The sequence below is a fragment of the Coffea arabica genome, chromosome 6e (genome assembly GCF_036785885.1).
Source record: "Coffea arabica cultivar ET-39 chromosome 6e, Coffea Arabica ET-39 HiFi, whole genome shotgun sequence".
NCBI classification, from domain to species: Eukaryota; Viridiplantae; Streptophyta; class Magnoliopsida; order Gentianales; family Rubiaceae; genus Coffea; species Coffea arabica.
This window is the reverse complement of record NC_092321.1, coordinates 54,172,496-54,244,584: the sequence shown is the minus strand read 5'-3', so window position 1 is coordinate 54,244,584 and position 72,089 is coordinate 54,172,496. Positions and strand designations below refer to the sequence as shown.

Genomic DNA, 72,089 nt, shown 5'->3' with positions numbered 1-72,089 from the left:
GCTTCCTTTGAGTGTAGTGGAGAAAGATACTTGACTCACAGTAGCGAATTGATCAAACTTGATTTTAATAGGGATCTATTGCAGTCTACTTTTATTGATGTTATTACATCTATTTTCTTCTCAAAAGGTCCTAAGGAGGTGTTAAGATTCTTCATTTTTTTTTTGACACCCTTGTTGATGGAAAATCTGTATTCCGAGGGGTTTAGTGTGTGTTTGGAGGATTTTTATATACCAAAGACATCTGGGTTCCTCCCTATGTCATGATATGATAGCAGTAATATGTAGAAAACCTGTTTTGATGACCTGTTATCATTGAGGAAAAATTAATAAGGTTGTAGTGCCTCTTCCAAATTTTTATGCTTAGTTGTCTTGGTGCTTTGAGTTGCGGCAACAGGGATAGAATTCCCTGGGCTTTGTTGCAACAATAGCCATCCCGTTTGTAGTTGCTAAGGTTCGTAAGTATGGGATTGGTTTGTTGTTCCATTTGAGACACTATGTGTATGTTCGCTGCAAGTCTGTTCCCTAGCATCTTTGCTGCATTTTATTTTCGTGTCCGTTTGGAACTTGTGAATCTGATGGAAGATAAGTCGATGCATGGAGTGAAACATTGATGAATGATGAATTTTTTTTTTTTTTTTTTTTTTTTTGTTTGAGAAACTCACAAGAAGATTACACAACGTGAGTAGTTTTGTTGTTTTGCTGAAGCCGAATAGCATAGGAAAGAAATAATTGCAGAAACAAGTTTCCTTCGTAGGTTGCATGTTTTTGCATGAAAGGAGTTCTTATAATAGCACTTTGACCCATCAAGTTCCCTTTTATTCTACAAAGGCCCAAATATGTATTGATTTCTTGCAATTGAGTCCTAAGGTATTTGCAATTTGAACCATTATTTGGCTTTTATTATTTTTGGGACCTTTGAAATGCTTAAATGTTTCAATTGGATTTGGATGTTTGGTAATAGTTGCATTTGGGTCCTCGATATTTTGCTATTTTAGAAATTTGATCAATGATTCGCTTTTGCTTGAGAATTATGCATTATTTGGCCATTTTTAAGTTGCAATTGAAGAAAGTTTGATGTTTTGGTGGGCTCAAATTATTTAGTTTATATCTTATCACTAAATTGGTGCATTAATCTTTTGTTTTTGGTGATTTTAGCCTAAGTTAGTCTTTTCTTGGGTGACTCTAGCCAAGTTGACTTTGTTTACTTCCTTAGTATCACCAACGGGGAGGTATAATCTCTTTTACCCCTTTTGTCTCTCCTATGTGATCCAATGTGCTAAGTGTGAATCGCATGCCTAATTTGCTTTCATTACCATTCTTTAGTTCCATTATTTCATTCATTCTTGCTTTTATTAAATTATTCTTTTAAATGGGGTATGTGTACACCTCTTGGCTTGTAATAGATAGGGCTGTGGCGAGCAATTTGGTCCATTTTCCCCTTCCCCTTTTGTTTTAGTTAGTGAATGTAATAAGTTCATTAGCTTGGTTGCATGCCTATGTGTTATATGTTAAATGCTTTATTAGGATTTTGCATCTAGTCAAGCATGCTAAGTGTTATGTGCTACGTGTTTATAAGTGATTCGCATGTCTACTCGTTTTTCGTAAGTATAAATGAATGGAATGGATGAATGTACGTCACCACACTAGTCCAACGCTAGTTGTGGCTTCTTTTATCGTTTCCACTAGTCCAACGCTAGTCGGAATTCATAGAATGGGCTAGTCCAATGCTAGACCCAATAGGTTCTTTTTTCCCTTTTTCATTAAGTGCATGATCACCACATATCACGCATTTTTCCTTAGCTTATCATTTGGTATGTTCCTCAAACCCCTTCCCCTTCACTTTAGGACTTGCATCTCATGCTAGTTAGGGTTCATTTGCGTGAAAATCCCCTTAAATATGGGATATAGACGAGTGTGGCTTTTTCTAAGCCTTAGCACGCTTGTATCCTCTCTATCAAAGGGCAAATTGAGTCACGATTTAGGTCTCCCCGTACCCATTATGCATGAATTCCCTAGGTTCATGCATCCATTCTATCATAACACTTTTCTTCCTATTTGCACACGTACACCTTTTTATCCCTTCACTTGCACACGAACACTTTTTGCACACGTGCATCTCTTTATCCCTTCACTTGCACACTAGCACTTTTTATCATAACTTGCACACATGCACTTCATATTACCATCGCACATACCATACCTTGCCCACTCACGTGCACATTTTCACTTATGCATCTTTGTTTTTTATTACTTTTTCAAACTCATGCCTTCACATTGCATACATGCATTTCCTTCATTTGCATCTCACTTGCATTATTCGTGACTTCTTCAAAGGATCGTTATTGGGCTTCACAATTAATGTGATTGGCACCACTCAACCTTTGAAGAGAAATTTCCCCCAATACCCCTAGGTCTAGGGTTTTGCATTCATGTAGCACATCCAAATGTAATAAATTCTTTGGTTAAAACAAGAAAATTTTTGATTAAATCAACGCAACTAGCCTTGGCTAGGTCGAAGGGGTGCCTTGGATTTTTATCCTTGCCTTCCCCTTCGTCAAATGTGACTCCCGAATCTTTTTCTTTGTTTGCGTGGACTAGGAGTCGTTCAAAAGGGTTTCTTACTTTTTTCCTTAAAAATTCACTTTTTGGGTGACTTGGTACACCCTAACTCTATACCAAGTGGCGACTCCATTTTTCATATAAAAAACCCTTTTTGAACTATTTTTCTTGGGTCAAATCGTCGCAGTTTCAAAAGTCCCATTTAGACCCATCTTTCTTTTAAATCACAATTCATTTTCCAAATCACAAAATACATCTTTCTCAAACCATTCATTTTTATTTTTATCAAAAAAAAAAAAAAATGGGGCGCGACAGTTGGCGACTCCACTGGGGACTTTCGAGAGTCCGAGCAAATTTGATTTAATCAATCTTTTTCTTCTTTTAACCTTTTCATATATCACATTTGGGTGTTTTAGGGTTGCATTTTTTCCTTTTTTAGGATTTTTTGCATTTCACGCGTATCCAACTACTCCCTCGCTCGTGAATGTATGATTGGTTGATTGGATGTATGTTTACTTGTTTATCTCGCGCTTGCATTGCATTTGGGTGGGGGACATCACCTTAGAGCCTCGCGTTGGTTCTTGATCCCTCCCCTCCAAACGAGCACTAGCATACGTGCATACGCTTTAATTATTTATCCCTTTTATTTTTCTTTAGTGGCTTGTCACGCCACTCCACCCTATTAGGATTAGGTGACTCACTTGGACATGTGATCACGACACGATGTGTGTGTAGCATGTTCCAATGGGTCACTCAATCTTCCGCTTAAAGCTATTGGTTGATAGCCTTTAGCTTTTGGTCGAAGATTGAAGTTTTGATAGATTCACTCAAACACGTAGCCGTGACACGATGTGTGCGTAGCGGTGTTTGGGGAATCGCTCGAGCCACCGACAAAGAACCTTGGGATTGATGACCCTTGGTTTCTAAGTCTGAAGGCTCGGGGGCCTATGACCTATCGAGTCTAGATGCATTAGTAAGCCAAGCCTCATGCATTCATATTAGAATTGCCTAGGGTAGAGTCAGCCATTATCCTGAACTAGGGACACTATTCACGAGGGGAGGGGTCCCAACCCTCTTTTCTTATTTATCTTTATTGCCTTTTATATTATCTATTTGTCCAAATGTGTTATGTGATTATGTGTTGAGCTCACGTTTCCTTGTTTTTTGTTTTTGGCATTCACAAACATTAAGAAATAAGAGGTCTGGCATGACCTTCTTTTAAGACCTACCCTTGTAGATAGGCTATTGCACGTTTGACAAATTATGGTTTATTTTGTTCATAAATTCATAATGCCATACCGTTTTAGGCCTACTCTGGCAAATAAAGGGTTCCTTAGGTCACGTTTCATTTCAAATTGCATATTTTATTGTTTTAATAAAATGGCATCATGCATAAACCCTAGAAAGGGAACGCCACGTAGGGAATCCCGTTTTAGGAATAAAACCAACCCTTTTGTGTCCCATGGGTATTTAACCCTTCAAGGGACTGCACGTTTAAGTTATCGCATAACTGGAGGAATGAGACTCGTAGGTAAGGTAATTGACAAACTACCCTCTTCATTATCAGATGGCTTGCCCTCGCCGCATCTACCAATTGTTAATACCGTCGACTGAGGTTCAACAATGGCCCACCTTCATGTTACCTAGTGAATTGAATCAAGTAGCCCAATTTTTAGGACCAATTGGAGACTTTAAGCAGATCAAATCCAACAATTACTTGGTAGAGGCTTTAGTTCATCTTTGGGACCCCGAGTGTACTGCTTTTAGAATAGGCAATAGGCAAATGACTATAACACTCGAAGAAGTAGCTGGCCTCCTTGGTTTACCCACACGAGGAACTGCCTTGGTGCTTCCATTTGCTTCCGACAAGGCCGAATTTTGTCAAATTATAGGATTGAAAGAGTCCGTGCTACGAGGGTCAGATCAGGGCGTCGCTGTGAATATTCTGTTTGAACGATTTGCGCCACGCGATGGATTCGAGAGGCATGTGACGGATTTTGTGTTCACTTCCAAAGCCGTATGGGAGCGCAAAAGGCTACTAGTATATGGGGTAGTTATGGCTGGGACCTATCTCTTTCCGCGAAAAGATCAAAAGATAGCCTTCAAATCAGCAAAAATTGTGAATGACCTTTTCTTAGGAATTCAGGGTAAGCAATGCTCTATAGTCCCGACCATTCTCGCAGATATTTTCTTAGCTTGTACTGGTTGTCGAAAGGGAGAAAAGTTTTTCCATGGGGCGAACTTGGTTCTATACATATGGGCTACGGAACATTTTAAGAGACAAGCATCAGTTGCCGATAGTTTGCCGGTGGTTGGATATAATTGGGTAATCACACATCCCAAAAGAGTCAACGAGGGAGATCTACCTAAGAACGCATCCGAATGTGTGGATTACTTGGAAACATTGCAAGATTTCAACATTAGGTGGGTATTAGATTGGACAGACTGCTTTGAGCCGATACTTCGCACTAAGGAATCCAAACGTGTTCTCTTGCTGGGAACTCAAGGAATCATCTCATATACCCCGAAAAGATTTCTCAGACAACTAGGTCGCATTCAGGGGCCGCCACCGATTTCCGAGTTTAGTGAAGTCACCATTTTCTTTGATCAGGGGGTATGCCCAAAAGAGATCCCTATGAAGAGTCAAATCACTGAATCTTGGAGAACAATATCCGACGATAGAAGCATTCGTTATCTTCCGGAGCTCAAACAGAAGGGGGTAATGACCGCACCATACGAGGATTGGTTGAAAGATTCCACCACGCAAGGGTTGCAACATGAGCCGTATGAGGAAATTGAGAAGCTGAGAGCCATCATTAAAGCCAAGGACATGGAGGTGGTACAGTTGAAGAAATCCATCGAAGTGCACAAAGGAAAGGCAGAAGAAAACAAGAGGTTATATGAGAAGGAGCGAGAAAGGCGCCAAGAGATGAAGCGGAAATGTGGGGAATTATATGATCAAGCCGAACGTGTCCAGATGCCATATACTAGAGAGAGTAAAGACTCTGTACTAGATAGGCTTAGGAACTTTGGTGATCTTGTACAAAATCGCCTTCGCAATATGATGTAAACAGATGTATTTGGTTTTTGCAATGAATCCCTTCTCACAAAGTGTTTGTCAAATAACAGGTTTGATTAATGGGTCTCATTCCGAAAGTGTTGCATCATGCTAGGCCTACCCTTGGCACAAAAAGGGCCCCCCCATAGGACATGCATCCGAATTTTTCGAATAATTACTAACTCATGCCTTTTTCTTTTTTCTCTTTTTGAATAAATTGCAGAAATTCAGTAATCATTGGTTTATCTAAGGGAGTTCTTTCTTCATTTCAGGTAAATTTCAAAATAGCTTTTCGGAAAAGCCCCATTATTACGCGATCCCGAAGTAAGGCCCAAAGGAATCGTGTAGACATGAGTACTCAACCAGAATCATCCGATAAGGCCGTTGCCACTACCCAGCCGGAAGCTGCAAGTCCTGGGGTTCAGTTGACAGAGTTACTCACAAAATTTGGGGAAATGGCGTCAGAAATGGCCGCTCAGAAGAAGTTGATTGACGAGCTCGTTAGTAGCGGAGTGCAACCTGAGCCTGTACCCGCTACACAACCACAATCCGAACCATTTGTTATTCCTCCATTTCAAACCACCTTTGAGGGAACTTTTAACCCGCAATATGCTTTTACTCAAAATCCTCCTTTCTACCCTCCTTATGGTCAAGGATTTCAGCCTCAAAGCGACCCAAACATGCATCAGTAACTCCACCAGACTTTCTTATCAAACCACCGCGGAGCCCGTGGTGCCGGAGCACACTTTTCAAAATAAGCCAGAAATGGGAGAGTCGTCTGCCCAGATTAATATGAAGTTACTTAAACGCTTGGATCGTTTTGATGAATTTATCCGGAAAAGCCAAGGTTTAAGCAAACAAGGGGTGTTGGATTATGATGATTTGTGCCTGTTTCCGAACGTGCAACTGCCAGTGGGGTTCAAGACCCCTAAATTCAACAAATATGATGGAACAAGCAACCCTAAAACGCACCTGCGCTTGTTTGCTAACAAGTTGGGCAAGCCAGTGGATGACGAGAATTTGCCGTTGAGATTATTTCCAGAAAGCTTAGAAGGGGATGCGCTTGACTGGTATTCCAACCTAAAGCCGGAGGAAGTGAAGACCTGGCTCGATCTGTCCAATGCCTTCATTAGACAATATGAGTATAACTGTGAGCTAGCGCCAACTCGGACTACTCTGGAAGGAACGAAAAGGCGACCATCTGAAGATCATAAGACATATGCCAAGAGATGGAGAAAGATAGCTGCGAAGGTGGAGCCACCGATGACTGAGGATGAAATTATTCGCACATTCATAAAGGCGCATGATCCTCCATATTTCGAAGAAATTTTCCGTATGACTGGTTGTTCTTTTGCTGCAATTGTGAATAAATTGGAAGAGTTTGACGACTTTGTGAGAGCCGGGAAGATTGTCAATGTCTCTGCCCTGAAATCTCAGTTGGATGCTTTACAAGGGCAGGGAAGCAATGTGAAGAAGCCGCCGTTCAAAAAGAAAGAGGGGGATGCAACATTTATTTGGAACCAAAACCCTTCACCCAGACCCCGATACCAACACAGCCCAATCTACCAACCCCATTACCCTTACTACTCAAATCCGCATCCTGTATATACTACCAACATCCACCACCTTCGACCTCGCCCAAGCTATCCAAACCCACCTTCAGCCCCTTTTCAAATTTCCCAATCAAATCCACCCCAAAACCGACCTCGCCCTCCATATAACCCAAGATTTCCTCCACCAAATAGACCTGTTTACAACCATCCTCAACCTCCTGAACCTTACAACCGACCCCCTAGCCGTACATTTACCAATTTAGGCAGGCCTCTGGACCAATTGTATGACCAGTTGAAGGCCGCCGGGAAAATTGGTACAGTACCCCCTCCTACCTACCCATATGGTATGCCCGCGTGGTATAATCCACAAGCTGTCTGTGCTTATCATTCTGGGGCCCCCGGACATGCCACCTTTGATTGCAAAGCGCTTAAGCATAAAATCCAAGATATGGTTGAAGCCGGGGAGATTGTAATCCGGAAAAGGGAGGCGCAAGGGCCGAACGTAAATAGGAACCCTTTACCGGAACATGCCAATACCATTGGGGTTATTCTGGATGATACGGAGTATGTGGAACCAGTCAAAGAATTGGCAAGGGAAGCTGAAGTGTTTGGGGTCACAGACCAACCTTTTGTCATAGAACTGCCATTTGAAGAGGACGAGAAACCCTTTATCTTGGATCTCACGCCAGCTGAGAGTGAGTCTTTGGAGCCGGTGGTTATTGAATTCCCGAAGCAGGAGCCTGTCCTGAGCCTGCAACAAGTACCATGGAATTATGATGAACCTGACGTGCAGATTGGGGAAAGGTCAATTGCAAAGAAGGAAGTATCAGTGGTCACAAGATCGGGGAAAATTGCAAGCCCGTTTGAAGCAACCATTCCGATTCAAGCAAATAACTCTGAGCCACCCGCCAAACCAACAATTACCGAGAGAGAAGCCTTAGATTTCCTTAAAAGGCTCCAAAGAAGCGAATACAATGTGATCGAGAAGCTTAGCAAGTCGCCCGCTCAAATATCCATGTTGGATCTACTTTTTTCATCAGATGTGCATAGGGATGCATTGCTCGAAGTACTGACTAAAGCTCAAATTCCTAGAGACATTTCAGTTGATAATTTCTCACACGTAGTTGGGAATGTACTCTTCACCAAGCAAATTACTTTTTCCGACGAGGAATTGCCGTCGGAAGGCATTGGACATAACAAGGCCCTGTACATAGTTGTGAGGTGCAACGGAAAAATGCTGCCGAAGGTATTAATTGACAATGGATCTGCTCTTAATATATGTCCCTGGAGCACCTTGGAAAAGCTAGGATTGCAAGACGTCAAGTTGAGGCCTTCAGGGACCATAGTCCGAGGTTTTGATGGAGCGCAAAGAGAGCCAATAGGAGAAATTGATTTAGTAGTTGAAATGGGGCCCGCCCAGTTTCAAATAACCTGCCAAGTCATGCATTTTTCTAGTGTTTACAACGTTTTGCTTGGCAGGCCATGGATTCACAAGTCTGGGGCTGTGCCTTCTTCATTGCATCAATTGCTAAAGTTTGTAGTGAATGACAAGCTGATCACTATATTTGCCGAAGAGGATTGCCTTGTAATCACTGATTCTGGGACAAAAGAGGATGGAAGCCGCAATGTCACCATGACTCCCCATAGCACGGCTGATATCGTCTCTGTAAGTTGGATCACAAACGAGGAGCAAGTTCTACCAAAGGCCAGTGTTATGATGGCTAAGGAAATGATCCGAGGAGGTTATGAATTTGACAAGGGACTAGGACGAAATCTGCAAGGAGTTTTGAAGCCAGTGGAGATTATGGAGAAGAAAGATTCATTTGGCTTAGGGTTCCGACCAACTGCTAAGGATATCAAAGAAATGAAGGAACGTAAGAAAGCAGAGAAAGAGGGCAGGCAAAGGGTTTTTGACATTCCACCACTGCGGTATACTTTTCCACGACCAACAGAGGTTATCACATCAGAGGTTAATCCAGTCGACGAAATTGAAGCAAGTTTGGCTCAATTGTTCGTTGGGGCAACATTTGAGGATAGTGTTCCAGGCGAAGCTGAATTTCCTGACATCCCCGAAGGATCAATTCCCAATTGGACAGCCGAGTCCCTGCCCGTTCGGAAGGAGTTTCGGTAAACTAAAAGGGGTTTATCATTCATGTGAATTCATGAAAATACCTTTGCATCTGTAAATAGCCAATGAAAACAATTTTCCTTTTAACTAACGTTTGTGCATGTAAATATTGTTAAGTTTTCGTTTCAATTTGCTTTCAATCAAAGGTCTTTATGAAAATGCACAAGTTGTTCTTGTCATTGTTGTGTTGTTTATTCGATTGTTTATATTCATATTGCTTGATTCATTTGTTTGTTGTATGCTTATTTACTTATTATCCCACATTCGTTAATTCTTTCAGATGGCCAAAAATAAAATTATTTGACCCTTTGGATATCACAGTTCTGGAATACGATAATGGCAATCTCTATATCACTCACGACTTGGAGGTCTGTGAATCTGAACTCCAAAGCGAGAGTGATAATGAGGAAGTATTCGATTCTTTTGCAAAGGACTTTGAACAATATGAGGAAAAACCAAAACCGAACCTGGAAGAAACAGAAAAGGTTAACATTGGCACTGAGGATGAGGTTAAGGAGGTGCAAATTAGTATTCATTTGAATGAAAGGCAGAAAAAGGAGTTGTTTGAATTCTTGACCATGTTCCAGGATGTATTTGCGTGGTCCTATGATGATATGACTGGCATTTCAACTGATGTGGTGGTGCATAGGTTACCCACAGACCCTTCTTTTCCACCCGTAAAACAAAAACCCAGAAAATTCAAACCAGATATAAGTCTCAAAATAAAAGAGCAGATTGAAAAACAACTCAAAACCAACATTATCATTGTTTCCCATTACCCAATTTGGCTTTCAAATCCTGTCCCTGTTCCAAAAAAGAGTGGAGAGGTAAGAGTTTGTATTGACTATAGAGACCTTAATAAAGCCAGTCCTAAAGATGATTTCCCTCTACCAAACATTCACATTCTCTTAGACAATACGGCCGGACATGAGATTGAAACCTTTTGCGATTGTTTTGCTGGCTACCACCAAATTTTAATGGCAGAGGAGGATAGGGAGAAGACTGCTTTCATTACCCCTTGGGGTACCTTTTGCTACCGAGTCATGCCTTTCGGTTTAAAGAATACTGGAGCAACATATCAGAGGACCATGACAACCCTATTTCATGATATGATCCACCGGGAGATGGAGGTCTACGTGGATGATATTATAATCAAGTCCAAAAGGGCAGAGGACCACTTGGTTGATCTGAAGAAATTATTCGAGAGGTTACGGAAGTACAATTTGAAGCTAAATCCTGCAAAATGCGCCTTCGGAGCACCTGCGGGTAAGCTGTTGGGATTCATTGTTAGCAAGAAGGGCATAGAAATAGATCCGGCGAAAATCAAAGCAATTCGAGATATGCCAGTGCCGAAAACTCAGAAGGACGTGAAAAGCTTCTTAGGGAAGATCAATTTCATTGGGAGGTTCATCGGCCAGCTAACTGCCACATGCGAGCCGTTGTTCAAATTATTGAGAAAGAATGTGCCGTTGTATTGGAATGAGGAGTGTCAACAGGCTTTTGACAAGATTAAAGATTATTTGTTGCATCCACCAGTTTTAGTGCCGCCCAAACCGGGCCGACCTTTGATTATGTATTTATCTGTACTCGATGGAGCAGTAGGGTGTGTTCTGGGTCAGCACGATGAATCCGGAAGGAAAGAACAAGCCATTTACTATCTAAGCAAGAAGTTCACGCAGTACGAGGCTAATTATTCATTCATTGAGAAAAGCTGCTGTGCATTGGGCTGGGCAGCCCAAAAGTTGAGACACTACCTGTTGAGCCATACCACTTATCTTATTTCCCGATCTGATCCTTTGAAGTATCTTTTGGAGAAGCCGATGTTGACTGGGCGTTTGGCGAAATGGCAGATAATTCTCTCAGAATTCGATATTGTTTTCACCTCACAAAAGGCGGTCAAGGGGCAAGCTATAGCTGATCATTTGGCGGAAAATCCAAGGGATGATGATTACCAACCACTCCGTACTTATTTCCCTGACGAGAGGGTCCTATTTGTAGGCGCTGCAGATGATATAAGTGAACAAAGTCCTGAATGGAGGCTTTTCTTCGATGGAGCTTCGAATTCTCTCGGAGCTGGAATTGGAGCTGTTTTGGTGTCACCCGAAGGGAAGCATTACCCTGCCGCTGCCAAATTGCAATTCGCTTGCACGAATAACATGGCTGAATATGAAGCTTGCATTTTTGGTCTCAAAATGGCGTTGGAAATAGAAATCAAAGAATTGATAGTTTTCAGTGATTCAGATTTGCTCGTGCATCAAACCTTGAAACAGTGGATAACCAAAGATTCGAAAATTCTACCCTACCATTGTAGTCTGCTTACTTTGGCCAAGCAGTTTCAAAATTTGGAGTTTAGACATCTCCCGAGAGCCAGGAATGCATTCGCCGATGCTTTGGCTACCTTAGCTTCTATGATCCAGTATCCTGATGAATTGAAGATCGAACCAATCCAGGTTCAACTTCAAGACAAGCCTGCCCACTGCTGGGTTACAGACGAGTCCTCGGATACTATTCCTTGGTTTAATGATCTTAAAGAGTTTCTCAAAACTGGGTCTTACCCTCTGCATGCTGGTACAAAGGACAAGAGTTTTCTGCGTAGAATGGCTTCAAAATTTTTCTTAAATGGAGAAGTGTTGTACAAAAGAACCTCGGATTTGAACCTTTTAAGGTGCATTGATGAAGATGAAGCTCAATATATGATGAAGGAAGTGCATAGTGGCGTTTGTGGACCTCACATGAATGGCCATTTGCTAGCGAAGAAAATCATGAGAACCGGATACTTCTGGCTTACTATGGAGCATGATTGTATAGATTTTGTCCGGAAATGTATAAAATGCCAAATGCACGGTGACATTATACGCGCTCCACCCACTGAACTGCATAGCATGACCGCCCCATGGCCCTGTTCAATGTGGGGTATGGACGTGATTGGTACAATCGATCCTCCCGCTTCAAATGGACATCGATTTATATTGGTGGCGATCGAGTACTTTACCAAATGGGTTGAAGCAGAGTCATTCAAACATGTCACGAAGAAGGTAGTGGCCAATTTCCTGAGAGATCACATCATCTGTCGCTTCGGAGTACCCGAAACGCTTATCACGGACAATGCCAAGAATCTGAACAATGACATGGTAGATGGACTATGTGAGCAGTTCAAAATCAAACACCGCAATTCTGCCATTTATAGGCCTCAGATGAATGGAGCTGTAGAAGCCGCAAATAAGAATCTGAAGAAAATTATCCGCAAAATGACAGAAAAGCATCGCGATTGGCATGAAAAGTTGCCTTATGCATTGATGGCATACCGGACTTCTATTCGGACATCGACTGGGGCAACGCCATATTCACTTATGTATGGGATGGAAGCTGTATTACCAGCTGAGGTTGAAATTCCGTCGCTACGAATCCTTATGGAAGCTAAATTGGAGGGGGCCGATTGGATCAAGCAGCGCCATGAGCAATTGACTTTGATAGATGAGAAGCGATTCAATGCTATCTGTCATGGGCAATGCTATCAAAAACGTGTGGCCCGAGCTTATAACAAAAAAGTCCATCGGCGGGCATTTGAAGAAGGTGATAAGGTACTAAAGCGAATTTTGTCAATGCAAGATGAAGCTAAAGGCAAGTTCGCTCCAAATTGGCAAGGGCCGTTCGTTGTCCAAAAGGTATTACCTGGCGGAGCTCTCATTTTGGCGGAAATGGATGGACGGGTTTTCCCTCAACCCATCAACTCAGATATGTGCAAAAAGTTTTTCATTTGATCATGCAAATTTTCTTTAGAAATTCATGCAAATGGCGAAATGCAAGTCAGGCCATCTTCTTTTACACTAAAAAAAAAAAAAAAAAAAAAAAATTTATCTCTACTTGTCCCCTTTGAGCCATCAGAATTGACAAATTTCGTTTGATAACCCTTGAGAATTGCAAACCCCACACTGGGGCAAATTTGTTTCGAAAATCGGAAAAAAAAAAAAAAAAAAAAAAAAAAAACCCCTACACTGGGGCAAATTTAGTTTTCAAAGAAAAATGCAAAAAGTGAGGAAAATACAATGAAAAATGCAAAGAGGGAAAATCTGATCAAACTGGGGCAAAATTTTCCTCAGTTTTGGAGTTATTTTCAGAAGAGTGCAATTTTAAGTTATTTCACCCCTCGTATCAAATCTGCTTTCAAGCCTTAACTTTTCTTGAAAAACACCCCACCTGACCTCATTACAAAAGCCCAAAGTCCTGGCTTTCATCACTTGCTGCATTTCTATTAGAAAATTTGTTAATCAACTGGCAGGTGATGTCCGTAATGTCTTCGCCTAATTTTACAAGGGAAGTACATTTTACTGATGCCAGAAATCTTTAATTCATGTTTCTGAGTCGATCATGGTCGAGACATTTCAGTCTTCTTTAGGTGAAAACCCGAAAGGGCACCTCGAAAGAAAAAGAAAAGCGAAAGAGGAAAAAAAAGAGAAAAAAAAAAAAAAGAAGAAAAAGAAAAAAAAAAAAAGAAAAAAAAAAGAAAAAAAAGAAAAAGAAGAAAAAAAAGAAGAGAAAAAAAGGAAAGGAAAAGAGAAAAGAAAAACAACAAAAGCAAAAATAAAAGGGTGGGGGCAACCTTGGTGAAAACCCGAAAGGGCGCCAAGGTAGGTTTTCACAACGGTCAAGCTCGAGAAGGAACAGCTGGTGACCCGGTTCATTGAGGGTTTTCCTCATATTTGTGAAACTTCTGCTAGTATCGGATTCCGAAGCGAAAAATATCCGAAGTCTTGAATATGATATTCATTGGCTAAACTTGTATTTTCTGTATAAACACCATTTTACAAAATGTAAATCTCCTGGTTTCTTTAATTCATTTGCCTTCTACTATCTATGGTTGTCTGCATTTTTCTGCATGTTTATCTTTGCCTGACATAGGAAATAATCTTGCATATACATTGATTGTTATGTGATAAATTTTTACGCATCATTCTTTCACCATTAAATTCAAATAAATGATAAACCCTAAGGTTTGGGCAAAGATAAGGGATTCAATCATCAGCTACAGTGAGTAACATGCAACAAAGCTACCACCTGGATTGGGTGACGTGGTAAATCTGCATTTTATCAGTCTCAGAAATTAAAAGGTTTAAGGCAGACGCCGCCAAGCCGAAATAAAAGCATCACAAGACTCATGTTTACACGATTCTCAAGGCAAACCGGATCAAATAATGGTGGCAAGCCCATTATTTCTTCTTTTCTTGCAGGAATGTGGCATTTACAAACAAAAGCAGCCACTCTCTTTTTGGCACCTAAACCGATGTCAGACAAAGCTTCCCAGTAAACAAGGATCGATGTTATTTGCAAGACTCGATCATAAGAAACAGCATCAGCTATCGTTTCGGTCACAGAAATCCAAATTTCCCTCTTGGTACAAAAGTTGAACTATTCTCAGGTAAAAAAAAAAAAAAAAAAAAAAAAAAAAAAAAAAAAAACTCAATTCATTGTTTAAATTTCCCCAGTGCAGTCCCGTTTTAAATTCCTGTTCGGGCCAGTCCCGTTTTAAATTCCTGTTCGGGCCAGTCCCGTTTTAAATTCTTGTTCGGGCCAGTCCCGTTTTAAATTCTTGTTCGGGCCAGTCCCGTTTTAAATTCCTGTTCGGGTCAGTCCCGTTTTAAATTCTTGTTCGGGCCAGTCCCGTTTTAAATTCTTGTTCGGGCCAGTCCCGTTTTAAATTCCTGTTCGGGTCAGTCCCGTTTTAAATTCTTGTTCGGGCCAGTCCCGTTTTAAATTCCTGTTCGGGCCAGTCCCGTTTTAAATTCCTGTTCGGGCCAGTCCCGTTTTAAATTCTTGTTCGGGCCAGTCGGTCTCCTTTTTAAATTCTTGTCAGTCCCGTTTTAAATTCCTGTTCGGGTCAGTCCCGTTTTAAATTCTTTCGGGCCAGTCCCGTTTTAAATTCTTGTTCGGGCCAGTCCCGTTTTAAATTCCTGTTCGGGTCAGTCCCGTTTTAAATTCTTGTTCGGGCCAGTCCCGTTTTAAATTCCTGTTCGGGTCAGTCCCGTTTTAAATAAATCTTTGTTCGGGTCAGTCCCGTTTTAAATCCTTGTTCGGGTCAGTCCCGTTTTAAATTCCTGTTCGGGCCAGTCCCGTTTTAAATTCCTGTTCGGGTCAGTCCCGTTTTAAAATTCCTGTTCGGGCCAGTCCCGTTTTAAATTCTTGTTCGGGTCAGTCCCGCTTTAAGTTCCTGTTTGGGCCAGTCCCGTCTTTAAATTCCGTTCGGGTCAATCCCACTTTAAATCTCCTGTCTAAGTCAATTCCATTTTAAAAGTTTTGCCAAAAGGGGTCAGTCCTTATTTCTAAAACGTCCACCGTTCGTGACGTTTGCCACCGAATAAAGCAGGTAAGTATTTGGTGTCTACTTCTTTGTCTCAAGTTTTTCCAAAACTCAGACAAAGAGGGGCAAACTGTAGACACCAAATTTTTGGTGTAATTTCTTTTACTTTTTATTCTCATTTGTCGTGGTTACTTTTAGTTTTTTTTTTTTTTTTTAGTTTCTAGTTTCTATTTTTATTTTTTTTAAGTTTTAGCGTAGAAAAATCATGAAAAAAAAAAGGAGAAAAAGGAAAATTGTTCACAAAAATACATTCAAATTTAATTTTTTTGGCATTTTGGTTTATTTTTGTTAATTTATTTTGAAAAAGAAAAGAAGGAAAAAATGATGAAAAATGATGAAAATGAAAGAAAAGATCGAAAATGGTAATTTTGTTATTTCTAGTTTGATTGATTTTGATGTGTTTGTAATTAAAATTGTTGTTTCTATTATTATTTAGTTTTACTATTATTTTTGTTAAATTATTAAGTTGAGAAAAAGAAAAAAAAAAAAAAAGGATCACAATTCCATTTTCTGCCGGATCCATTTCTCCACTGCAGCACTACATCTTATAAACTACCGACTCCACTCCACTACCTCAGCAAAAACCAAAAAGAACATTCCAGCTCCACTCCACTACCTCAGCCTAAACCACAAAGAACATTCCAGTTCCACTCCACATTTTTTTTAGCTTCGGACCAAGACCAAAAGAGAGAGGAGAGACTTACCTGGTAAGCACCGCGAGAGGAAAGAAAACAGCGAGCTGCAATCTTTCTTCTTCTCCCTTCTGTCCAGACCGTGAGCTAGAGCAACGGAAAGGAAGACACTGCGTGAGTTCCTCCCATTTCTGCACCCTTCACCCTCAACCAACTGCGATCATCCACCCACTTCAACAACCGCAGCTGCAACACCAACCCGCGAACCGAACTGGTGCGTGAAGCCGAGAGGAAGGAAGAAAAATTTTCAGATTTTTTTTGTGCGTGAGCTGAGTTGTTACAGAGGTAATTTCTGAGCCAAATTTAAGCTAATTAATGGTAGATGATAGAGATTAAGAGTCTGCATGTTGGATGGTGCGACTGGATGATGAAATTACCACCTGAGAAAATCTGTTTTGCAAAAGAAATGAGTTGGCCGAGAACTGATTTGGATAATGCAGCGTTAATCTTGTTTCTTGGAGTAATCTGAGCTTTTAAATGTTATTAACTAACTAAGAACTGGATGGTTAAGTCTTGCATGAAGTTAGTTAGCTCAGATTAAGCTAGAAAAGAAGAGATGAAACAAAATCGGCTTGCATGCAAGCTCATCCGAGGGAAGCTGAACAAATTGCTGGTTGATTGACGAATTCTTGGTAATAACCGAACTGAATTTGGACTGGAAATGCTAGCTAATCAGTTCAGTAGTTGTGCATGTGAGATTTAAGTGCCAAATACAAGGTTTTAACCGAAGGAAAATTCTGTTTAGGACTGACTAAAAGTTGAAAAAAAAACTGTGTGATGGCCGAGAGAGCAGAGTTGGAATTGTAGTTTGTTATCAGAATTTTCTTTGTGAGAATTATGCTAGGAAAGAGGGCTGCTATCCACGGTTGTCTTGAGCATCTAATGACCGAAATTTCTGACTTCATCATCTAATCAAATAGATGTTAATCCAACACTTAAATCTTGCTTTATGAAGATCATCTTACATGTTTAAGGTAGTAATTGCATTTGATGCCCGAAAGTTTGCTGGATAGTCCTTTCCCCTTATCCCAAGTTTTTGCATTTGGTTGAGTGTCGAATCTATCATGATTTTCTCGAATTGCTATGCATGAATACCTCTCGGTTGTGTAAAGAGTTTAAAGCTGCAACTTTGCAGCAATAGGTTGCAGAATTGCCGAAATCATGACTATTTTGACACTCTTGATGGTTGTTTGCTATTTGTTCTTGGTAATCATGTTAGAGTATTGGTTTAGTGTGTTGCCTAATGGATTTGCAAGTTCCACTGAAGTTCATCGCTGGGGTCTGCGAGGAATGCATTTTTTGGGTTGTAAAATGTGGTTGTTTCTGTTTGAGTTGTATAGTCTCAATTTGTTTGTTTGCAGAAGTGTCGACCAACTCTTTTCCTTTGCATGCTTAGTATACTATCTTAATGATAAGTTTTAGCTGGATTCTGGTTTGAGATGATTTTTAGAACTGGCAACATGATGTTGCCGAAGTTTCAGAGCATGAAAGTCACAAAACATTTTCCAGATTTGCTGCATACTCTTTACTTCTGTCATTGCATTAAAACATGAGAGTTGGGTATTAAAAATGGAAGGAATGAATGGTTGCATCGCTGTTTTGATCCACATTTGAGTTGGTTGAAGCTAACTAGTTTATGTTTGGGATGAAAATTGGCATTCGGCATTCACAGAACCGAAACCGCCATAAAAATTGCAGACTTATACCTCCTGTAGACCTGCATAGAACTTGCATGATTTCCTTATAAGTGGTGTTGGTTGGGATGTGAAAGATATGTGTTTCGTTGCTTAGTTCAAGTTTCTTTGGAGATTAGATGGGAAGTTGTGATCAAAGAGCTCCTGAAATCTGCATTTGGAACCAGAAATTGCCGAAAGGATGTTTGCTGCACTTTGTCTCTTGCTTTTGCTGTTATTACCTGCTTCCTTTGAGTGTAGTGGAGAAAGATACTTGACTCACAGTAGCGAATTGATCAAACTTGATTTTAATAGGGATCTATTGCAGTCTACTTTTATTGATGTTATTACATCTATTTTCTTCTCAAAAGGTCCTAAGGAGGTGTTAAGATTCTTCATTTTTTTTGACACCCTTGTTGATGGAAAATCTGTATTCCGAGGGGTTTAGTGTGTGTTTGGAGGATTTTTATATACCAAAGACATCTGGGTTCCTCCCTATGTCATGATATGATAGCAGTAATATGTAGAAAACCTGTTTTGATGACCTGTTATCATTGAGGAAAAATTAATAAGGTTGTAGTGCCTCTTCCAAATTTTTATGCTTAGTTGTCTTGGTGCTTTGAGTTGCGGCAACAGGGATAGAATTCCCTGGGCTTTGTTGCAACAATAGCCATCCCGTTTGTAGTTGCTAAGGTTCGTAAGTATGGGATTGGTTTGTTGTTCCATTTGAGACACTATGTGTATGTTCGCTGCAAGTCTGTTCCCTAGCATCTTTGCTGCATTTTATTTTCGTGTCCGTTTGGAACTTGTGAATCTGATGGAAGATAAGTCGATGCATGGAGTGAAACATTGATGAATGATGAATTTTTTTTTTTTTTTTTTTTTTTTGTTTGAGAAACTCACAAGAAGATTACACAACGTGAGTAGTTTTGTTGTTTTGCTGAAGCCGAATAGCATAGGAAAGAAATAATTGCAGAAACAAGTTTCCTTCGTAGGTTGCATGTTTTTGCATGAAAGGAGTTCTTATAATAGCACTTTGACCCATCAAGTTCCCTTTTATTCTACAAAGGCCCAAATATGTATTGATTTCTTGCAATTGAGTCCTAAGGTATTTGCAATTTGAACCATTATTTGGCTTTTATTATTTTTGGGACCTTTGAAATGCTTAAATGTTTCAATTGGATTTGGATGTTTGGTAATAGTTGCATTTGGGTCCTCGATATTTTGCTATTTTAGAAATTTGATCAATGATTCGCTTTTGCTTGAGAATTATGCATTATTTGGCCATTTTTAAGTTGCAATTGAAGAAAGTTTGATGTTTTGGTGGGCTCAAATTATTTAGTTTATATCTTATCACTAAATTGGTGCATTAATCTTTTGTTTTTGGTGATTTTAGCCTAAGTTAGTCTTTTCTTGGGTGACTCTAGCCAAGTTGACTTTGTTTACTTCCTTAGTATCACCAACGGGGAGGTATAATCTCTTTTACCCCCTTTGTCTCTCCTATGTGATCCAATGTGCTAAGTGTGAATCGCATGCCTAATTTGCTTTCATTACCATTCTTTAGTTCCATTATTTCATTCATTCTTGCTTTTATTAAATTACTCTTTTAAATGGGGTATGTGTACACCTCTTGGCTTGTAATAGATAGGGCTGTGGCGAGCAATTTGGTCCATTTTCCCCTTCCCCTTTTGTTTTAGTTAGTGAATGTAATAAGTTCATTAGCTTGGTTGCATGCCTATGTGTTATATGTTAAATGCTTTATTAGGATTTTGCATCTAGTCAAGCATGCTAAGTGTTATGTGCTACGTGTTTATAAGTGATTCGCATGTCTACTCGTTTTTCGTAAGTATAAATGAATGGAATGGATGAATGTACGTCACCACACTAGTCCAACGCTAGTTGTGGCTTCTTTTATCGTTTCCACTAGTCCAACGCTAGTCGGAATTCATAGAATGGGCTAGTCCAATGCTAGACCCAATAGGTTCTTTTTTCCCTTTTTCATTAAGTGCATGATCACCACATATCACGCATTTTTCCTTAGCTTATCATTTGGTATGTTCCTCAAACCCCTTCCCCTTCACTTTAGGACTTGCATCTCATGCTAGTTAGAGTTCATTTGCGTGAAAATCCCCTTAAATATGGGATATAGACGAGTGTGGCTTTTTCTAAAGCCTTAGCACGCTTGTATCCTCTCTATCAAAGGGCAAATTGAGTCACGATTTAGGTCTCCCCGTACCCATTATGCATGAATTCCCTAGGTTCATGCATCCATTCTATCATAACACTTTTCTTCCTATTTGCACACGTACACCTTTTTATCCCTTCACTTGCACACGAACACTTTTTGCACACGTGCATCTCTTTATCCCTTCACTTGCACACTAGCACTTTTTATCATAACTTGCACACATGCACTTCATATTACCATCGCACATACCATACCTTGCCCACTCACGTGCACATTTTCACTTATGCATCTTTGTTTTTTATTACTTTTTCAAACTCATGCCTTCACATTGCATACATGCATTTCCTTCATTTGCATCTCACTTGCATTATTCGTGACTTCTTCAAAGGATCGTTATTGGGCTTCACAATTAATGTGATTGGCACCACTCAACCTTTGAAGAGAAATTTCCCCCAATACCCCTAGGTCTAGGGTTTTGCATTCATGTAGCACATCCAAATGTAATAAATTCTTTGGTTAAAACAAGAAAATTTTTGATTAAATCAACGCAACTAGCCTTGGCTAGGTCGAAGGGGTGCCTTGGATTTTTATCCTTGCCTTCCCCTTCGTCAAATGTGATTCCCGAATCTTTTTCTTTGTTTGCGTGGACTAGGAGTCGTTCAAAAGGGTTTCTTACTTTTTTCCTTAAAAATTCACTTTTTGGGTGACTTGGTACACCCTAACTCTATACCAAGTGGCGACTCCATTTTTCATATAAAAAACCCTTTTTGAACTATTTTTCTTGGGTCAAATCGTCGCAGTTTCAAAAGTCCCATTTAGACCCATCTTTCTTTTAAATCACAATTCATTTTCCAAATCACAAAATACATCTTTCTCAAACCATTCATTTTTATTTTTATCAAAAAAAAAAAAAAATGGGGCGCGACAGACACTTTAATAGTGCCGAATTTCCGAAAGGATCTAAAATTAGACTACGTGTAACAAACAATATTAGCATTTTATTTTGTGGGAGATGCTAATATTCATAAGACAAGATTAAAATATACTTAGATAATTATAATTAGAAATAGCGAATGCTCTACAAAAGTTTAAAAATTGACAATGATGGGGGTTGAAGTGATTGTTGGAACATTGAAATTAAATAGCAGTTCAAAAATATGCTACGTTGAGTTTTGGAATTTAATATGTGGCCTAACACTTACAAGTTAAGAGAATTGTACTCTGGTTATGAGGCCTGCGTTGACAAGATAAAATTGAATTAAGAAATAATAATCTTTAGTAAGCTTGTAGACAACTAGAGAACGATCTCATTTGAAACTAGAAAACTATACCTTAGACTATAAGAAATTCTATCTATTAAAGCACATTAGAATTGAATTGATTCACGAGTGAATTGCATAAAGTATTCAATAGATATTTTAAGAATATTGAATATTAAAACTTAACCTACCCATTGGAAATCATTTAAGAACGAGGCTGTAACAGGTTTACCCTTTAAAATTTAACAGTTCTTCAACTAACAACTATAAATAGAACTGCAAGGATGAAACACTTTTAAAGATGGGACATTGTGATGCCCCATAGTTATGTCTTCAAATTTAAACCTATAATTTGAAGTTTATCATATTTTAGACACTAATTTTTATTTTGAAGGACAAAGTAGCATATCTATTGTACATTTTATTGTGCATTAATCGAAATAATGCTTCTAAAACTTTTGGCCTTTATATAAATCAGCATCTGATTATTAAAGATCAGTATAATAGATATTAAAATAAAATGAGACTGATAAATATAACACAAATTCATAAGAAAAAAATGAATATCAAACTGATAAACAGTAATTATTTACTAGAATTGATTCGTATGAAGATATCTTCACGTGCAGTATATGAGTGGTTCGGTCCTATTTATAACTTGAATTCATCAAGTTAGATTAATAACAAAGCAATAAATTAAGATATGTTAACAATGGAATTAATAACAAAGCAATAAATATTGAGAGTAGGAATTGATTAGCTTGAGTTAATTCTAAAGTTTCATCAAATAGAAAAGAAAACTAGTCTTCAAGGAAGTATAGCGTTCAAATAATGGTAACAATAAATTAATGAGAAACAATCCAAAGGAAGTCTCACCAACTTATCAAAAGTAATAATACTTCACGTGAAGGATTTGTGAGGAATCAATTTAAATAACTGAGACTGTGATATATGTTGATTAAAGCTTTTAAGTTACTAAGAATGGAGGTTACAAAAATTCTTTAACTTTTTCTAATTAATGATGGAAAAGGTGATGGTTATATAAAAGGATGTTATGATCCTTGGACAAACTTAAGAAGCTTGAGATTTAAAGAAAACTTGGGAGTTCCTTGGATCAAATGATAGCCATCACTTTTATAACTTCAAAGAAATAAAGCTAGAATTAATTAGGGGGGAAATAAGCATTGCCTTGGGCTTAGCAAAGAAAAGAAGCAAGTAAATACTCCCTCCCTTTTTTTATAACTGACGTTTAAGGTTTTGCACACCAATTAAGAAAAATTTTTCATTGTTTAAATCTATACACTACTTTCCTTTTGTACCCTCATTAATTGTCCAATTCACCCATATTTTCTCTCACTAGAGTACTAAATGGTGCTGTTTTACTAGGCCAAAAGCAAAGAGAGAAGCAATAATTACTAGGAGTAGTAATTAAGAACCCTGTAATGGAAAAGAGAGATAAAATGGTAAAATTGTGAAAAAATAATTAATGCTGCATGGGAATAATACAATGACAGATAAAAGTACTTAAGAGCAAATTTCTTAAACGTCAGTTATAAAAAAAGGGAGGGAGTAGTAAACACGCCATTATGGGTGTCAGAATGGTTACTGAAATATATGGATTAGGATAATCAATTGCAATGAATGATAATAGGATTAATTTAAAAAATCTATTATGAGGTAGTTAAATATGTTATCTTCTAATAGTGAAGTCTTAATTATATGATTTTTTTTAAAGAGGATCAATAGTGGTTCTCACATATTCCCTAGATGACTCGACCCATGACGTATTGGTTAAGGTGAAGCGTCTTACTAATTAGATTGCGCTTTATTTTCTTAATTATATGATCACTATAAAAGGAGTGCAATATCTTCAATTTGGGGAGGGGGAGGGAGAAGCACTTAAGCTGTGAAAACTAGAAAACTTAGTAAGAGAAAAATAGAAGTGCAGGTCAAGGAAACCACTATTTTGAGATTTTACAATACATTGTTAGAGTTTTACATTCTTACAGATAGAATGGCGGAAACAAGGGAAACTACATTGGATGTTGTAATTTGGGACTAAGTGCATGTGAAGTTTAGAAAATTTAATCGAGAAAGGTAGGTACTCCTTTCGCAAAGAATTTTGTTACTATATTTGCCATTTATATACTATGTCTGAAAACTAGAGACATGTATTTGGTGAAATTTCAGATTTTACAATATGTGATAGAAATTTTGTAATTTTGAACTATTAATTTTTTATTTCATGGGGTATTGTATTTTATTTCATTTTCATTCTTTAAATTTGAAGTTTATATTTGATTATAAATGTATAATAGATAGTTAAAAGGTAAATTATGTTAGTTTAAACTGTGTTAGTTTTGAATGTGAACTGTATTAGTTTGAGTTTTTGAAGATTGTAAAACAATATATAGTTTTGTGAAATTCTAGTTTCATGTCAAAATTTGACAACCCAACTTGTGAACCCAAAAATTATACATGTTATTTGTATGTTACTCTATATTGCATATGCCTCTTGTAAACCCATAAGTAAATTTCTAGGGAGTGAGATTGTGAACCAAGCTATGCAAGGAAGGTTTTGGGACCTACAATGTGTTCGCTTATAAAAGTTGAGAAAGCACCAAGACGACGATAAATAATAAGTTGGTCATGACCCCTGTCCATCAAGATGAGGAGGTTTAATCTTGTGAGATTTAGATGAATATTTCTAGGAATATCCTAGGTATGGTATACTCTTGCTAACTGCTTTATAGGTAAAATTTGGTGTGTTGTGGTTATATTAAGTCGTGTGCACACTCAATGAGGTTGTATAAGTTTTTGTTTGAATCTGTAAGATCAACCAAGTTTTGGTAACATCCGTCCTAATTATATTTGTGTACAATTGTAAATGTGTTAGGGCTCTTGAACTTTAATTTTTTCAAGGATGTTTCAGAGTATTTGACTATATTTTGGAAAACTTTTGATGGATGACTTAGATTTTTGTTTTTTTTTTGTCAAAACATTATATTTATATATCATCACAAAAGCTTTACAGTAACTGGACAAGGGTCCAAACAAAAGAGCCAATTGTCCCATGATGATCCATGATGCGTTAGCATCTAAGATTGGGATTTACCCATTCTTTATCTAACCAAATGTTAAGAGCATGCAAGCTCAGTTTAATACTTCTAATTTCCTTGTATTAGTTAAAGAAAAGGAGCATAGATGAAACAGACTACAAATAGACTGAATGTCCTCTATTAGTGTTGCCAACCACCAGTTGCTGTGTCTTGAGTCCATAATGTATCCCTTAAGTTTGCTGTTGTCCAGTTCTACTTCTATGTAGCCTTGGTTGGCAGCTTTTAGTAGAGCTAGTTTAACAGCTTCCACTTGATCTTGTAGTGGATCTCCTGACATTCTTTCTCTAAGTGCCCAAGCTGCTTGTAGTTGGCCTGAGTTGTCTGTAGTAGTGATTCCAGTTCCCACAGTGAATTGACTTTTGTCTAGTTGGGTATGGATCTTTAGCAGCATTCTCGTGCACCCAGCCTCTTGATTTTGTTCAGCCCATTGTTGTACTTCTGTTTCCTGAGTGATTATTCTCGCATCCCTCCTTCTGTTAGCCTCCTCAAATTCCATCCACTCCATTGAAGCCTTTTCAATTATCCTGTGAGGTTCTTTTTCCTTTTGATTGAACTCCCTATCGTTCCTGCCTTTCCATATTTGCCAGAGAACGTTGACAGTGAGATTTATATGCTCTTCGTTCCCTCTGATCATCTGAGCCTCTATCACAGCAGACCACCACTTTTGGAAATTATCTGTTAGGTGCACTAAGCCATCCCACTGAACTGGTGCCATCTCTCATATTTCCTTAGCTTTCTTACATTGGAGCAACATATGTTCGATGATTTCCACACAATCACCACATCCTGCACACATGGGATTTCCTTGGCTTGTTCTTCTAAATATTAGCTCTCTTACTGGGAGAGCATTATGTAGGCATTTCCATATGAATATTTTCAATTTTTGCTTCACTTTCTGTTTCCACAGTGCTTTCCAGACAGTAGAGGAGGTATCTTTGTAGCTTGGACCAGCCTCCTCTCCTACCTCTATATCTTTCTGTTCTCTTTCCTTCATCTATTTCTTGTACCCAGACTGTACCGTATACTGACCATTCTGAGCATGCATCCAATAGTAGCTATCTTCTCTTCTTGTAACACTTATTGTTATGCTCATTATTCTTTCAGTATCTTGAGGGCAAAATGTCTAAAGGATGAGGACTCTGTTCCATCTGCTGTTGGTGATTAGTTCTGAGACCAGTTTCAGTTGGCATTTTTGTGGCTTAACAGTTGTTGGCTTTCCATCTGACCTGTCTGGGATCTAATTATCTTCTCAGATTCTTGTTCCTCTGCCATTACCAATCCTTCTCCTTATTCATTCTTGTACATCCTTTGTGACAGCTGAAATACTTTGCCAGATCCAAGAGGCATTCTTAGAGACCTTACAGTTGAAGAGTGACTGTTTAGGATAATATTTCTCCTTTAAAACCTTGTTGACTAGCAAGTTTGGTTGAGTAAGCAACTTCCAAACTTGTTTTGCCAATAAGACTTTATTGAATATTTGCAGGTCTTTGAAGCCCAAAGCCCCTGCATCTTTATCCTTTGTCATCTTCTTCCACCCAACCCAGTGCATCTTTTCTTTACCCTCTGTCTCTCCCCCACCAATAATTAGCTATTTTAGAGATAATTTCTCTACATAACTTGGTGTTCAATCTGAAGCAAGACATGGAATAAAAATAGGCATGGCCATTGCCACTACTTTGAGCATTACTTCCTTCCCTGCCTAGCTCAATAATTTATTCTTCCACCCTTGCAGTTTCTTGTCAATAGAGTTCCTGATAAAACCAAATACTTACTCTTTTGTTCTAGTTACGATCATAGGTAGACCAAGATATTTACCTTGGCTTACTTGCTGCATTGACCCCATAGCTTGACAGACTTCTTCCCTCACCGTTTGGTTCGTGTTCTTGCTAAAGAAAACTGCAGATTTATCCATGTTGATGAGCTGCCCTATTGCCTCTTCGTACACCTTTATGATCTTTCTTAGTTTATCAGCTTCTTGAGTATTTGCTCTGCAAAACACTAGTGAATCATCTGCAAAAAACAAGTGTGTGATTGCAGGAGCCCCTCTACTGACTTTTACCCATGCCAGCTCCTTTCTCTGTTTTGTTTTCTGTAGGAGGTTTAAGAATCCCTTTGAACATATTATGAACAGATACGGAGAGAGGGGATCACCTTGCCTTATGCCTCTGGTAGAGGTAATGTACTCCTTGTGTTCACCATTGATGTTGAAGGAGTAAGTAACAAAACTGACGCAAGATAAGATCTAGCCTATCCCAATTGGGCAAAATCCCATTTTTTCCATTATGGCCTTCAAGAATTTTCATTCCACCCTATCATAAGCTTTGGACATGTCCAGTTTCACAACCATGAATCCAACTCTACCATGCCTTCTATTTTTGAGAAAATGCATTAACGCATGAGACAAGATGACATTATCAAGTATTTGCCTACCTGGAACAAAAGCTAATTGGGTTTTACTGATACACTTACTGAGAAAAGGCTTTAACCTATTGACAAGGATTTTGGCTATAGCTTTATAGATCACTTGGCAAAGGCTAATAGGTCGTAACCTTAGTGGGGCAATCGACTTTCGGGATTAAGGAAATGATTATATGGTTAATGGCTTTAAGCATGACACTGTGATTAAAAAAACCTTGGATTGCATTTGCAGATCCTGTTTAATAATGCTCCAGAATTTTTGAAAAAAACAAAGGAGACATGCCATCACTACCAGGAGCCTTATCCATAGAGAAGAAGGCAACCTTAATTTCATCTTCTTTCACTTTTTTAGTCAATTTGTCATTCATTTGTTCAGTTATGATTACAGGAATCCCATTTAATATCTCCTCTAGGTCCCCTATTTCTGAAGCCTTAAACAGATGATCATAGTAAGAAGTTATTTCCTTTTCCACCTCTTCCTCATTCACAGTCCATTCTCCATTAGACTTTCTCAAATTCTGTAATCTGTTTCTCTTTCTCCTGCCCTTAACCATAGCATGAAAAAATTGAGTATTCTTATCTCCCTCTTTCAGCCATCTCAGTTTAGATTTCTGGTTCCAGTAGGCTTCTTCTTCATCATAGGTTGCTTTCAATTGTTTCTTAGCCTCCTGTATTTGTTGTCTCTTATCTTCAGCATTTAGTGCCTTAATGTCCTAAATCTGCTTTTTGCATCCATTGATCCTATCCAAGGAATTCCCTTTCTTGCTGCTGTTCCATTTCAGTAACTCAATTCTACAGTTTTTGATCTTCTAAGTCACCTTATACCATCTTGTTCCTTCACAGGGAATGTTCCATGCCTCATTGACTACATTCTCCACCTCTTTGTGTTGAAGCTACCTTTTATCAAATTGGAATCTTTTTTTCCTTCTCCTTTTTTCTTTCTGAGTTTCCAATATCAACATACTATGATCTGAGACTTGAGATTCAATGTGCTTGCAGTTAGCCTCATTAAAGCACTGGGACCATTCTAGTGTACATAACCTCCTATCAATTCTTTCTTTCACTTCTCCATCCCCGTACCAATTATAACACCATGTCCATGGCTTCCCCTCAAAACCAATGTCCAAGAGTTGGTTATCATTAATGAGATTCCTGAAATCCTGGAGGCTCTTACCATTTCTAATATTTCCTCCCCATTTCTAATCATTTGATGCTATATCATTGAAATCTCCCATGATGATCCATTTTTCCCCCATCCAGATTTTCTTCTGCCTATGACCTCTCATTGTCTCCTTCTTATCTGATAATCACAACTGGCATATATGCCAATGAACCACTAGCTCTCCTTCTTCTCCTCATCTTCAATTTTAGCTTCAATAGTGAATGCTGTCCCATTTACTTATGTAATTTTGGCTTCATTGCTCCACAACAGTGTCATACCCCCGATCTGTTCATGGCCTCCACCACAAAAATGTTATCCATATTCAATATTTTTTTTACTTTTTTCATGTAATTTTTCCTATTTTTTGTTTCACTAAGAAATATTACACTTGGGGAGAGGAGTTTATTTTCCTCCTTTAAGTGGGGAACTGTTAAGAGGCTCCCTACACCTTGACAGTTCCATACCAGCACTCTCATGTTTGGTCTAGAGACCAGTTTGGGTTGGTCTCTTCCCCCCTGCATTGCACTCCTCAGCACTATCAGTTTTGTTTCTCTTGGTTGCCTAATCATTTGAATCCATGTTAGACATGTACTCATCCATAATAAGTAACTTCCTTTTGGTGTGGAGACCAGTCCCATTATCTGAGTTCTAAATCTCTTTCAGTGGCTGCCTACCTCTTGTACCCCTGTTACTCAAAATTCTTACTTTCCTCTCTCTTTTTGTTGCCACTTCTTTGTACTTATCTGTTCCCTCATCCACCTGCATGTCTGTATTCATAGATGAGCCTTATTCTTGCTTGTGATAGTATTCACCACTCCTCTCCTCCTAAGCTCTGCAAGGGCCCCCTCACTTTTTGCTTCCTTCTCCTCCCCTCTCTCTTCTGGTCCTGTCATCTTTTCTAGCTCATACCTCTCCACTTCTGCTTTCCTAATTCTTTCAGTCATCTGTATATCCAATGTGTCTCTATTTACCTGTTGTCCTTCAAGTATACTCACCCTGGGCAGTGATTCCTGTCCTTGCCTCGAGGTTCCTTCAATAGTATCCTTAGGCTTACCTCTACTTAGCTCACTTATGGGATAACTTACTTCCTGGCCTGTAGGTTTCCCTAGGCTTTTCTTGATCCACTCTCCATTTTGGAACCCCATACTTGTTTATGTGGGATGTACTTGCTGGAAGTATTGTCATTTTGTGGGGAGCCTTTCCTAGATTGAGCTCTTAACTAGGGGCTATACTGATTTTCCTTTTGTCCTTTGCTGATAATTATATTATTCTTGCATTTCTTTTCACTGTGACCAATTATTCTACATTTGTAGCAAAATTCAGGGACTCTCTTGTATCTGAAGCTTACCCATTTCAATACTCCATTCATCTTAACTGTAGTACCTCTTAACAATGGTTGGGTCATGTCAGCTTTTACCAGAAGCTTGATATGTTTCCCTTTCTTTCCTCCTGAGTGAGAGATCAACACCTCTTTAACTTCTTTGAATACCATCCCCATTTTCCTTTCAACTTCCTTAGAAATCCAGTGAATTGGGAGATTCCACACTTGTACCCATAGTGGAGCAAATTTAAAGGCTTCCGTACTTTCTTCAATTCCTACCTCCCAACTACTGAGCACTAGTTTTTGGTTATCAATCACCCAAGGTCCTCCATTGAGGATTCTTAACCTGTCATTCTGCTTAGGGATAAAGAACTGGAATAGATTTGGCCCCAACTCTGTCATTGATAGTTCTTTAGGGTACCCCCAAGCTGCTGTGACGAGGTTCTTAACCCCAGTCAAATTAGCCATTGTTTCTCCTCTTATCTTCCCGATGATACTATTGAAACACTCAGAAACTCCTAAATCAACATCATCCAGCTCTAACCACTTACCATTCTGTTCTAAACTAGACAAGGCAAATTTTTTTAACACTTCCTCTAGTTCATCCGCCATGGGATCTAAAGGATTCAAGCAGGATTCCTCTAACTATAGCCAAAAAATGAAGAGAAGCTGAAAAACCAGTGAAGAAAAAGAACCAGGCTACAATCTTGTCTACGTAAATAAACTACCAGGTAGGCACAATACACCCCTAACCATGCAAAAGAATGAAGAATTTAAGGCATAGTAGAGGGATAAATGATCTGTTATACCTGGGTTCTTGCTTTCAACAATGGGCCACTAGCATTTAATACCTTCCTTCTGCTAGTCTTTTTGTCACCATTAGTGTAGATAGACAGCCGATCTGAGACGTCATTAATGTAGTCTTCTTAATTACACCGTGGGTTTCGTTGTGTGTCGTTGCTTTCTTTCTCAACTCAAGCATTCCAATGTTTCCTGCCTTTGCATGTGTGTTTGGGTCTTCAAGTATTGATCCGTTGTTGTTTTATGTTTGCACTGTTGTTTGTTTGGAAGCAGATAGTGTTTTGAGATTTGAATCTGTGAAATTTTGAATTTTGCCGGACTCAGTCTCCCACCCAAAGGAGAGGAAGCTCTTACTTAAAGAGAGAAAGCTCTCATTTAGAGAGTCGACACTTGGATTTTTGTTGAAGGATATTATTTGTAACTAAACTTTTAAAAGATTATTGGAATTATATCATTGTCCAAACTTTCATAATTTGCACCTAAGTGCTAGGTTTTTTTAGGCAAATTTTGCATCTCAAATATGATTTTATGAAATAATTTCTTAAATGTTTCTATAAAGGGTCATTAACACATACAATGAGTCTCATTAGATTTTAACTCACCACAATTTTGGAAAAAAAATGTTTCTAGAAAAGAGAGTCAACTCGAAGAGTTATCAAGAAGATTTTAAGTTAAATACTGTATCGACTTCTCGAAGGACTAGATTTCATACAAATAAGTTATTGCAAGATAAGGTTGTGATAAAGTTCAATTCCCTCATCAATTGTTGTATTGGAAGATGAGTTTGTCAAAACTTACAATATCAAAGAATTTTTTCCCGCTTGTGATTTAAACGAGTTAGTATAATTTATTATTTTTGTTAAGTTCTATTGCATTGTTGGAAACTTGATTTGAATAGAGAATTAAGGTTCTCACACATTCATAATTTAATGGTTTCAAAACCCTGGAGAGAACTAGGCAAGCAGCCTCACGAGGTGATACCATTAAGTTCTTTCAACTTTCTTTAATGAACCATTTGACTAAGATATGCATGATTATTAAGGAACTTAGATGCATAAATGTTTGTATCATAGTACTATATGCTTAATCGTGTGTTGTAATCAATTTAAGATATTATCTTTGTGGCAAAATTTGTATTAAAGGGAGCAAAATATCCTCCAACTCTCTGCCTTCTTCAAAATAATGGTTAGTCATGTCATGCAATTCTCCAATTTTATTATAATCCATTGTAAGGTATTTAATTTTGATAATCTTTTTGAAGATTGAGCATAAGGTTGAAGTGCAAGCTAGTTAACAGTCATGTTTTCAAACTCGGACATATCACTGAATCAGATGGATGCCTAGTTCTCGGTTTTACCAGTTCAATAGGTTCAACCAACTACGTCACAGATTCTTTAATTTTATTAATTTTTTAAAATTTAAATAATGAATTCATAAGAAACTAAATATAATAAACTCATAAAAATCTAAAATCTACAAGAGCTTTATAAAAACTTTAGTTCATCCACCAAAAAAAAAGAAATCATTTGTCATAATTAAAAAAAAGATTTAAAAGATCATAAAACTTAAGGTTAGATGCAAAATGCATTCTCGGACTATGCTCAATTTGCAACTTGTCTCCTATATTATCAATTGTAGTAATTTACTATCTTATATTATAAAATTTCAGCACATTGCTCAATTAAGTTAACGTGAGAAGTAATTATTTATTGAAAGGACAACAATAACCCCACAAATAATGTGTTTCTTTAATTTATTTTATATATATTTTTATTTCAACCATAAACAATCTAACATTTTTTGCCATTACCACTCCACTAAAATACATACCATTTGTGATGCCCAAAAGGAAAAGAAACGAAAATTTTGATGGAAAAAGGTGAGGACCAAATCCAGCCAGTTATTGGCCGGATTGTCGGCCGGATTGTAGGTGCATTTTGAAAAAAAAAATGAGATTTCGTTCTGCCTTGAATCCGGCCAGATTCCGACCGGATTGTGACGTGGCACAGGCGGCAGCCAGGTTTGACTGGCTGTTTTCTTCATTTTTATCTTGGTTTTTGGCTAAAATATCTTCCATTTCTTACTTCTTCTTGGCCGTGCATCATAGAGAGAAAAGAGAGAAAGTTCTTCATTTTCCTAGCTTCAATCTTTGCTCCAATCTTGAGATTTCATCGATGGTTTTGGAAACCACTCCATACAAGTGTGTGTTTAGGAGGCTTAAAACTTTTGGTGGAGTGATCTTTGAAAGGGAAGCTATAAGTTGCTAGTTTTCTTGAGTTTTGAGGTAAGTTGGAGAAGAAAGTTCTCTCTTGCTTTAATAATGGTTAATTGGTGGTTTGTAGAGGTTAGATATGCTATTTTGTGAATGATTTCATGATTTTAAGTAAAGTTGGACCAATTTCTGATTTATTGGGGTTTTTTCTGATTTTATATGATAATCATGGGTTGGCCTTGGAATGATGGATTGATATGGTATAACATGAAGCTTGTGTCTATTAGTTGTGATGGGTTGCGGAAAATTTCCGTTTGAAGGGTAAATTTCAGTTCTAGGGTTTCGAATTGGGGCTTTATTGTGATTAATTATGGAGCTATCTAATGGTTGTATGTGAAGGGTGTTGTGACCCTAATTAAGAGTATTTAATAGCTTATGATTTGTATATGTAATTGTGATTGAGTTGAGATGTGATTTGTAATGTCTTGTAGGATGGAAAATAAGGAATTTAAGGGGAAGTGCTGTCCAATCTTTAAGCACGTTTAATCGCTGTGAGTTTGGGTTAATTCTTGGTAGAATGAAGAGCTTGGATTTGGTCGAGGAAACTGTCTATGATGGATGAGGATTATGAACTGTGGTTGATGAGTGACCCCAAACTATTTTCAAAACTACTTATGAACTGTTTCTTGCATTATTTACTCGATTGCATATCATGTGTGCTTGCATGTGAGTTCATGATATGATTTGGCTTCAATGAGTTCTTAGAAAGTCTTGTGCTTAGAACCAACGTCTCGACCACTGTTTACTATTTATTTGGAGCACAAATGACTCCCTATTCCTGTTTCACTGTTACTGGACCTATTTGAGCGTTGGATGTTTAAGTACAATGATTTCACTGGCTCACAAGAGCAATAAACGTACATTTGATTACTGATTCATGACATCATTGAAATGAATTATTCTGAAACTTATTTGACTACGAATTTTACTGGTTATTCGTTGAGCTTCTAACTCACCCTAAAAATATTTATTTCCCCTCTACAAGGCTCGAGGCAAAGGAGGCGCTTGTATTAAATTCTTCGTGTGACTGGTTGGATTATCTCCAGTACAGTTGGCGTTTTAGTTTTATCTTGTGTAATATTTGAGACTGCGATTATACTTGTAATTATGTGAGAACTGAGGACCTTTGTTTTATTCGGGAAATTAAGGTTGCTTTTATCTCTTGAGGTTTTAGTTTGTAGTGCAATTGAGAAGTATTCACTTCACTTATGATATGTGAATTTGTGGAACATTTGCTGTATATTTGAGATTTACATTGTAATTTATTTGAGGACCGTAGTGAAGTGACTGAGTCCCGGCGAGAGTTGGGCAGGAGGTTCGCCGGACCCTTTGGTTCGCCTTTGGGGGAGGTGGGGCCGTCACACCATTGAACCACCACAATCGAAGAATAAAAGTCAATACTAGATTATATAAAACTATATCAAAATCAAAGCTTTATATCAAGGCTAAAAACTGATCAGTAACCTATGCGAAAAATTGAAGATACACCTCATAAATCCACACCAAATCTTCAAATAGCAAAATGCATGATACAATCTTATCATATGTAGAACCGATCGCACACTAAATCAAACTTCAATATGCAACAAGTAGAAATAAAAACACCCAATAACATAGACAAATACAGAAATTAGAAAGATAGAAAAGCTAGTAGTAATATGGGTTGGCAAATTTGAAATGGGTTGTGATTTTGGAACTTGAGAAACAATGAAGAGAGGGAGGTGATGATAGTTTTGTGAAGTTAAGGGCTTGAAGAGGGAGATTTGAGTGGGAAAGGTGAAGAGCGTTCTATGTTAGGGAGTTCGATGTGAGGAACGAGATGGATAATAATTTGGTGGTGTGGTTTAGGGGAGGAGAAAGCGCAATGGATCCTTTGTGTCACACCCTGTATCACATCCTATCACACTCTTTATAATTTTGCCAAGTGTCCCTTGATAAACCCAACCCTCAAACAAACCCAACTCAGACCATATTAAATTGATTAATCGATTAACCGGACAGAAAACTTAATCTCTTTAACCAAAATCAAGTAAAATAAAAACTCTTTAACCAAAATCACAATTTATCAAGGGAAAAATCCCTAAAACCCAAACAACCTCTGTCCTCTCTTCATCATCTTCACCGTTCAAACAGACCCAATTGACTTTCCGTTGCGCACTAGACTAGTATACGTAATAGCAAGGTATGCTTCACGAAAATTTTTGGCTTTTATGCTTTAGTAGTATGCTTCACAAAAGCACACGTAATAGCTTCACGTTCACTGGAACAACTTTATCATATGTTGTTGATGGTGTCTTTTGCCTATAGTAGGTCTGTACTTTATTTCTCTTAAAAGCAAGTTGTAATTCTCTTGGACCACATGTCAAAGTTTTATTGCCGCTGCATACCTGAATTTTTTTTCTCTGTGATGTCAATGCGTAGTATGCCTTGTAAAGAATGTAACCAAAATCTTACATTGAAAAAAATCAAGAAGAAGTGAAGTGATGGAACAATGAGCACGATTTAACAATGGAGCAAAACAAGCTATAATTGATATTTTGCAGATCTTAAATGCTTTTCTTCTCGTTATACTGCACTTGATATTCAAACATTGTTATAAATTTTGTGGAAGTAATAAGCAGCAATATATCTCAACATGTTGAGTAATTTTTTCTCAATTCTGAACATTTTTTTTGTTTGACTTTTTGTGTTTTCGATTCCCTTTTTCCTGTGGCTGCATTATTCTCAAAAATTACAAAAGGTTACGTAACCTCAGGAGTAGATGACTAAATATAAAAAGAACATAGCAGTTGTGAATATGATGGTTTTGTTCAAGATCTTCTCCACTTTTTTCTGGATCTTTGCAAGGTGACATTTTTTCTTTTTATTCCTAGCTGTTGTTTAGGAACAAACATGGCAACTTTTTTCTTGGAATTTGTATTCATGCAAATAGGGCTGTAATGTTCTCTGACAAAAGTTGCATGTTGATTGATGGAGGAATAGTATTGGTCTTATTCCAGTTTGAGAAATTTTTAGAATCTGTACATGAATAATATGACAGAGTTCATATTCTAATATGTTTTTGTTTTTACACTGAACGCAGATTGTAGACATTGTGCCAAAACTTGCACGTCTTTATTTCCTAGAGAAACTTCCTGTTACGCTGCCATATGCCCAGGCTTCTGTTTTGCTTTGTATAGGCTTGTAGAGAAAGGACATATCTGTTATTGAGGTTTGCTCTCTTGATCAATCATTTCTTTTCTTAAAAATTGTTTGTGAATTACTAAATTAATCAAAAAAAAAGCTTCCATTTGTTGGTTCATAATTAGGAATTTCAACATCCTTATATTTGTAGGATCCATATTTTTTCAAGTGTTAAATATAATTTTGCATATTTAATTTGGTTAATAAATTTCTTATGTTGCTTTACGCCTTTGTGATTGAAAAGATATGGAGAATGATTTGCCAACTCATGAAATCCAATCATGTCGTAAATTGGACTTTGAAGATGTTGACTTGCAGGAGATGAATGATAATGCCTTATCTCTTTATATTACTGATGGCAATCAAGGAAATCAAATTTTTCTTCCTTTGGCTATACCAGATGACTTGGTCCAAAATTTGGCATGGAATTTGATACTAAAGTAGCAGCTAGAAATTTTTACCAAAAATATGCCAAAGCATCTGGGTTTGGAACTCAATTGAGTACGGGACATAAAGACAAAAATAGTGATATGATATTGGACAGGATTTTTTGCTGCTCCCGTGAAGGAAAAAGGCCAAAAGACAAACGCAATATGATTGTTAAGTATCCGCGTCCAGAAACAAGATGTGATTGTAGTGCAAGGATGAAAATCAGCTGTAGACAAGCTAAAAAAATATCGTGTTGTGCAATTTGTTGCTGAACATAATCATGAGCTATCAACTCCAAGCAAAACTCATTTATTCAGATCTCATAGACACGTGACAATGGCACAAAACGAAACTGAAATAGATATGGCCTGATGTTGCGGAATTACACCAAAACAATCGATTGATGTCGAAACAAGTTGGTGGACGAGAAAATCTTGGATTCATTCGAGATGATTTAAAAAACTACTTACGATCCAAAAGATCTATACCAATGATGCAAGGTGATACAGGAGGAGTCTTAGAGTACTTACAAAGGATGCAATTAGAGGATCCAATTTTTTTTTATGCCATTTAAGTAGATAAAGATGACTTGATAACTAACATATTTTGGGCTGATGCAAAGATGAGAACGGATTTTGCTCATTTTGGTGATGTGGTTTGTTTTGATACAACTTATCGAAAGCATAAAGATGGGAGGCCAATTGCATTATTCGTTGGTGCAAATCATCATAAACAAACTACTGTTTTTGGGGCTGCTTTATTATATGATGAGACAATTGAAACATTTGAATGGCTGTTTGACACATTTACTAAGGCTATGATAGGAAAAATACCAAGAACTATTTTTACAGACCAGGACGGAAGAATGGCAACGGCTTTGGCTTCTCAATGGCCAACAACGTATCACCGCTTATGTATATGGCATATCGATCAAAATGCAGCAACGCATCTAGCTGATGTCTTTAAAGATTTTCAAAATTTTGCGGCAGATTTTAGCCATTGCATATATGACTATGAAAATGAGAATGATTTTTTTGAGGGATGGAGTTAAATGTTAAAAATGTATGGTCTGAAAGACAACAAGTGGTTGAAGAAAATATTTGATATAAAAGAGAAATGGGCTTTAGTGTATGGGAGAGAAACCTTCTGTACTGATATGACCACTACCCAACGAAGTGAGTCCATGAACAGTGTGATAAAGAAGTATGTAAGTTATAAACATGACTTACTTGAATTTTTTGAACACTTCCAAAGGCTGTTAGATGATCGTCGCTATGATGATCCGTAGCAAATTTTAGAGGCAATCAAAGTACACCGGCAATGACATTTCCTTGTAAGATTTTACAGCATGCAGCAAGTATATATACACATGAAGTGTATGAAAAATTTAAGAAGGAGCTATGCAAAGGGATTGATTGTAAATGGGAAGTTGATGGTAAATTAGGAAATCAAGTGATTTACAGAGTTACACCATATGGTAAGACTTCCCACCATCTTGTAACTTATGATTCATCCACGAATTCAATTTCTTGTAATTGTAAGAAATTTGAATTTGCTGGATTTTTGTGTTCACATGCACTAAAAATATTGATGACTCTGAATATTGTAACAATTCCGGATGCATATATATTGAAGAGATGGACAAAAGCAATTAAAACAGGAAATGTACATGTTTCCAGTGAAAGTAGTCCGGAAATGGAGTTAAAGGCAAAATTAAATTTTCGTTACAAAAAATTTTCCTATCTATATATGCAGCTGATGACAAAAGCTTCTGAATGTGATGAAGCTTATCAAATTGCTAAAGATGGATTTTGAAAAATGTCAGAACAAATGGATGCATGTTGTCAAGGGAAAAAGAAAATGAAAGAAGTGCGTATTGAAGAAAATTGTAGTGTGTATCGAGATGTTGACACTAATCCATCTGAAATTGCCTATAATAAAATAAAAGGCATCAAAGTGAAGGAAAAAGTCACCTACAAGTCGAGCAAGAGACCCGGAAGTGCACTAGAAATGGCTACTAAGAAACACAAGTACAAGGTGAAAGAGAAGTCTTCATCGAAAAGATTACAGGTTAGATAATTTATTTAATTTATGTGAACAATGCTATTTGATTGTTTGATTATTACTTTTTTTTTGGTTCCTTAGTTTTATGACGAATGATGAGTATAGAAATAGTATTATGATCCTTATTTATAATTTGGATAAAAATGATTGTAGGAATTTGAAAATAATGTTGTTCATTCAAGTATGGATTCTGTTACAATTCAAGGTTTTATTCGAGAATTACCACCACAGCAGGTATAGTTATTCGTCATTTTTGTCTTGTATAGCATAGTAGATATGTAATTCATTTTAAATTTTTATTTGAATAATTTATTCTTTAAATGACTAAACTACATTAACGATATGTTTTTTCAATGAAATTTTTAATTTGTGGTCGTCTCTCCTTAATTATATTAGCAATTTGGAATTCCAATAGAAGACATCTACAATAGGCGAAATGCTAAAAACATGACACAATTATTGCAAGTAAGTAAATAGTATGCTTTCTGTAGATATTATGTCAACCATTAGTTGCATGTTGTTTCTTATTTATATTAATTTTTTCTAGTATTAATTTGTTATAATGAAGGGTGGTCTTCTATTTCTTATATTTCGGCAGACGTTGGACCCTAACTTCTACCAAGACTATGATTTGATATCTTCAAATTCAATAGCACACCAGCATGCATCAATGAGTTTTGTCCAAGTAAGAAAAAACCTTGATTAATTACTTAATCTTTATATATATTAGTTTGATAAGTTACAATTATAATTCAATACATTTGCTAACTTAGCATTTGTTTTTGTAGGCACAAGAACTGGAAAAAATGATGATACTGATCAACAAGTTGATAAAGATGAATGATCAGTGCAAAAACTTGGATGGTGTGAAGTTATACATTTATTTGTATTTAGCTAGTGCCCTGTTGATGCAATGATTGCTAGTAGATTTTTGTGTTTTAAGAATTCCCAAGCAATCGACCTCCATCCTTCATTTTGACCTTTGCTCTGAGTCTGGCTGTTACTATAGTTGGATTCATCGTTGGTTGGGTTGCTGTCGAAACCTATCCACTCCTTTCTTCCCGTTCCCTTGTAGAAGAGCGATCATAGATTTTTATACATATTATTCCATTTTTTGTTTTCCTCATTCTGAGGTTTGAGCACAATGATATTGATGATTATGCTGCCAAAATTCAAATAATGCTAAAAGTCCTGAAGAAAATGAACTAGAATGGAAAAATTGCTATACAAGATTTATATTGACATGGAGGACACAATGAAATAGAATGGGCAGGCCTTGTATGATTACACACACGCTCTCTCCCTTGCTTGCCTTGTAGTTTTATGCACAATCGATTATTTTACAACAAGGGAATGAGTATGATCGTTCAAGTACATGGCATTGTGGAGATTATTCAATAGCCAAAAGCGTATCTTAAAATACCATTAGACAGACGTTGCAAGAACATGGCATTCTTCCCTTGCTTAATTCCAGAGATGGAAGAATTCTAGAATCAAACCATAACGCAAAACTTTAAAGCCACAAAAGCAAGTCATGGAGACCAAAGCCAATAATTTCAACTTTGACATGAAAAAGCATCTTAGCTGCACTTAATCAAACAAGGGGAATATCCACAACACCTTCCCAGGTATTTGGGATTTCACTTATCATCTTACAATCAAAGCAAAAGGCTGACGATCTCACACACAATTAACTTGAGTCTGCATAGCTCTAGTCTATTTATTTCCTCTCAAAGATATTGCAACAATATATGCTTAAAACACACGAACACTGAAGGGAAGCATGCCAACCCCTGATTCAGTAATAGTAGTGGATTGAAATAACATGAACCCCTAACAGACCACCACTTGCCAGTTTGCTCACTCATCATCATAGTCTTTGCGGTGGTGGTGGTGGTGATGCTTGCAGCAATGTTTCTTTTCCTCATCATTATCAAAGCACTCGCCGCCCTACCAATGTAAAAGCATGACATTGTAAATCAAACCAATCGTAAAGAATGATAATCAGTGTAAAGAATGATAATCGTAAAAACATGACATTATCAGTGTAATGGTTAAAAAGAATCACACTGCTACTGATATATTACATGATAATAAACTATCTTAAAGATGTATATAGAGGGAACAATATAGACGGGACTCAGAATTACTAAATTTTCAGAAGGGATAGTAATGACATGAATGCGTCGTGTTTGTCTCAATGTGATGAAGCAAACAATTTGATATAATGCATACCTACAAGTACACCAAACAAGAAGGAATAAAGGCCAAGACAAACTCTTAAATATCCATTATGAAGCAAATAAATATAAAAAAACTCTTGATCTGCAGTAGACAAAGCACATTCTCAGAAGCCTATTTAAGTAACTTATGATATACTAAAACAGTCTTCTATTGACCTCCTACGGCTAATCTTCAAAAATATATAAGTCAAGAAACAACTACGAACCATCTGTAGGTTCTACAGCTCAGTTAAAGGCACTCAAGTAATTAAGATATTGAGGTCAAGGAATGTAGAATAACTACTTAGTCAATCATGACGTGCTAATTGTAAATGTATCAATTATATGTAGAAATGTTCTCTATCTAGTCCTTCCCGCATTTGATCCAAATTTACATCCAATAACTGACAAAGTTAATGATCTAGTTGTATGTAAAAAGAAAAAACTTTCTGGAAAAAGAATTCAACCAATAGCATTTGGATAAACAAAGGACAAGGCTATAGCTTTATGTACCGAAGTATCATGACGTGCACGTGATGTGCATTATGCAACCCATATAGTATTCTGTTCGCCGTTGGCCACCAAAGCACATTGCCAAGTATAGCCAATTAATATCATGAGTTGCAAACACAGGTAGTGGACCTATGTTTCTTCTTGATTAGATGAACTCTTGGCCCATTTTAGGTAAGGCATATTCTTGTAGCTAATGAGAATGTCAATATGAAGACGGAATCATCATAAGAAAAGAGGGGTGGGGGGTGAGGGATAAGAAACTAATACACCTAGAAATTTGGGAATACAATTGTGAAAATTAAAAAATTTTCCTTCTCTACTCCCTCAGTATGCCTCCTCTTCCTCCCACTCGTATACCGGCATATATAAAATACAGCTAGCAGGTTTCAGAACAGGTTATGAAATGAAAATGTAATTAAAAAATAAAAAATATATTACACCTATAGTAATCAATCAGAACTAATAGTTCATGAAAATGAATAGAATTAAGCGAAAATAATAAAGCCCTGCAACCCAGAAGTGATAATCAATTCAAAACCTTATTTTTATTAATTTGAGGAAAAATAAAGAATTACAATCCAAAATAAATCATTTTTATTATTTTAATTTTTTACTCACAAAATAAATCTAAAATGTCAGCTTATTTATTCAGTGAAGAATTTTGAATGAAATGACATATACAACCTTCTAATCTTGGAATCATGTCCATCAAGAGAGGCAATTCGCTCCAATTAAGGGGAATTCAGTTGGCCATATAGCTCAGGGATTTGCCAAACTACCGCCCTATACGATTCATCTTCACAACCCCAAAGGGGGGAAAATGAGTGTATCCGTTGCACAATTATTCACTGGCATGTTAGGAGGAAATAGCCAACAATTTTCGTTTAAAATGATAATAATAAGAATCATAGTTATTAAACTCGGCCCGGAGAGGAGACCGACGAAGGAGGTGGGTCAACGGGTCACTGGTTCAACCGGTGGGTGAGTGGTTGAATCAGTGGGTCACTACATATATTTAAATATTATATTTTATAAATTTTGATATAGGATTTATGAGATAAATTGCAATAAATAATGTCATAACAAATATTCATTTAATTTAATTTGCTATAGAATATTTAATTCATATAAAAATCAGCAAAACATAAATTTAATTAGTAATCCACCAAACTTCAAGTGTAGATGTTTACTGTAATTATGTAGGTTATTTACAAATTTTAAATGCAAAAAATATTTTAAAAACAATAGTTGTCTTTAACATAAATTATGTAATATGTTATTTTTGAAATCTATTTTATAATTTATAGAATATAGGGGTCATAAGTTTTATTAAAAGATTCCAAATACATTTGTTTTGGAGAGTTTAAAAAAAATAAAGATGAAATTAACAAAACATTCATATAGCATAAGAATGGCCATTAATGAACAAGTGACAAAGTAGCCTGGTGGTGAGCTACGCACAAACAATACCGAAGGTCTGAAGTTCGAATCCAAGCAAAGGCTTGGACAAACATTTTTTCCTCAAACCCGGTCTGCCCACAAAATCGGCCGGGTTTTCGGTTTATTCCAGTTGAACCGTCGGTCCGTTAAAAAGTCAACGGTTCATATGCAGAAACGATCCAATTGAAGAATCGGCCCGGTTTATTGGCCGGTTCGCCTGGTTGACCGGTCGAACCGCCGGGCCGGGCCGGATTTAATAACTATGATAAGAATAGCAATGAAAGATGAAGAGATCAGAAAATGTCAGTAGTAGTTACCAGAAGAAAAGACGGTAGAGAAAATGCACTGATCAAAAGGGCAAGAAGCGAGGTCCCAGGTCTCATTTGGGTGTGAAAACAAACCCTCGCAAATCAATTCATTACCATCTGAAGAAAGCCTAATGAGATGCACCTACGAGAGCATCACAATTTGAAACTTCGAATCCAAGCAAAGGCTTGGACAAACATTTTTTCCTCAAACCCGGTCTGCCCACAAAACCGGCCGGCTTTTCGGTTTATTCCGGTTGAACCGTCGGTCCGTTGAAAAGTCAACGGTTCATATGCGGAAACGATCCAATTGAAGAATCGGCCCGGTTTATTGGCCGGTTTGCCTGGTTGACCGGTCGAACCGCCGGGCCGGACCGGATTTAATAACTATGATAAGAATAGCAATGAAAGATGAAGAGATCAGAAAATGTCAGTAGTAGTTACCAGAAGAAAAGACGGTAGAGAAAATGCGCTGATCAAAAGGGCAAGAAGCTAGGTCCCAGGTCTCATTTGGGTGTGAAAACAAACCCTTGCAAATCAATTCATTACCATCTGAAGAAAGCCTAATGAGATGCACCTACGAGAGCATCACAATTTGAAACTGCATCTCCAGTAAGAAAATATATTAGGAATGAAAAGCAATTAGGAGTAGTTTCTCCAACCTCATTTTCTTCTTTGAGACTGAGAGTGGCAGCGAGGAAGGACGTGTGATCGGTGTCTTCAAAGATCTTCGAGGAAACCCACCAATGAAAAAGGAAAATAAAACTTGGGTTCCTCTAAAAAATCGTGGGTTTCCTGCTAGATTTTAGTCTGCAAAATTTGTGTGTGTGAATGGAGGAGAAAGATAGTCTAGTGCGCAACGGAAGGTCAATTAGGTCTGTTTGAATGGTGAAGATGATGAAGAGAGGACAGAGGTTGTTTGGGTTTTAGGGTTTTTTCCCTTGATAAATTGTGATTTTGGTTAAAGAGTTTTTATTTTACTTGGTTTTGGTTAAAGAGATTAAGTTTTCTGTCCGGTTAATCGATTAATCAATTTAATATGGTCCGGGTTGGGTTGTTTGAGGGTTGGGTTTATCAAAGGACACTTGGCAAAATTATAAAGAGTGTGATAGGATGTGATACAGGGTATGACACAGAGGATCCGTTGCGAGGAGAAAGAGGAAGGTCATTAATGAGTTTAGAGGAATAAATTAGGAATTAATTAGGAATAAATTTGTCACATCACCTTATTTTAAACAATCTGCAACAAAATCAATAGTATAAGGTGCAAATCTCTGCAATTTTTTTTTTGGTCAATCATCACTTTATCTATTTATCTATAGGTGCAAATCTCTACAATTGAAAGAGTAACAGATTTCCATCCAAATGATCTCCAGACTAATAAATGCACTATCTTTATTTAAGCAAGCAGCCATTATGGTTCTTTTAACTAATTTTTCCACAAAAGTTGCATTGGCATATGATTATGGATTAATCTTTCAATATACACACTGTCAGCTTTAGATGAATGATAACTATATAAAAATTGAATTTAAATTCTAAATTTTACACGTGTCATGAATTCAACAGTGATAATGTATACACTATTAGTATATATAAGATTTACTCTAACATTATTAACAAGTAATAGTACTCAAAATAAAAAAGTTTGTTGTCACAACAATTTTTGCTAGAAAACAAACACTGCCCCCCCAACTTTAACTGCCCCCCAACTTTAACTTGGGAGGGATAACAATACATTTTTTGCAAGGGCTGCTTTGGCATTAAAACTTGTAATGTGGTATTTTTTAGTTGCCAACATATTTTCTTTTTCTTTCAATAAATGTCCCTTTGTATTCAGTTCATGTACTTTAACACATTTTTTCACAAAGATTGACACATTGTACAAACAACAAAAGTACTCTTACAAAATATACAAGAACTCCACAGTTTCTTCCTATTTCTCTTCACAGGGAATCCCAAAGCCCAGCCGCGAGAGGCTCTTCTTGGCCCCCTATAATATGCTAGAAACATCTGAAACAGAAACGAGCAGAAGGGAAATTTCCAGTGATTCCTATACCCCTGAATGTTTGCGGTGTCAAAAGTCAAAGGTATAACAATTTAATCTTTCATTGTTCATTTTCTTTTTTTTCTTGATTGTGTTTTTTCACTGTTTAAGATTGGAACTTTCATGTCTATTGTTATCTCGGTGAAATGTTTTGTGGGTTTTTGATAGATGTCCAATGTCTGCCTTGGCATGCATGTATCTGTATATTTCTGATATTTGTATTGGAAGTGATAGTTTTTAACTGTTGTCTGACTGTTTACGGAAAGATTTGAATCAGACTGAATTAGAAAAGGGATTTCCCTTATTTGGTATGTATAAATGCCGTATGTATATTAAGAATTGCTCGAGTTTTGTTGGATGGGATGAAAAATGGCAAAGAAGGCACTTTATGAAGTCGAATTGAGGATTAACCATGAAAAGAAGTTTGTGTGTATAATTGAAGATTTAAAGGCAAATAAGTCGTGAAAGGGGGATATAGATGAGTAATTTGAGAAAAAGGGCAATATACCCAAAGGGGGTAAGTGAGATTTCTAGGGCATAAAGTGCATAAATATAATGTGGGATTCTGCTTTGAAATTCGCTATGGATGAGTTACCGAGAATGATGTTCTCTATATGAGTTAATTGGGAAGAGATCCGAATGCTAGGGGAACTATTGCCTGAACAAACATTTAAGAAAGGGTCTGAGGCAAAAGACACGTTCAAGAACATCTCATCATATTTTGCTAAATCTGTATTGTGTAATTCCAGTCAAATTCAATTGGTTTATCAAGTGGATTTGTGAAAATTTTCCAATTAATGAAAAAGAACAGACTGAATGAAGAGAATATGAAGAAGAAATCAAGAGATATCTTGGGATTTTGTGACACTGAATATATGAAAATTGGTATGGAGATCAGTGTGCATGCTTAGCCATTGTCAAACGTCATAGCTATTGGAGAGCTTTGTGGTATTCTTTTCGAACATGGGGGAACAACTTTGTTGATCTTGAAAGATTAGCTGCATAGAAAGTTAAATTTGTAGAATTTAGGTATGAAATTTATATATTAACATATTCAAAAGCAAGAAAAGATGTAGAGAGGCTAGCAGTTATCCAATTTGAGTACTTTACCGGTATAGTTATCTGAGGTTATGGTAAAAGTAAATCTTAGGAAGCAGCTGAAAAAAGTGAAGTTCTTTTTCTGGTCAACTATTCAATCATGCCATTTAATCTAGGTCTGACAATGTACTGAGTGCATTGTATTTTGGGTTGTAAAAAGGCCAAACATGTTTTAACCGTGGAGCATGTCTTGAAGAATTCATATCTGTGCCTTTAATTGAATAACTTTACAGCAGTTACAACTTCTGGCTATGGTGTAAAAATTTTATACTGAGATTCTATAGTTGAAGAATTTTGAGAAATTGACTAAGAAAGAATCTAGCTGAAGCCACAGTGGATAACATTGAAGATGTTGAAAGGATAAATTTGAATGAGAAGTCATTGATACTCTATGAGAAGACTAACTGAAGTATAACATCGGCATTGTTTCTGGCCAAGAAGTCATTGTTGACCCTTGACAATAATCAGCCATAAATGAATTATTCTGGCCGAGAAATCAACCTGACAACAATTCAGGTATATCAGTGAATTTACTGGCTTGCATCTCTGATGGGAAGCTGCGCTTGGAAATTCCTTGCATTTTGTAATGCATGCATCATTCTAGTGCCATTATACATGGATGACACAGCTGAGGAATTTGATATAACATTTAGCATGTCACAGCCAAAAAAAAATGAAGATTATTTAATGTTTAAAAAAATGTTTGTTACGTGAGGTACCATTCCTGTTCTCTTTTCTCCTGGAAATCCAGTGTACAATGTGAATAGCTTTAAAAGCTTTAGAAAGACTTCTCTGGTCGATGCTTATGCTGAGCAGAAGTATGTTGTGTGAATGAGCATGTATGTTCATTTCATTTGAGGGAAATGTACTAGAGGGAAATGTGCTAGAGTTAGAAGCCTAGTATGCTGTAACAATTTTTCCACTAAGATGGTAGATGAAGTGGTTACTGGAGCTCCTAGTTTCTGTTATTGTTTGTTCAAAAAGTACTCATGAACAGTTACATCCTGTTCTGTAAGAAACGAGATGACTGCTTTATTCACATAGCTGCTCTCTCTCTTTCTAGGCTCAGGAATAACTTAGGTGCTATAGTGGGTAGAGGCAGGAGAGGGAAGATAGAGTTGGTGAAAGTCAACAGGAGAAGAGGGAGGAGAAAGAAGATTGCAGAGTGGAGATTCTTGAGAGAGATTACAGAAAGAAAACAGATAAAAGGTAGTTGATTGGTGGATTTCGTTCTCTAGTATAGGAATTGTGTTTGGAGTTATTTACAGAAAGGGAGCTCATTTCAGTTTGTTTTACCAAAACCTGTTTTGAGCTGTTGCCATATGTTTTTCCCACTAATTTAGCTTGTTTTAATCTGGAAAATATGCTTTTTAAAACCTTGGAGCTTATTCTTTGAAACTACTTTCTTCTAAAATGTTGTGTTTAATCATTGTTGAAAAGCTAGAAAGATACAGCCCCTGGTGGAAATTCTAATCCAATTCTGGAGGTATTCTAAACTCTGATACTCTATGCTCTGCATCAGAGGAGCATTAGGATTGAAGGGATGATCTGGAATGCTATCATCCTCTATATATATATATCATCCTCTATGTATATATATATATTTTTTTCTGTATCACATCGCAGACTTCTTCTGCCTGCTATTGTCAAAGAGTTTTCAATATTCTCTGGAGAAAAATAAACCCCTTTACCAGCTAGCAGTTGGATAAATTTGTGATGGAGAACATATGTTTGGGGAGGTCCCTGTAAGAAATTGTAGTGGCTGAAACTGATTCTTGGGGAAGCACAAGGATGAATTAGTTTCATGTACATAAACATGGGAGAAGTTAATCCTCTTACACAGAGTTCTTGGCTGCTGAACCAACTGTAAACTTTCTTCATAGTGTGTTTTCATGAGAATTTGGAAACTTAACCTGAGCGCCTACAACCTCTACAACCTGCGGATTACGTTAATTACTTAATTATGCCACAACTATTCAAATAAAACCATAAGGATGGATTCTAATGAAGCTATTTAAGAGCTCTGGCTTTGAAAATTTAGCTTCAGTATGTAATTTTTTGTTATCCCTCAAGGATATTAATTGCTCAACAATTTTAGGATATCTGGATAGGTCCTATTGCATTTGAATGATTAACTGTGGATAAGGGCTTGTACTGAATCCAAAGTCATAGGAATTGTAAATTGATGAACTGAAATCACACTAAATGGAGCATATCGAATTTGACTGTTCTTGTTAAGACAGATTGTTTTGCATATGTTGAAACAGTGAAATAGATAAACAGAGGAACTTGACAGGATACCGTTTTTGTATTGATTTTGAAGCCGCATAAATTGATGAAATGTAAGATGGTAGAAAAAAATTGCAGGATATGAAAGAAGAGTAAGATTCCTAGTATATTATTTAGTGGCTTAAAAGTGCCTGCATATAAAGAAAAACACATGAAGGACTCAAACCTGGTAGATTAGGCTTTTGTCATTTTGCAGGGTTAGGAATTGGGCAGATGGAAGCAAACAGGTGGTTTTTCTGATAACTGCGGATGCTTCATTAAAAATGCTGCATTTGGTAGTTCTGTTCAAGTGCATGCCCCATTTTTGAATTGATTAGTTAGTTATTTGGAAGAAACTTTCTGATAAAGGTGAAAAGAAAGTGTTTAGATGGAAGTTCCTTGCAAGCAAAATGTTTGATGTTAGACTTGTTCTTTTAGGGAAACTTTTATGTTGAAAGTTAAGTAATATTTTTGAACTGTTTTCATTTGTATCTTACATACGGATAGTAACTTCCTCAATTCTCTTCATGAGATGTAGCAAGTACGGCATATGGTAAAATGGAAGATTAATCTCATATGGACAGTTGTGCAGCATATTCTTTTAATATAAAAGAAAGTGGAGATCCCACTTGATCCAATCCTGACTGAGAGGTGTGGAGAAGGGGAGGGGCGGTTGATGCCCAAATTCATCAGAAAATGATATTGGTTTTAAAATAGGTATTTTGTTAGTTTTGAGCTCTCTCATTTGTATGATAATTGATATGATCTTTAATTCCATAAATCGTGAAATAGAAGTCAAGGAGATAACTTTAGATAGTTTTAAATCATTGCATGCACTTCACAACAAACTGCATCTAGTCCACATTTTTAGCCTAATAGCAACCTAGGGTGTTCGGGCAGGGATATATCTGCAAACAGGGAAATGGCTCCTTAATAAGATAGTTTTACACCCACAAAAGGAGTATAGAACGATCCAAATTAATGATAATGCTAGCAAAGTGTGAGTAGTTTCTTTCTGAATGAGATTATTATGGACATGGTGAAGTTAGGGCTATTGACAATAGTGAACAGCATAATGCTTCAGAAATATCTGACAAGTGCAATGCTGCACTAGCACTCTCTTGGGGACTCTATACCAATACATTTGCCGGGTTATGAATTGCTTAAAACTTTTGGTACCAGTTAGCTGTATAGAGTAGGAGGGTTGTTGTTCATGCATGGCAGCATTAAAATTGTGATGCTCTAAAGGGAACCAGAAATAACTTTAAATAAGAAAGAAATGGAGTCAGAAATTGCAAAATTCAGGGGCAGATCCTGGTTATGTTGGAGTGTCTAGTGAAGCACAAAATCTCCAGTTTTGTCTAAAAATTTGCTTACACAATTATTTTTAGGTCATTAATTTTCTGTATGGTAGCAAAGAATGTTTTCAAAAGAAATTACTGGGCCTTTTGGCTTTACATTATCTCATGAGAATCTGAACATATTTCTTTGGTTTCGTCAGGTTGCCTGATGAATCACTGGTTCATACAGCTATAAGGCTGGTTTGCTTTTTATACTATTGACTCTGACGCCAAAGGTAGAAATACATGTCAATGGTCTTGGCTTCATTGATAAGGACAACATACAGCTAAGTCTGTATTCGGATGGTTTTAGAAGTGAGATGCTGATACAGAGCTTGATAGCTGGTACCGTTGAAGGTGCTATATCTTTTGTATCCTGTTTTGGCACTCAAGACTTTTCATGCAACCAATATCCAGGTGTTGAAACTTGGCAGGACTATACTCAATGTGAACAACATCCTCATGATAAATTCACAAATTTGCTTTCAAGTAGTGATGGATCTTGTTCCTTAGGTACTCCGAATGCTCATTTGCAGATAACAAGTTGTGCTACCATGACTGGAAGTTCTGTCCCTATGTGTGTTTACAAGCGAAAGAAGCAGCAAATTACATCTAGTGCTATTTGCCCTGTCCAAATATCTGTGAGCACCAAGCCTGGTGGTAGATCAAATTCTTCCATTAGCTCTCATGCCCCTTCAGGATCTACCAAAGAACATACATTATCAGTTGAGGCTGAAACAGAAGTTACTGGATCTCCTTGCAAGCCATCTGTCAAGTGCAATACAGATGGCATTGTTTCAAAGTCTGCATCTTTTAATGGATGTCTTGTTGGTGGCGAAGAGCCTTCTTCAGAAGAAGCCCTTAGAAGTGACTCAAGAAGAATTTTGGATGTCTGCCGTATTGATGATAGTTGTTCATCATCAAAGTTGAATCTGGGCATTGCTACTGCTTCACATCAAACTGATGTGGATGATACTGGGGAGTGTTCCTCATCTGGTGTATCTATTTTGGAGCGATCATGGGATAATATGTCAGGAAAAGATTTTTGCATTTCCATTCTTAGAAGTCAGGGGCTCCTTCAAAGAGTATCAGCTCAGCAGCACCATGCCCCTGCTGATGATTCATGTGCTAACTGCTGTTCAAGGAAATGCAAAGTGTGTAATAATTCAGAAACTACACTTAATATGTTAATTTGTGATAATTGTGAAGATGCATTCCATGCCTCTTGCTGCTATCCTCGCATAAAGAAAATACCGATTGATGAGTGGTTTTGCTACTCTTGTTTAAAAAAGAAAAGGAAATTATTGATGGAAAAATCTACTAGTAACTCTCTGAATATTGACAATGGAAGTGGCCAATGCAGAAATGCGACATCTGAAGGTGAATTAGGGCCTATAGAATCTATGTTAAAGGACATGGAGCCTTGTAAATTCCCTGTGAGAATTGGCCGTGAATTTCAAGCAGAAATCCCAGACCGGCCGCATCCAATTATCGAGTATGTCTCTTCGTAATTGTTTCACATCGAGTGCGTTTTGGCTTCTTTTGAATTAGTCATATTTTACTTGGCATGAATTTCTATGTGGTGTATGGTGAAGGAAAACTGGGTGACTATTTTGGTACTTATTTGTACGTAAATATATAAGTGGATAATTTAGTTTCATCAGTCTTGAGAATATATCTCTTATTATTTTGGTACTATATGTACATAAGTGGATAACTTAATCAGTCTTGAGAATATATCTCTTGCATGGTCATGTCTGGGTCTGGTCATAAGTTTTACAAAGTACTTGGAGTTTCTGTTTTATGATCTTGTGATTTTTCAGCAATACTGATTGTTAAATATTGTGCTTGTATTTTCACCATATATAAAACAAGGGTAACAGAGCCAAATAGATATTCTTCATAATGTTCTTTCGTGTAGGAGACCTCCATTAAGAATTTGCTGGCAGAGAAGGAATCTCAAGTTGAACTAAACTTGTAACCATCTTCATGATTGCTTTATGACTCAACTATTCATTCTTGGAAACAAAACATAGGAAATGGAATATGCATTTTAATCACCATGACTATGGGATGGTTGGTTAGTTTGATCACAATGACTATGGGATGGTTAAAATAAACGATTGTCTATGGAGTATTTTGGTTGTTACTGAAATGGCTTCAAATCAAGTACAAATCTGTCATTTTCTGGTTTACTTTGATGAGCTTGAAATTCTTAGTCTGAGCACATTTTCTTCTTGTTTTGGATTAGTTCATGTACTTCTCCATTTTCTTCTGTCATAGATTCTATGTGATTGTGATATGGTGCCAACCATCTTAAGGCTGAGTATTATACTCCTTTTTCTTGTATCTGCATTTTAATTCTGCTATTTTCAAATTGTTTATTTGTTGATTTGTGAACATTTCTCTGTTGATGCCACATTTTGATTTCAATCTTGATTGTGCTTTTTCTTCTGTAGTTTTAGTGGTAAAATTTTTCATTTCTTATATGGTTTTAGGTTCAGAAGTATGAGCATAAAAAAGTTGTTGCAAGGCTGGGGAATTGTGCCAGTCTCGAATTATTTATGTCCTTCTTTACCATCCTTGCAATACTTCATGAAGCTCATGGTAGCGCTTAAATGGTGTTAAAGTAATAATGACTTCAGTTTTCCATTAACTGGAAGCAACAGTTTCTTTTGGAACTGATCATCTTATGCCACCTTCTCTCGCCAGCATTGCCTTTTTGCTTCTTTGGCCAGCATTGATTATCTGATGGCACATGGTGTATCTATTACACAATTTAGTTTGTTATGCACACTATTCAAGGGCATTAACTTTCATCACTTAGTATTATTTCAGGTCTTCTGTTCAATTCGTTTTGTTTAAGGTAGTTGATTGTTGCTATTGAGTTTATATTTTGCCTGTCCTCCATGTTGGTATTACCTTGGTCTTATTTATGATTCTTTTTGGTTCAGTGAAGTTGATCCTACGAGTGAACCAGAGGAGATGATTCAATCTGAGTATCTCTATTTGCATGTAAGACTTCAATCAGTTTTTGGAACCTTGTCCTCTTGAGAACAGATTTCCCAGATTAACTCATTTTTTTAAACTTGTATCAGAACTCCAGCAAGACACCTCAGCTTAGTTCTATTGGTAATTGGGTACAATGTCAACAGGTGATTGAAGGTATTGGAGAACATGTTGATGGAACAATATGTGGAAAATGGCGAAGGTCTGCTTTCTTTTATGCACTAATATAGCTCTGATGGTTGATTTTGGATGCTTCGTGTTGATACCTTATTTGTTATAGTAGTTATTTATCAGATGAGAATAAATTTGCACATCTTAGGACACATGTTCAGCCTTGATGAAACAATGTTTAGAACCTTGAACTGCAATAATAGGACCTTAAACTTGGATTCTCTCCGATGAAAACTATTCTTTCAGTTACAGGACAGTCAATTTTTATTATTTATTTATTTCTATTTTTGGGTTTAATAACATTACTTTAAAGATTAACATTAACCTGGATTATCATTAAGCTAAAGGATATAGTATGCTTATTTCTCTGTTGTGACCTGCAAAGTTTTATTTGCATAGTTCTTTTCTTTTGGATCTCTTTCCTTATTAGCTTGCATTATATTTGCATGTCTGCTGAAAATGTTTCAGACAGATTTGCATCATTTCAAGATTGACATTTCACTAAGAGGTTATTCTAGAACCAAGATGCTAATAAGATGATTTTAGCTGGTCTGTTCATATTAGCTGAAATAAGATGGTAGTTGTGTATAAAGACCTACCAACAGAGATAGTTAATGTTGCCCTACATCAGATGTATTGTACAAAATTTTGTGGGAGATAGATATATAGAACAGCATGTTTAGGTTTCCTTTCTTTTCCACTGGCATCTTTTCCTTTCCTTTTCTTCTTCTTCTTCTTCTTCTTCTTCTTCTTCTTTCTTCTTCTTTTTCTTTCTTTCTTTCTTTCTTTTTTTTTTTTTTCCAATCAGAATGGTGCTTAGAGGATAGAAGTTTCCCCCCTTTTTTTTAACTTTTCAGGGATGAATTCTAGATCTCCGCTTAAGTTAGCAACTGAATCTGTACTAATTTATGTACTTGCCACAACTAAGTTTTACTTTATGTACTGGCTGTGAATATCTGTCTGCTTTCATTTGTTCATGACTGTAAATACTTGTTTTTATCTGGTCTAATTTAATTTCCTCCAACACCTATTTGTCCCAATTTCACTGACATTTTGATTCAAATTCTTTAAGTCCAACTATGAGCTTTAATCTATTTGTGTTTCCACAAGCTATTAATACTTCTTCTTCTTCTTATTTTTGTTTTTATTTTTTTCTCGGGTCTTTTAGCAGTTGCTGACTTTTTTAGCTTTCATACTTGTCCTGAATTTAACTCTTGTACCTTTTGCAGATTGTTGTGGGACTTTTTCATTATTTTCCCCCTGTGGTGCTTAATATCCTAGGTTTTTAAATTATAGGGCCCCGCTTTTTGAAGTTCAAACTGATGACTGGGAATGCTTCCGGGCTGTTCTTTGGGATCCTTCTCATGCTGATTGTGCTGTTCCACAGGTAAGTTGAACTTACAGCATAGTCTTGTACCCCATTTGTTTCCTGTTTTTAATTCATTCACTAGTTCTGGTCCTTATAGCTGGTTTTGATACGTTAATCAATCATGGTGTTTTTGGTCTTTCCTGTTTACTTTATGTATACAATGTTTGGAGTTAAGGGTTCAGTTGTCCTTATAATGAATGCCTTTCAGATGTTTCTGATTGCAAGATGCTCAGAGATTTTGAGTTATAGTTGTAATTAGGGGCTTACAGGTTAAAATGTTATATTTGAACATAGAGTTACGTGGATTTGACGAGTTTTTAAAATTCACTTGCTTGTTGCATCCTACACTGTTTTGGTAGTTTAACATAACTAATATAAGTTTCTTTGTTACATTAAGGGGCAAGTGTAAATCTTGTTACATTAGTAAGACCTACAATCACAATTAGGATTAGGAATTTATGCTGAAAATCTGGATCCCAGACTATAGTTGTTTATAGGTCGTCAACAGAAGTTTTGCAACCTTGCTGCTTCTATCCTATTTAGATTCATTGCTAGTATTAGATTTTTCAGTCAAGCATCTTGCAGTGATTTATTTGTTTTTATGAGTTAGAAATTCAATCCACTTGTGTACTCGGATTTGATAATGCAGCAAATGCCTTGCATCTTAAGAATTTGTTAGTGAGGAGTAAAGTATTTTTCTGCTTTCTGTTTGGTTTCCTCGAGAATTTGACTAAATTATATATGATCTCTTGACTAAGGTTTTTATTATAATTATTTTAAGTTCAAGGCGTTTCTTAAATGTATCTTTGAGATTACGTACAAGACAGTGTTATCGTGAACAATTTTCTTCCTCAATTTGATCCATGTTGGAGGCTTTGGTCTAAGTTTAGTTATTGAATAACTAGGCTTTGCATTAGCTTAGGTGTGACTGTCATGGTGCCTTAGACAAAAGAGATAAAACAACCTAGAGAGAGAGAGAGGATGAATTTAAGGAAATCTGTCACTGTATCCACATCAGATATGGAAAAAGATGCTATTGTAGGCAAATGCAAATACATTTTGTGTGTTGGAAAAGCATTGCTGAAGGCAAAGGTTGTATTTTAGTGCAAAAGGTGACATGGTCATATCTAGAAACCAAACAGGTGAAACAGCAATTGGTTAAAGAGAATTTTGTTTAAAAGATGTATAATATGATTGCTACAAGAATGTTTATTTCTTTGTTAGCACAAATAGTCTAATGTGGCTGTTGATCTTTAGCCTCCAATGTGGAGGACTTCAATCTATTCTCTTTTTTTTTGGTAGATTTTTACCTAACAAATACTGTTGGACTGTTTTGATCTACTCTATTTTGCTTACATGGTTGGTGGACCAGACATGTCTAATCCAAGCGTTACCTGATTTGGCTTTTTGATTTTTTTATGATTGTGAACTTTTTTGAACTTTCTGATACAACAACTTATAGACCAAAAGATAGTGTTGATACAAAAGTGTTGTTGCTTTTGCTTACTTTTCAGGGTGAAATTAGAATATAACTTCGTACTCTAGATTACTTAACATGTTATCTATGATTAGCATGCTTACTAAGAAAACATAACTTGAGCCATTCATGAGATATGTTCTGGGTTAAGGGGTGCTGCAGCAGCAGAGGTTTGTTTCTGCAAAGGGAAAGGAGAGTCAGCTGGGGAACTGGGGAAAAGGGACCACATTGCAAGATGCGTCTTGTGCTGAAAGAGAGGGGTAATAGGGTGAGCAGTAGTTTACAGACTGATTCTAAACATGCCTAGTTTTGCTGCCAAGGGTTTTGCAGAGATCAAGTTCTTTAAATGACAGGCAAAGGCCTTTGTTTCTTGATGATGTTCCTTAGACAATGCAAAGTATTTTTTTCATTTTGTATTTTGTTATTGCTGTTTCTGGGGGCTTGTTGTACTCAAATCTTCTATAACTCCCTTCTCATATGATTCAGTAAGCTGTTCATTTTCTATTCTTTTCTGAATTGCCTTTTCCTTTACTTATGTTTCAGGAGATACCTACTGATCAAGTTCTAAGGCAGTTGAAGTACATAGAGAAGGTATGCCATTTTATTTTTTTTTCATATCACATTTTCTTTATTTATCTAGTCAGAACTCAGAATTGTTGTTGGTTTATAAATGTCAGCAATCACCCGAATCTTCAATAAGGCGACTTCTCTCTTTCCCTTCTTCCTGTTCTTTCATTTTGTGAAATGTCCTTTATTTACTTCCAAGTCTTAATCTATGTCTCCCCATTTTACCATAGTCCACAGCCAGCTCTGTATGTGATTGTTGCCGACTTATTATTATTTTTCTCTCTATTTTGAAGCTTTATTTTGCATATCTTGGTTGATGTTATTAGAACTTCTCAATCTAGTCCTACATGATATTATAATCTTTGCAAATAATTGTACATTCAGAATAATTTGCATTAGTTGTACTCTTGCAAATCAGTTGAGGCCGCGCCTGACTGCAAAAAGGCGGAAGTTGGATCAGAGGAAGTCCTCGTGTTCACAAATTTCAAAACAAGAATGAAGCAGACCCCCTTTTGGGGACAACACATATCTTGTATAATTTACAATTAAGCAGGTTTGCAAAACTAGCCCTCGGATAACTCTCACCATCATAGAAGCCTGTTGTTAAAACGTTTGGAAAAAACGTTCAACTATTGCTAGTTGCTATATAGGTTTCGAAATTTTGAGCTTCTGCCTTGCGAGGCATTTTGTTCTGCGAAAATGTGAATTTGCGGGTTTAACTTTGGCATTGTTTTGGGAGTTTGTTCCCCCTGTAAATACCATTTTCAAACTTTAAAGATCTGCAGAGTTTTTGCAGCTTCATTTTAAACACTTACTCTGGATGTTTATGTTATTGCTTGTGAAGTCGAAGATGACGTACTAAATCATTTTCCTTTTGACTGTTACTTGTAAGAAAACTAGGAAGACATAGCTACACACTGAGCATATATATATATATATATATATATGTTTAGAATAGGAGTCTGGCTGCATAATTTGACGTGGTGTAGCTGTTGAGGTGGTATTTTCTTGAGTATATGGAGACCACTTGAAGCACTTGATAATTGACAGTAGATTAAGTAGAGACCACTTGATGCAAGTGATAATGGACAAAGTGGATTAAGATGAGTATAGTTGGTTTATCATTATGTTTTCTGTTGTTCAAAAAATTTGTATATATATATATAGTAAATCTTATATACACTGACAGTATGTACACTATCACAAGTAGATTCATGATATATGTGTAAATGTTGAATTTAAAATTTAAATTTTGCATAGTTGTCATCCTTTCAATACTGGTCACTATCACAATTAGATTTATGATATATGTGTAAATGTTGAATTTAAAATTTAAATTTTGCATAGTTGTCATTTATCCAACACAGGCAGTATATAAAAGATTAATCTATATATATATATATATAAACTTTTAATGTCATTATTTGCTTCTTAATCAATCAATCTTAATTTCAGTTTAGTTGTCAAATTTTCTTAAACTTTATATAGTTTCTTTCAAGGAAAAAATAGAGATAAAAAAGTAGATTGTTCTTTGACTACTGACTTGGACGGACATTATAATCTGACTAACAAGCTTTGTGAAGGTAATCTAAACATGTATAGTACGCATTATTGCAATTAACGTTTAGTAGCATTGGTGATATGGATAATAATGAAGTTTCACAGTTAACAGACTACTACAGAACATACATTTTAAAGTTTATTGCACTTTGCATCCGTCAACTATCCAAATTGCACTTTGCACCCTGAACTTTGAATTTCTCAATTTACCACCTTCAATTGTTATTTTTTTTGAAATCCATTAATCAATTAAATTCTGGCAAGTTGAAGTAGATTTCATCTGGTTAATAATTGGTAAAAAGTCCCTTTCAATCCTTGGTCCTAATTAGGAAAGGAGTAAAATTGCTAATTTCTCCCTCACATGAACAGCTAACAAAAGGTTTACTCTTGGAGTTTCTGTTTTATGATCTTGTGACTTTTCAGCAATACTGATTGTTAAATATTGTGCTTGTATTTTCACCATATATAAAACAAGGGTATCAGAGCCAAATAGATATTCTTCATAATGTTCTTTCGTGTAGGAGACCTCCATTAAGAATTTGCTGGCAGAGAAGGAATCTCAAGTTGAACTAAACTTGTAACCATCTTCATGATTGCTTTATGACTCAACTATTCATTCTTGGAAACAAAACATAGGAAATGGAATATGCATTTTAATCACCATGACTATGGGATGGTTGGTTAGTTTGATCACAATGACTATGGGATGGTTAAAATAAACGATTGTCTATGGAGTATTTTGGTTGTTACTGAAATGGCTTCAAATCAAGTACAAATCTGTCATTTTCTGGTTTACTTTGATGAGCTTGAAATTCTTAGTCTGAGCACATTTTCTTCTTGTTTTGGATTAGTTCATGTACTTCTCCATTTTCTTCTGTCATAGATTCTATGTGATTGTGATATGGTGCCAACCATCTTAAGGCTGAGTATTATACTCCTTTTTCTTGTATCTGCATTTTAATTCTGCTATTTTCAAATTGTTTATTTGTTGATTTGTGAACATTTCTCTGTTGATGCCACATTTTGATTTCAATCTTGATTGTGCTTTTTCTTCTGTAGTTTTAGTGGTAAAATTTTTCATTTCTTATATGGTTTTAGGTTCAGAAGTATGAGCATAAAAAAGTTGTTGCAAGGCTGGGGAATTGTGCCAGTCTCGAATTATTTTTTAATTGGACGTAGTTTAAAACTATTACAAAAATTAGTAGATTTGGACTTTAGTGTTTGCTTCTGATAAATAAAAAAAAATGTCATTTGCAAAATATTTTTGTATAAAAAAACTGATAGGCAAAAGTAAATAACCATAAGAGATGGTTATACTCTCTTATGTCAACCGTGTTATTAAGATTTTCTTTAATATTCTTCATTTCCTTGATACTTTCATCTTCATAGCAGTGTTAATGTATAAGAGGAATTTAAGAATAATTTGTTTTGGAAAAGAGAATTTCTTCTCATTTTCAAATAGGTTAAAGATTCTTGTAACACAAAAATGGTATTTTTTTAGTTAATTAGTTCATTTGTTTGGCTAAATTGATTTCAAAAGTTATAATTTTTAAATGATGAAGAATTCTATCAATAATAGGATACTCTTAAAGTTAAAAAACAATAATCTCAATTTAAATGTAAATTTAATAAGTAATTATCTCACTTTAAACATAAAAAGACACATACTTCATATTTTCATTTACAAACCAAAATGTAAGTTCTCAGATTTTATTTGAAAACGAATCTTAAATATTAGCTTGACATAAATAACACAACAAATCTAACAACTTATATGCAACTCTGTTATTAGAATATTGATTCACAAAAGGAGATTCTTCCCCCTAAAGCAAATAAGGTCAATGTGATAGTTCTTTTGAGTAACATTGGTCGAGTGGAGGATGAGCATGCTGATGATTTTGAGGCATTGATTTTTTCAAACTCTTTTGCTAATTTGGGACAAGAGAAATTTTTATTGTTGGCAGAAGACATTGATATATGTGTGTATTTGTCTATATATATATTTATTTATTTATTTATTTATTTGTATCATGAGAAATCAATTTTACTAGGTCGTGGCAAGTAGAAAAAGAGTAGGTGAGGGTCAGGCCCTTGGTATTGGATTGTAGTTTTGCATTGATTGAGGGTTTTCTCATGTTCAAGTTAAAGTAGACTCGAAAGTGCTGGTTCATTTCATATCAAATGGAGCATTGGCAACTTGACCATTGTGTAATGTCATAATAAACATTCATCAGTTTTTCTTTGCTTTCGGTCTCAATAGCTCATATATATATATATATATATATATATATATATATATATAAAAGAGAGAGTTGGAGAATGAACAGTAGCTTTTTGGTCAAGTGGATATGCCGTGATTTTTGTGACTTTGAGGTGTGTTTTGGTCTTTTGGATCTTTTATAAGCATCTTTTACTACTGTTACATGTTGCACCAATGAAAATGGCAGTAAGATATCCGGCAAATTACTCAAGTGCTGAGCTCAACATTTTTTGTCAGTATATCCAACTAGATTTTTACTGCAACGGCATCCAAAATTCTTTGTGCAAATAAGCGACGAGTCAGATACACAAATTGCCACTATCATGATATATCATGAATTTTTCCACTAAATATTATTCACTTATTTTTGCCTACCATACAGCATCACCAATCAAAAACTTTTTGATGTACTTTAGTAGAGATGAAACAGAGCATATGGTAAGATCAATATTTGCAACAAAATAAAATATATTGCAAATCAAAATCCACTTTAATTTTTTCTTACTTTTGCTACTAATTTTCAGGTCATACCAGCCAAATTTTTGCCGCATATAGGACCCCATATGCGAAGAACAGCAATACTAAAAAATGGAAACAAATTTTGGTTTATTAGATTACATGAAAGTCCCGCAAATTCTGGCTGGAAAGTATTTCTATGCGATCACCAAATACAAGAAAATTTCATGATCCAATTTTTTCACGTAGGTGTAATGGCCTTTCGAGTGCAGATATCTGCTCCAAATCGTTGCTCAACTTTCTATGAATGGAACATTTTACCAGCCCAAGACTATGGCCAAAACGAATACGGTATGCTACAAAATTATTACTCTCTAATTAAACACAATTTATCAACCTAATTGTTATCCAAAAAAACTGCAGGAACATTCTGCCCAATAGAAGGACTACTAACAAAGTTTCAATTCTATTTGACAATACAACCATATGATATAGACTACTTGGTAATTTTCATATTACACAAAATATTTAGCATATCAGTGTATCAATATTCTTACAAAAATTTCACATCTTTTTATGACAGGAATTACGTCCAGATGATGCCTTCCATATTCTACCAAATAAAGATAGCATAATTGTGCTCTATTGTCAACAAAAGACTTGGGACATAAAAGTTGAGGAAAATTATTTAACAAATGGATGGAAAAAGTTGACAAAATTTCATTTAATTAAAGTAGACTATACTATCGTATTTACTCACTTAGGATTGAACAAATATGCACTTCAGATATTTGACGATGAACTTGTTCAAGTGTATCCAATATAATCTAAATAAAATACAATTAAAATGTTCACAAACTCAACGCAGTTATTTAACATTGCTACTCTAATAAACATAGTCCAATGAAATCCAATGAATAACATTGTTCACAAACTCAACGCAATTATTTAACATTGCTACTCTAATGAAATCAATTCCGGATGCACTTTTGTTCCACTATCATATAACTATCAACTCAACTATGCATGTAATATCTTATGGACTGACTTCCATCCATGTAACTGCACTTCCTTCACTCTGTAACCGTCTTTTTATTCTACTTTCATGTAACTATCAGTCCAACTATACATGTAACTATCTTGTGGACTGACTTCCACAAATGTAACAACACATCCTTCGCTTTGTAATTTCAACTATACTTTTTCCCACCTTTATAATCACTTAACCCACACCACATAATTTATATTAATCATATAATTCTCTACACTACAACAAATACACAATAACTAAAAATTGTGCAACTTAACACGGGAAATATTAGCTCTCCTGCGCATCGCGCAGGCCGTCCCACTAGTATATATATATATCAGAAACTCAATTCTGTAATCAATTTTATGGCATCCTTAGATGTTCCTTGACAGCAAGTTTCCGTTTCTCCCTTCCATCTTCCAAGTTTTAAGCTTCTACCTAAACTTCATTCACTAGCACAACTAGAAAGAATTGAATTTCCATATGATATGACCTTTAATTTAAACGAGTAGCATTCCTTGTTTATGTTTCTTTACACTTCATTTAGAATTAGAGGTTAAATCCATGTTCGCTCCTCTTTGTAAATTATTTTTATTCTATTAGTAAAATTGGAGCTGGCATCCCCCTAATTGGGTTTGCCAAAAAAAAAAATGCTATTAGAAATTTTTTTTCTAAAGATACAATGCTTTTAAATTTAACTTAACTTTGCCATTATGAATTAGTTTAGCCAAAAATGTAATACTTCTAATTAAACAAATAATTAACCATCACTATTGCATTTAGTATCACATATGTCGTAATATTATATAAATGTTATCTTTTGCCTAAAAGTGTAATCACAACATTACTAATTACGAGCAATAATGCAAAAATCATTATTTTACGTTTATATTTTCAATTATAAAATTTGATCGAGTCTCTATATCCTCCACAAGTGCAATTTATTGAGACTAATTGATGCAAAAAATGTTTATGTCTTTTAAAATATTCACAAATTTGGAGAAAAATAATTGTACAACTCATACTGCAATTCATTAAAACTACATTTGAATGCAAGTGTCTTAGATGATTCCTATTGTAATGATCTTTAATAGTTTATGGTAAGTTTTAGATTAGAGTTAATCTTTTATATACACTGACAGTATATATATATATATATATATATATATTATGGTTGGATGCATGACACATATGTAAAATTTAAATTTCAAAATTTTGGTTAGTTTTAAAAAGGTCTTCTCCTGTCTGACCCCTTAGGTTTTTTCCATCTTCATCATTCCCTCCCTCCTTTTCAAAGCACTTCTCCTATCCCCTCTCTTAGGTTTTTTACTTCCATCATTCCCTCATTCCTTTTTAAAGCACTTCTCCTGTCCTATTCCTTAGGTTTTTTCCCACTTTCCTCATGACAACATTTGCCACTACTTTTTAATCATGACAACTGCTGTCACCAATAAGGTAATGTTGAGGATTCATTTCAATATAGACCTTTTTGAGTGAGTTACTCAAAAGAAATATTCCCTATTCCATCGCGGATCTACCAAGCAAAGATCATTTTCACAAATTGTTTAGTAATTGCGATTTTAATGAGGGAGATTGTTTTCCATAAATTCCTGGCATAGCAACTTTCACAATGGTCAAGATTGACACAGAATCATTAGAGGGAGGATCGAGTGTACCCTAGAGGCTTGAGTCGTACGCGTAAAATAAGCCAAATTTATGATTGATGTCCCGATAACTGACATTTTGAAAATAACTTCAAGAATTACATAGAATCAATGAACTTTTTTTTAAACATCACTTTGTATTTCGTTCAAAAACTGCCCAAGTAGGGACTCCAAGCGTCTCAAGTTCCGGCACAAATTTTTGCACATAGACAGAAACTTACTAGAGTCTACTGCTGCATCTCTTAACCTCTAAATTTTTGACATAAATGTTTCATACGTACAGACACAAATTAACTAAGAGTCTACTGTTGCATATGCATCTCTTCATATTTCATTCAAAAACTGCCCAAATAGGGACTCCAAGCATCTCAAGTCCTAACATAAAGTTTTACACAGAGACAAAAACTGACTAGAGTCTACTGCTGCATCTCTTAAGCTCTATATTTTCGACATAAATGTTTCATACGAAAAGACACAAATTAAGTAGAGTCTACTGTTGCATCTGCATCTCTTCATGTTTCTTTCAAAAACTGCCCAAATAGAGAATCCAAGCATCTCAAGTCCCAACATAAATGTTTAAAAATATACACAAACTTACTAGAGTCTACTGTTGCATCTCGTCCTTGGACCAAAAAGCTTCCTTACCATTGGACTTAACGTCAAGGGAAATATAGAATTAATGAGTTAACATTTTGTTGTTTTACATTAAATTATGTCAAAGGTTATTGTATAAATGTTAGAATGTGGATTAACTAAATTATACCTTTTTGAGTTCCACCAATAGTGACTCTTGATAATTTACTGTTAATATAAATAGTTATAAACGTAATTTTTTTATTTTCATATCTATTAATATACTATTCACTAATTGATGTCTTCTAGTAGTATACTATTCACCAGTTGATATCTACTAGTATGCTTTTCAACTAGCAAGCCAAGTGTCACTCTCTAATAGCTTATATGTTAGTTTAATTCTAAAGTCTAAACTAGTTTTGTACCCGTTCGTTGAACGGGAATCGTCGAAAAATAATAAACTTTAGTCAATTTATAAAAATATCGATATAAAATACATATTTAATGTATAATCTATTATAATTTGTCTTAAGTATATTACTATGTGCGCATTGTAATGTAAAGTATTCTTATAATATAAATTTGAACATCTAATTCAGTGAATAATAATTCAAAAATAGAAAAAATAACATTCAACAATACCATAACATTCAAAAACTTGAAAATAAATAAAAAGTGCAGTAAATAGTATCAAATAATATTCTACTATTCAGAAACTTGTTTTTGTTTTTTTCTATTTAAACATTCTTCTCGATTTGTCTGTGCAAATCAGCATTTATTGATTTTCTATTATCACTGCATGATAGCAAAGTAGGATAACTAAGTATAAAAAAAATAAATGATTTATCGCATTCAAGTTTGTGTATAACAATACGTAAAGATTATAATTAAGTAAACGGGCAGAGTCTTTTAATTAACTAATGAATTTGCAGATATATCTAATAGAGATATTTATGTTTCTTGTATTTATATTGCATTACTTTCCAGTGCCTTTTTTTTTTGGTTGTTTTTCCTGAAGGCAAATTAACAAACATCGTAGTATATGATCACAAAAATCAATTAACAAACATGTTAGAAAAAATCCTACAAAAATAACGATGAAAGTACTTGTTTAAATCCTATGTCTTCATACAAAACAAATAGAAAATAAAACAAAAAAAAACAAAATTCAAGATATGTTACTAAGCTCTTACAATTGAAGATCAACATGCCTTTTTAAAATATATATATACATATATATATACATATATTGAAAGAAGATGTACCTAATAATCAAGAGGAGTGGAAACCCAAAATCGATACTTTAATATGCCAGCCGCTTGCACTGGAAATACCTAACCATGAATTTGATGTTTGAAATCAATATATTAGAGGCAATGTGTAGTGTAGACATAGGAAATAAGAATTGATAAGAATACAAAGAGTTATTGATAAGAACATTAAAAGTATGTTTATCTTAATTTAAGTTGCTTAAAGTACGTAACTTTGGGTAGGAAATAAGAATCCTATAATATTAAGAATTCTTATAGGAAATAAAACCATAATCGTCCAAATAACTTTGGGTAGGAAATAAGACTTTATGTGACTCGTACTATGCACATATATAAACCTATACGTAATAAATTTACAAATACATTATTAAGATAGATTTTACCGACCTTAAAAGACCGCCTCCACTATATCGAGTCCTTTAAGTGTATGGACTCCTATGATGTGAGTCCACACACGAAATACTCCCCACCATCTGGGTAGAGATGTATTGTGATTAAGGAATTATTAGCAGAAATATATTAAAAAAAAGACGGGCGGAGGACACTACGGATGGAGGCCTTTCTCTTGGATTGGAGGACACTATGGATAGAGGGTCGGGTAGGGGCATTCGGGGTGCAAAACTTCAACAAATATCTAATGTTTTATCTCATCTTTCTTTAGCTATGATAATGGGATTTTATTTCTTTGGTTGATGACACTCCATTTTCTTTATGGACTTTTTCAGAATTTTTCAATCAGATGAAGTGCCATTTCTCTTTGTACATCAATTATGCATGGGGACTGTGAGTCTTGTAAAAACTTTCTCGAGCTAACTTTCTTTAATTTCCATGTCTAGATTGTTTGTATGTTGTTCTATATATGGGTAGATTATCTTAAAATAAAAAGGATCTATGATGAAGCTGTTAAAAAAAAAGAATAGGACACTATAAAAAAATATATTATCATTTATTCCTATATATCTAATAGAGGAGATTTATGTCTCTTTTATTTATATCGCATTACTTTCCAGTTCCTTTTTTGGGTAGGAAATAAGAATCATATAATATTAAGAATTTTTATAGGAAATAAGAATTGATATATATCCAAACAAAAAAGGAGCAAGCCACATAGGAAACTATTTGCCGTCTCGTTAAGCCACGTAGGAAAGAGAAAATATGAAGGGGATAAGTATGAGGATACGACTTTATTATATATATATATATGATTATTATAATTTAGGTACTGAAATTCAAAAAAAAATGAAGTTTATTCCAAGTGTTTTATTCAAAATATTACATTAACCACACTACAACACAGTTCCTTGTCATTGATAATTACAAATATTTGTAACAAATTCTATCAAATCTTACAGCTTCCAAATTCAACAAATGAATAATAATAATAATAAATACTTTATCTTAGTATTAAATTATTTTTAATCAACATTTCCTATGCAGGGTTGTCAGTGTATCATGTCGTGTTATATTTGTATCATGTCATATTCGTGTTCGTGTTAAATGAGTCCAAATCCATGCATGACACATTTGATTTTCATGTCATGTTTGTGTCATGACTTGTTCACTAACGTGTCTAATTGTGTTTTTACCCAGTTGACTCATTTAACTTTTTATATGAAAAGTAGAGGTGAATATAACCAAAACTTAAAACATGATTCTCTTTCTAAGAGAATATGTGGTGTTCCCTTAATCACTTTTATTCATAAACCTCTGATTGAATTTTACTTATATAAGTTTTGAATGCATTATCATCTCATTAAAGATATACAAAAAAGTCTATTTGTTTTTCATTAACAAGAAAGACAAATGTTTAAGCAAAAAAAGAGAGGGAAAACTATGCAATAGAAGAGGAATATAAACAAGAAAATGTTCAAAAAGAAATTAGATGAAAATAATAGAAAATTTATGGAATAGCGTTAAAATTTACCTAGAAAAAATATTTAATCAGTAAGAAATGAAGAAAAATGAGCAACTTTGATCTAAAGATAAGTATTGATCAATTTGAGAAATTAAGAATGAAGATGGGAAGTGAAAAATTAAAATCATAAAGGTTGTCTATATTCGCCAATTTAAGAAAATAAGAACAATGAAGGAAGGAAGCAAAATATTAAAATAAAAAAAATTGTACATTTGAATTTGTGAAGTTTGGATTTGCATGTTTATATATTCTTGTAAGAGATTAATTATATTATTTTAAGTTTCAAACTTTAAAATTTAACACAAAACCATTTAGTTTTGGTGCAATATTAAGAATGAGCCAAGTAACATTTTTTCAAAATTCTTAATGTGTCAGTGACAAGCTAATCGTGTCAGCCCATGGGTTGATCCACTACAACCCATTTTGTTATGTGTCGTGTTCATGTTGATCCATTTTTTACATAAATTATTCTATGTCATGTTTCATCGAGGTTTTTTTCATGTCGTGTTCGTATCACGTTCACGTGTTGTGTTAGGAATTGCCAACCCTATTCCCATGCATAGCATGGGAGACAAAGTTAATATAGGCTATTCACTAGTCTAGATCTTCTAAAAGCTTTCCAATGAGCAATCAAAGTATCATTTTCTAAATTTTCTAAATTATTTTTAGTCTAAAGTAAATATGATTGATATTATCTAATATTTGTTAGTTTAATTCAAATGTCTAAATTCTTAAATTTTAGATAAAAATAATGGATTAATTTTTTGTACATTGATAGTGTATAGATTATCACCATTAGATGCATGAAAACTAATATAAACTTGAATTTGAAATTCAATCTTTGCATGTGTATCATATATCCAAGCATGATAGAATATACATTATCGATGTATATAAGATTAACTCAAAAATAATTGCTTAGTCAAACTGACTTATCAAAAAGCTAGCCTGAGTGAATTTGCTGCTTAAGAACAAATAATTAATCTAACTATTAAAGATCTTCAAGTGAATCGAATATTGTTTTAAAAGAAATTACAAAGCTAGTAGTTTTGGAAGATTAAGATTTGTTTTAGTTGTACATGACAAACAATGAAAACTTCATTTGCAAAATGTTTTTGTACAGGATAATATGAACACGGGCTTTGTATGGATTAGGGAGTATTTCAAAAATAAGATTTTGTATTCGGAGTATATAATAGCACATCCTAAAAATACTCCAAATACACACAATCTCAAATATACCTAAGAATAAATAAATAAATAAAATAACAAATCTACATCTTCTTCTACCTGCCACTACTCACCACACCTTCCTCCCCATCGTCACCACTTCTCCTTTCCTCCCTCCTCTACCATCACCACCCTCCCCCCTCCCCCCTCCCCCAATCCTCTTTCCTTCTATTCTCTTCCTCTTCTTCCTCTTCCTTTTCCTTCCTTCCCTGAGGAGGGAGCAGAAGAAAGAAAGGGAGAAAGAGGAAGAGGGTGGAAAGTGAGGGAGGGAGAGTGAGGAGAGAGGAGGAGGGAGAGGGAAAGGGATTGTGGCAGTGGAGGGAGAAAGGAAGAGGATGTTGGTGGTGAAGGAGGAACAAGTGGTAAGTGGTCGTGGTAAAAAAATTTTAATAAAATTTTAAAAATACCTCAATAAAATCATAAATTTTAAAAATATTTGAAAATACATCCCCAAAATCACCAAATCCAAATGGACCATCTATAGTAGAAATTATTTTGAAACATAATATTACGGTAAAGATTTTGAAAAACATCCCTTAAAACATCTAATCCTTATGACCCCATTTAATAAACTAGTAAGTAAAAATACACAACACTTTTTAAAGATAAAAATTGTTATATATTTTTCTTCGACCATATTATTAAGATTTTCTTAAATGGTCTTGACTCAAGACATTCATCTTCATAGTTGTACTTATGCATAGGATAAATTTAAGTTTAAAATATTTCAAAAAGTAGAGTTCTTCTCATTCTAAAACAATTTTTTTTAAAAAAAAAATTTCAATAGTACAAACAGTGGTCCTCTTTAGATTTACACAACCATTTTATAATGATCAAAATATTATACTTTTTTTCCTCAACCATGTTATTAAATTTTTTAAAAATAGTCTTCACCTCCTTAAGACCTTTGTACTCATAGTGGTGGAGCATATTTTGAAAATTAATTGATGAGAAAAATGCTTCCATGATTCAAGGAAATAAAAATTTTGAGATTATTATTTACACACACTTATATATTGGAGTCTCATACTACACCTCATTCTTCTTTTACATCTTTTTTTGAAAACCTCCTACTTATAATTCCTCCCACCTTGAATGGCATTTCATTATAAGCATTTTAGATCTATTGTAATAAATTTAAATAATTTATTCCAAGTTTTAGATTGATTTTAATTAGTAAGTTACTACATCAAAGTGGCGGAAAGGTTGGACTGGGTGATAAGGGTGGGAGGGATTATAAGTAGGAGATCTTGGATTCAAACCCTCCCATTTAAAAATAAAAATTGTTACTACACCAGAGTTTATTTGGACATTTTCTAACCTTTTTTTTTCTCTTATAATATTTAGATTCTCCACAAAAGGACAAATTCTACTTTGCATCCGCGAACTTGTATCACTTTCCCACCTTGCATCCTAAATTTCAATTTTGGATACTCTGTACTCTAAACTCTAACCCTCAAGTTTGTCCTACTTAAGCCCAATCAATGACAACTTTTACAAAATTAACGGCAAAGAGGACCTAATAATCAATCATAATATGCCAAAAGTAATCATAACTACAAAGTTTCGTAGCAAAATAAAATAATACATTATCAATTCTTAGCACCATCTTTTATCTCGTTAATTTTCCTAACAATATTAGCAACTGAGACCATATAAATAAGTGATAATGTGCTAAAACTGGTCAAAAAGCTAAGGGTTGTAGTTAGAGCATAACAGCATATTGTCATTAATTTTCACCGCCCTTTATTTCATTAATTTTGCGAACGTAATTATTAATTGGACTTAAATGGGACATTTAGAATGCAAAGTGTCCAAAATTGATGTTTATGGTGCAAAGTGATAAAGTGATACATGTTTAAGGGTGTAAGATGGAGTTAAATCCTCCACTACACGATAAGAAATAACATGTACCAATTGAAATTAATATCTTAACATCAATACCATGTTTACATGGAGGGACGTATTGATCTATCTAACAAATTTGAGAATTTAATAGGACGTTAAAATAGTAAAAAAAAACTAAAAACGGTTGAAAAATATTATAGTATAATTACTTTATTCATCAAGTAACAAAGAGTGAAGTTTCTAGCCAGCTGCTCGTTGTATAAGAAGGTAATTTTCAACCATGATTTGAGAAGCAAATTGATACAAAAGCACTTCTCTAAGAAGGCTACAAACAGAAAGTCTAAGAGGAATGTTACAAAAAAGTGAGCAAAAGATCTTCCTTCTCTTCTTGGTACGCATACCTTAACCAATTTTCTGCCTATGGTGGTAGTTCAAGCTGGTCTTGAGGGGAAAAAAAATCAAGAAAAAAATGCTGATGCAAAATGGCTATATAGACTAGTGTTGCTAAGAAAAGTCCCTCTATCCTTGCTCACTATCAGGAGAATTTGGCGTTCTCACAAATCGACCCTGCATAATTAGCAACAAATTTATTTGAGACCACTACATTGTGAGTAATCATCATAAGAAACTTGATATAGTAAACCACCAAATTATACGGAATTATAACTATGACCTAGAAACTAATACAATATAAATGATTTGAACACATGCAAACTCGAAGTAATAAATTCACTCAAGAATTAACACATAAGTATTTCCTAAAACAGGAGATGTTCTAGCAATAATAATATGTGAGTTAAGAAGCCAAGTCATACTTCCAAGCAGTGTTGGCCAACCAAATAAGCATTTTTTCGTTCCTTAAATAGATGACACTTTTAAAATACCCTGTAAGAATAAATTTCTATCGCATTTTTATGTCAAGCCAAAGCGATCAATTGGTCTTTCTTAACATCTCTAACCCCACATGAAATAAGAAAAGATTAAGCGCAATATACACCTAAACGATTAATTGCAGCAATTAAGTACCTAATAATATCAATTTGTAGCAAATTGCTCGAATAGTATGGAAAACATTAAATTTTGGTAGCTGTCTTTGAATAAAAATAGTTTAGTACACTATAATCACAAGGGTATTGGAATAAACTCATGCAAATTAGACACATTGAAGCCTTTTCAGAATAATTGTATAACCTGCTAAAATGCTACAATTGATTTAACAATACTAGAAAACTTGATATCTAGGGGTAAAACTAACAATGAGCGGTAGTTTAGGGTGTATATTAAAATTAACCCAAAATGCTAGCAAGGCCAAAGAAAACCGTTAAATACCTTCATTCTGGGCCGTCGATCAGCATTGACTTTCCTGACTTGGTACCTGATTTTCTTCGAGAATAGGCGCGTGCGTCGCTTTTCCTTGTAGCGCAATACGCTGGCTTCCCTAACACCACCTGTTTCTGAGAATAAGTCTATTTTAGCCAGCCTGGCCTGCACTCAATATAGATTTGAAAAATGATTAATGCTCCCAAATGCAACAGAAAATGATTGGTGGTAATTGACAAAATCATCCAAGCAAAGTTTTGGAAAAAGGAATTTTGCAAAACCATCCAAGAAAATGTGTATATTTTGTTTCTCAATTGATAATTGAAAACTATGGCTCCGTTTGAATTAGCTGTTTTTGGGAATGTTTTTGAAAAACTTTGCTGTAGCAGAGTTTTTAGAGTATATTTTGAAATATTTTTAGAAAATATTTTGAAATATTTTTTATTGGCACTTTATTATGAGATATTTGGTAAAATTTTAAAAAAATTTAAACTAATTTTTAGATTATCTTTTAGAGTACTTTGTTGTAACTTTTATTGTATTTGAAAAACTAGTTTTTGAAAAACACTCCAAATATTTTGTTTTAGAGTATTAGTACCATTTCTAAGTAAACATGTGAACATCACATGATTCATGCTCCCAACCGCAAAACAAAATACTAATAGTAATTGATAAAGTCATCCAAGCCAACTTTTGGAAAAAAGAATTTTTCATCCGCTACATTTTGGTTATCATTTGATTAAATGGATAGTTGTTAGTTGCTATGTTTTAGTGAATTTTTAAAATCATGTTTACTTAACCGACTAAATAAATGAGTTCATATGCGACTCAATATCACGATATTTCTAAACGATAGAAATTAACATAGAATCTCTAAAATCAAGAAAGTGAGCCATTTTTTT

The 72,089-nt window shown here is 35.5% G+C and overlaps 4 protein-coding genes across 21 annotated transcripts in view; 2 read left to right on the top strand and 2 right to left on the bottom strand.

Moving 5' to 3' along the window:
• The first annotated feature begins 7,516 nt into the window (after nt 1-7,516).
• LOC140009935 (uncharacterized) lies at nt 7,517-13,603 on the top strand. The gene is made up of 3 exons (XM_072056282.1): nt 7,517-9,208; nt 11,632-11,866; nt 13,578-13,603. The coding sequence occupies exons 1-3, from the start codon at nt 7,517-7,519 to the stop codon at nt 13,601-13,603; spliced, it is 1,953 nt and encodes a 650-aa protein (XP_071912383.1).
• Nucleotides 13,604-29,383: 15,780 nt separating this feature from the next.
• On the bottom strand, nt 29,384-30,097 carry LOC113696793 (uncharacterized). The gene has a single exon (XM_027216176.1). It carries the CDS (start codon nt 30,095-30,097, stop codon nt 29,384-29,386), a length of 714 nt encoding a protein of 237 aa, XP_027071977.1.
• A 14,457-nt stretch (nt 30,098-44,554) lies between these two features.
• On the top strand, nt 44,555-56,868 carry LOC113694904 (uncharacterized). 17 transcript variants are annotated; one of them, XM_072055844.1, is made up of 9 exons: nt 44,556-44,804; nt 49,629-49,884; nt 50,004-50,962; nt 52,422-52,482; nt 52,566-52,678; nt 53,944-54,034; nt 55,645-55,761; nt 56,037-56,084; nt 56,460-56,868. In XM_072055844.1, the coding sequence occupies exons 3-9, from the start codon at nt 50,022-50,024 to the stop codon at nt 56,607-56,609; spliced, it is 1,521 nt and encodes a 506-aa protein (XP_071911945.1). In that variant the 5' UTR covers nt 44,556-44,804; nt 49,629-49,884; nt 50,004-50,021; the 3' UTR covers nt 56,610-56,868. The 17 variants fall into 17 exon arrangements, with proteins under 17 accessions (XP_071911940.1, XP_071911945.1, XP_071911948.1 ...); XM_072055845.1 differs by having other exon boundaries at nt 44,557-44,804; nt 49,629-49,824; XM_072055843.1 differs by having other exon boundaries at nt 44,557-44,804; nt 49,629-49,824; nt 49,981-50,962.
• A 13,183-nt stretch (nt 56,869-70,051) lies between these two features.
• Nucleotides 70,052-72,089, bottom strand: part of LOC113696038 (protein CHLOROPLAST IMPORT APPARATUS 2-like) — a 5,233-nt gene continuing 3,195 nt past the window's right edge. Inside the window, exons 2-3 of one of the 2 annotated variants that reach the window (XM_027215347.2) lie at nt 71,197-71,321; nt 70,052-70,434 (exon numbers count right to left, since the gene is read on the bottom strand). In XM_027215347.2, coding sequence (XP_027071148.1) covers nt 71,199-71,321 — 123 coding nt within the window. In that variant the 3' untranslated portion in view covers nt 70,052-70,434; nt 71,197-71,198. Of the gene's footprint in view, nt 70,435-71,196; nt 71,353-72,089 lie in introns of both variants that reach the window. The other variant, XM_027215346.2, reaches the window with a different exon arrangement.

Bases quoted from the DNA above. Each gene is read 5' to 3' on its own strand.
- LOC140009935 (XM_072056282.1), top strand. From the start codon at position 7,517: ATGCCCGCGTGGTATAATCCACAAGCTGTCTGTGCTTATCATTCTGGG. The intron at 9,209-11,631 runs GTTCCAGGCGAA...TTGGCCAAGCAG, and splicing joins GGGCAACATTTGAGGATAGT to TTTCAAAATTTGGAGTTTAG. The intron at 11,867-13,577 runs GTACAAAGGACA...ATCAACTGGCAG, and splicing joins GTCTTACCCTCTGCATGCTG to GTGATGTCCGTAATGTCTTC.
- LOC113696793 (XM_027216176.1), bottom strand. From the start codon at position 30,097: ATGGCGGATGAACTAGAGGAAGTGTTAAAAAAATTTGCCTTGTCTAGT.
- LOC113694904 (XM_072055834.1), top strand. From the start codon at position 49,788: ATGCTGATACAGAGCTTGATAGCTGGTACCGTTGAAGGTGCTATATCT. The intron at 52,483-52,565 runs GTAAGACTTCAA...AACTTGTATCAG, and splicing joins CTGAGTATCTCTATTTGCAT to AACTCCAGCAAGACACCTCA. The intron at 55,762-56,036 runs GTGAGCAGTAGT...CTTATGTTTCAG, and splicing joins TGAAAGAGAGGGGTAATAGG to GAGATACCTACTGATCAAGT.